The following is a 72,089-nucleotide window of genomic DNA, read 5'->3' as shown; positions in this document are numbered from 1 at the left end:
AACATCTGCCGTGAGAGTCCATTGATGCACCGAGAGAGAGCGCTAGTATCTCGACAAATTTTTTCCATAGAAAAATTCACAGTTCTAATACGATGTTATTAACGAAAGAAAGTTATGTACTTCGTAGGATTATTTATTATCTTAATCGTATCTGAGAATTGCTTGTTTGAATAAGTGTGCCTTATTTCCACAGCCAAATGAATTCATGGTATAAAGTATACTGAGCTTCAGATATCTACAAACAGATCGACTGAGAGCAATGCTACAATTGGATTCAGAAGAGTGTAGACATACGACAATATTAAAGTTTTTGATTTTTAGAATACAACCTCTTATGTAATTTTTCACAAGGATAGCCAGTTGGTTAAAATATTTTTTGGTGGAGGCCCTTCACAGCTTCCTTATGGTGGGGACCCCGGGGCAATTGCCCCAGTTGCCCATAGGTTAATCCGGCCCTGCCTTTACCTACAATCTTCATTGATCATAAGGCTTTGATTACCACTATGAGGTCATCAGTACCATTAACAAGAACTGGGAGGGGCTATTGGAAGATGAACACATCGCAATGAACAGATTAAGTAGTTAGAATAAGTTTCGAACAACACTGGGGAAAATGGATCAAACGGCCGTTATACGAGGGAAACGTCCACCGGTAGTGGCACGAAATTTTCAAAACGAATTTAAAAGTTTTGTCAACAATATTGTTGGGCCAAACTACAAGCTATACTATAATACATACATGAACTCGTACAATGGCCTCAACAAGTACTGCGGTAATTTGTTTCTTTATAAAGCATATTTGCACAAGATATAATTCAATCTACACCTGTATCAGTATACGCTGTATAAAACGCACCTTATTACTAACTTCGTTGACCCTGTAGAGCAGACTGATTTCACCCACCTAACAGTGCGCAAATTATGCAACAAGTACAGCAAACAAAAGTTGCATGAGTCGCACATAGTACAGAAATATCCCCAATACAACAGGAAAAGTTTTGGTAAACTACTTTTGACCCACTCACTAAGGTCTCTCGTAATGTTAAAGACTTGTCTACCAAGACAAAGTAAACTGTCTTAGCCCCATCCCCAATTTTGGCCTCTGATAAACAGCTATCGTGACTAAGATAGCATCAGCAACAGGAAACATACCATTGTAACTTCCTGTTTGATTCACGATACCTCCTTGGTCATTCTAGTACGATGCAAAGGAGCACATGAAAAAATAATATAATTATCAACAGAGGCAGGGGATATGAATATAGAAGCTACGTGGTAAGAACATGATAGAAATAAATTGACAGTCAACACTATATAAATTGACGACCTTTGTGTGGGTATTTCACACTGTAGCAATGATGAGACTGGAAAACGAGGGGGGTGTTAAGTATGGTAGGAATAGTTAAATATGGGTTTATAAAAAGGCCCCTCTGCTACTAAGTAATCCTGCGGTCTTATTGATCTGGTTCGTACTGTCAACATTGATTACAGAGCAGGGGAGTTGACGGAAGATATAACTAACTTGAACAAGATTTTTCTTGATCAGATCTAAATCCTCAATGCTGAAATTTAGGTCGCAGTTGCAGCTTTATATAAATCTTTAATCTGAACGCGATGTTCAATATGCAGCAATACTGCCATTTTGCTATAAGCACTTAACTTCTGTAGATCCTCTTTGTGTACGATTAATCTCTATTATATACCTAGGTAATTATGTCAAGGCTGTGTTCGACCAGCATTCCGGCTCGTCAGGGTCTAACACACACAAACAATTATTTATAACTATATTATTTTCAAGAGCCGAGGAAACTTGGTAGGCATTCAATGAATATTGTAACGTACATAATAAATACATGATAGCATTTATAGCGTGGGATATCCTTGCGCATTACAGATATTTCAATGTAATAGAGGGGCTTTATAATTTGATTAGAGATAAGAGGACGGTATTTCGAAACCAACACAATGCAATTTCCTGCTCATTCTCGTAACCTACTCCATATTCGTGACTCGAAGTCATAAACTTATTTTAGCAAGCCACAAATTTGTTCCGATGCAAACATTGACATAAAGTACTTTTATTCATCCTACTGCGGTTGGGTGAATGCATAATTTGTGGATATTCGTCACGAAATGCGTCTAGTTGGAATTGAAATGTTACAAGACTTAAATAAGTAAACCAACCAACAACGTCATAAGGCAAGTTTGAACTGCATTTGCAGATGCGTTATTTGACTACTGACTCACACTCGAAGTTCAGATGGAACAATCAGTATAATTTATGCTGGAACAAGATAATATATATATATATTCCTTTTTGGATTTCATCAGATTTGAGGCTTTGTGGTTTCTAACACCGCATAGAAATCATACTGTATTGATTGCTGTCTCCTCTAAACAGGCGAAAAAATTGCTATGATTTATATTTCAATTCAATCTTAATTTTGGTGTTTCAGTCCATATTTTTTTCTGGAACATTACAAAATTATCTTCAACTAAAAGCACTTACAAGATGTACTGATAAAAAGGACGTTGTGTAAGACCACCTACAAAAAGGTAAGAAAACTATATTCCGTGTCGCAGGCCTTTCCAGGGCCAGTGCAACGAGTTCATTGCCCTTGTAGAAACTGAGATATCTAGTTTCGAGTCCCGGTATTATTATTATTATTATTATTATTATTATTATTATTATTATTATTATTTTGACAGTGTACTCCTCGTTCATGTAGCTCCTAAATTGTCCTCATGATGATAACACTAAAATTTACATTTCCACATGGATTCAAAAACACGTAACCACTCGTTCCTAACGATAGAGCTACGTGCGAATTCTTCAGAGAAAGCGTTTTTTTTAAATAACCAAACAATAGTTTCTTATGATCAAATATTTGTTTAAATATTCAACAATCACATTATTGTTCAACAGAACCAATTAATTTTCGTAATCGTGTATATTTGTTGACAGTTGAATAATGATATCGTCAAAAAAATATTGCCAAAAGGCTGCCATTTATTTTGTTTATACTCACTAAGAAACCTAATCGAACAGGAATAGGCAAATTAGGGTCGGAGACGAGAAATACTGTTGGAAAGCTTATCTTTCTTTTAATGTATTCTTTGGAACCAGTAGCGGTTTCTGCCTATTCGCACATTCGCACTTGCAAATAAATCTGTAATGCAAACTATTATTATTATACTTACTTATTGAACTCTATCTCCTTTGTAACATCAAGTGTTCCCACGTCGCTACACCAAGAGAGATGGTGGAGAAGCCTGCGATTAGTGATATCAACTCTCGTCGACTGAGCCGCGCTTGGGACTTGAACGCAATTTTAATTTCACTCCCTATGACGCTGTTGAAGCAGTCGCGTAGAGGACGCTGATTGGGTCTTTTGGCTTGAGCGCCGTGTGAGGGGTGGTTGCATCATTTACGAAAGCCGTGAACATGGCGATCGGTGTGCGAGCAAATGTAGTGTTACAAACCCATTCGATTAGAGATCGTGTGGCAAAGTCGAGCCAACCCATACATCATTGCAAATTGTGACTGACCCAAAGATGTTCGTTTATTTCATTTATTATGTTTTGTTTAATTTGTGCTTAATACGCACGATGATATATCTATGTTATCAATTTCTGTTTTGTTATATTTTGGAAAACGTTGTTGCATTATATGATGTATCATTAATTATAATCACATTCTTCATAATGTAAAATTACGATGTATACATTTCTATATTATTTTAGACCATAGCAAAGAAAAAGAAACAAAACACAAGAGATCTATAAGTGAATATATATATATATATATATAATCAGCTGGATAACATATTAAATGTTGTAAAAGTGCCAACAGAAATGAAACTGCAAAGTATTCAACAATGCTTCATTGAGAGAGCTGGTTATTGGTTTCGGACTCATAAATATTACTTTAATTCTTATGAGCAGTTTGTACAAGAATTCATTAATCAGTTTGCTTCTTCGGAAGTTATCCAATCACAACTCTCCGTATTAAGGAATCGCAAATACGATCCCACTGTACATGGCAGTTTAGAGACTTTTGCTTTAAAAACTCACTCTAGTTATTGCAATTTGGTTGAAAATCCTCAAGATATAGATGTTGTGCAGTTAATACTTAGCCAATTACCTGATAATATTGCCAATCACATTACTTGTCACGAAATTCGTTCAGTAGATCAACTAACTAGCATGTTAAGAAGAATAGATGTAATAAAATTTAGTAGAAAGGGGCTTGTTGTTCTTCCTAATGAAGACAACGAACGTGAAAATATTCCAAAGGTTTTTAAGAATTCGGATCAAAATAGAGGCAAGTTAAATGTGCGGCAAGTTAATGTTCGACGTTCGAAGACCACTAGTGTTTGTACTCAGACTCCAACTAGTAGTGAGGTAGAAGCCAATGCTGTTATCAATCAAGGATACGAAAATCGGCAGGGAAACAATCTTCGAGGCCCATATTTCAACAATTTTAGGCGAACCTCTAATAATTATGGATATCATGGAAACTTTATTGCTCGAAACAATTATAATGGTTTAAGATCTAGAAACGGAGGACAATTCCGAAATAATTACAGGCAAAATAATGATCGTTCACCTACAGGACAATTTAATGATGAAAATTTGCTCAATCAATCGCGATTCTATTACATGAATGAAAATCGCAGTGCTAATAATAATACAATACCATATCAGCGCTTTCCTGCAATTTCAAATTCATTAAATTATCAACCTGAAGCAGCAGGTTCAATTCTGATTCTACAAGAATAGCAAATCGTGAACAAAATACTTCGCAAATAAATCAAGTACAAGGTTCTTTACCTTTAACACAAGTTCCCGTGAGATGTTAAATTAAAAGGTTGAGATGATTTACTTCAAGCAAGTTTTTTTTGTACAAGGTCAAAGGTTTGCTTAAAACGACATCAAGAAATGTATTTATTAATTATTTGCACTTTCATTCAAAGAAAGGTGGAATATTTTAATCTATGCATATTCAATGTAACTGATGATGTTGGAACTTATTCCTATTGCTACTGATGTTTTATAAAATGCGAGAATTGTTGCTGCATGCAAGTAAGAATGTGAATGTACATTCTGTTTCTGCGCGATATTGTTTAAGAATTTGTTCAGAGAATAATATACTCTGCATATAAATAATTGATTTATGCCAATGTATTATATCTAGTAGGAATGAGAAATGTAATTATCCACTAGATTACATATGGTTATTATTTTATTTGAGAATTGATGTGTCTACAAAGTACATGAATAAATGTAGACCATAATTTTATGAAAGGCCATGCATGCCCTCACGATGTGATGATTATCTTCGTCTAACAAGTTTATGTGTCCGCAAATAAGTATGATATTTGAAGAAACAGTCGCAGCATTATATTATTACTTGCAACTCAATTGACAAGTTTAAGTATTCGTTCAAGGGAGTAAGTAATCATGTAGATATATATGAATAATTACGGAGTTTCCAACTGAGATAGTGATTTAGAAGATATAGAAGAAGGAATGAACTATGTGCATGTTTTGCATTTCTTGATTGTCGTGTATTAGTTACATCTATAAATTACGATTGCTGAAGAAATTATCCAAGATTTAGTGAAGAAGTGAAGTAAGAAGGTTTGAAGATTTTGAGAGAGTCATCGGACAATGAGAAGCTATAAATACAATTGGAGATGTAATAATTTATGTTAATGATTATTTCTATTCAAGAATATTGTTCTTTCGTTTAATGTACTGAATTCATGCAACTAAAACAAAATGAAGAATATGTGAGTCAAGTTTGATTCACGGAGTTCATAGTGAACTGAATTAATATTGTTTGAAAATCGTAATTTATGTTGTAATTTAAAAATGTTCATAAGTTTGGAACTAAATGTGGTAAAATATTCGATATTTACAGAACTGATATAAATCGAAAATTTTCACCCGGAAGGGGTGCGTATTGTGACTGACCCAAAGATGTTCGTTTATTTCATTTATTATGTTTTGTTTAATTTTGTGCTTAATACGCACGATGACATATCTATGTTATCAATTTCTGTTTTGTTATATTTTGGAAAACGTTGTTGCATTATATGATGTATCATTAATTATAATCACATTCTTCATAATGTAAAATTACGATGTATACATTTCTATATTATTTTTGACCATAGCAACGAAAAAGAAAAAGAAACACAAGAGATCAATAAGTGAAAAAATATATGGACATTTTAAATAGTGACGTCCGAGTTTCATTGAAGTTATCAAAATCTTAATTGCTATTTAGTAAAGTGAATACTAGGATACTTCGTTGAAGTTCAAGTAAAAGGCTTGCTTCAAAATTCAGGGTTTTTTTTTTTTTTAAAGGGAAATTTCGATGGCATATTGTCCCTCCGAATTGTCTCCCGTGCATGATAGGGGAAGAAAAAGGGGAAGGTGAGGAGGGCAACAGAAAGCGAGATTGGTGTTTTAAACATGCCTGATATTGCCTTTGCTTAGTGCATCTTGGCCAAAATAAACGGTCTCTGGGGCGCAATAGCCGAATTATCAACCTCGCGAAGGGAGCGTACATCAATCAGCCAGCTGTTTTGTATTGTGTGTGTCTGTTACTGAGTTGCAAAATAGTTTAGCGCTGTCAAAATCTCGTACCGGTTTCAGTGCAAACTGTTTGATTTCTTGATGAATAGGGAAACACTACATAGCGAAAGCAGAGACTTAATATTTAACATTGTTGAATTTTTGGAGGGAAATTAGCTACATAGCATGTAGCAACTGCAGCAATATATGTATACGGCGGAAGGGAAAGAAACATTCTGAAGTACGAAGCAGGGCAGTGTGAACTGAGTGAGTACTGTAATTTTCTTTAAGATTTATTATTCTCTTGATTTCGCTTGATTTGCTTACTTCGATTAGTCTGCCATTAGAAATAAACAACAGCTAGATACATTACAATTGATTTCCTCCATGTGGTAGTTGGATCGTTTTATTTGGTGTACGCCAATGTTATTATTCTCGTTATTCATTAATGTCAGCCGAGCGGAGGGGGAAACTTTTATAAAATATATTTTGCAAATCGACAATAGTATTGATATTGTAGATCGGTATTTCTATGTATTGAGTGATTTTGTAAGATTATTGAATGCTGAATTGCATATTGCATCGTTCTTCTCGTGATTGACTGGATAATTTCCGAAATATTTGAAATTTGTAAAAACATGAAATATAACTCTATAATATCCTCATTTTCAGTGAAAGTTAATCAAAAGTTGGGTTACCAATATATTAAGCATCAATATGTGCTCAAGAACGGGTGCGAGTATTTGACAGGGGTGTTATAGCACTTCTGGACGCGAGACTAAAGTGCACTCCCATAGAGCCAGAACACGAGCCGCCACTGCCTGACACCAATTCAATGAAGTATGTTGTCGGTGAGTCCACGTTGCACGGTGAAACCAACTACAATCATGAGTGCAGAGAGAGTAAAAAAGTGCAGCGAAATAGACGGAGCTACTGATCATCAGCTGTCGTGACTAAGATAACATCAGCAACAGCGGAAAACATTTCTAACTTCCTGTTTTCTTCACGATACATCCTTGGTCATTCCACCGTGAAGCACATAAAGAAATAATAATAATAAAGGAATAATGCTCATTATCAAGAGCGGCAGAGGATATGAATACTATAAAAGTTACGTGGTAACAACATGACAGAAAGGAATATTTGGCACTCAACACTATTGACGACCTTTGTGTCGATCTCTCACAATATGATAATGATGAGATTGGAAAGGGGGAGGGGTGCTTAAGGTCGATAGGAAAAGCTAAGGATAGGATTATAAAAGGCCTTCTACTACTAGGCAATCCTGCAGTCTGGTTGATCTGGTTCAGACTATCAACATTGATTACAAAGAGGGAGAGTCGAGGGAAGATACAGGTAAATTGAACACGAGTTTTTCTTGATCAGGTCTAAATCCTCAATGCCGAAATTTATGAATTCTGAATGCATGTTAAATATGCTGCAGTGCTTGCCATTTTATGATGAGCAGTTAACTTCTGTAAGTCCATTTTTACTACGATTAATCTTTATTTTATAACTTGTTTAGCTTCTTTTCGATCAGCTTTACGGGCCTAATGTTGAAGGAATCAGGCTCAAGAGGGGCTAACACAAGCACACATATTATTATTTTTATTTACAACTAAATTATTTACCCTCAATGAACAATTTAACTTAAATGATAAAACTATTTCTCTTGTAGTCTACGGTTGTTACAAGCATAAAAACATATTTTTTTGTTGTGACGTTTAAATAACGTCTTTATTCATCTAAAATAATAATAAAACAGACTGCTTACTTTACAGTTAAGTTGCTACATTCCAACAATGTAACATTGACAATATCCATTGTATAACTGATCCTTTCTTAAAGACTTCCTTATTATTTAATCAAATATATAGTATTTTAGTATCTGACACGACGCAAAGGACAATCTGTGTTGATTGCTGGCTCTCATGAACAGACGAACAAATTTCCATAATTCATATTGTAATACGATCGCAATTAAGTATTTCTGTTCATAGTTTTTTCTGATACTTTACGAAAATTTAAATACAAGAAATAGCACTTAGAAGGTGTAATTATAAAAGAACAAAAATGTGCTCTACGACCACCTGCAAAAAGAAAAGTAAACTATACTCAGTTTCACAGGCCTCTCTCCTGTTCTAACAACCGAGGTTTCTTGTCTCGAGTCTCCGCAAGTTTCTTTTTCGGATGTTGTCTTCATCAATGTCATTTGATCGTCACGATTAGAATAATTCAGAGAGAATAGCAAAGCTAAATAACAAAAATACACCAAAAATATCAGTTTTTGCTCTTTTTCTGACATTTTGACAGTGTACTCCGTGCCACCATTGCATTCAAATAGCTTCTCAATTGTCCTCATGACGCTAACGCTGATATTTACATCTCCACATGAAATCAAACATGTATACATTTGTTCCAAAGGGCAGAGCTACATACATGAGAATTCTTCAGACAAAACGTATCGCTGTTAAGCCTTGTTTCCATGTTATTAAAACCTTGAAAACTTCTATAGTATAAAAAATATACGTACATAAAAACGTAACGTAAATTCTTATTGTGAATATTAGTCTGAAGAAGACCCTGTTAGAGGGTGGAAACGTTACGTTTCTATGTGTATTTTACATTCTATAAAAGTTTGAATGGTCAGAATTTAAAGGTTTTATTTACAAAACATATAGTTTTTGATGTACAAGAAACGTTTAAATGTTCTCCAGAACTAATTTGAATTAATAATCGTGATATTTGATCATAGACACCATATATAAGCTTGTCATATTTACTAGATTTAGCAAAAATACTACCGAATTTTTGTTTAGGCTTACCAAGAAGCTTAACCGAACGTGTATTGCAAACTCAGTCAGGTTTTCTGCGTAAGCCTATCTGGAAGGTCCTTCTCAATCGGTTTATTTGTCCATACAATAATTAACGACTCTCTATTGTTCATTAACTACTTATATTTAAATTCCCTCCTTTTTTTAATTTAATTTTGATATCATAACTAATGTAATGTATTTTTGATCACAATATCAACGCTCAGATTGAAGAATGTGCAATCAGTTTTCATTCAGGAAATGCCATTCCAACGCTTCGGTATGTAAAAGGACAACTAATTTGTTATATGACCGGAAATAATTCATGTTGCCAAGGATATCTTCCATATTTCTTTTCTGAACAGTTCGCAAATGTACATTGTCATTATACTTCCTATTTGGCTGACTGGAACTGAAGGCCATGATTACGCAATCATTATGAAAGAACGGAAGATGGCATTCATCACTGTGTGCATGTAAATATTCGATTTCCTTGATAATTGGATTCTTTTTTCAAAACATTTGAAGGACAGCCGAGTAAATTAAGCCAAAAAGTTTGTTTTTCGTCCACTTTATACTCAGCTGGGATAAGCAAAATTGGACCAATAGTTTAAAGGGGCATCCGAGATTCTGTAAGATGTGCCTGACTGATCCCTGTGATTAAAAGATGGCAACGTTTCACAATATAAGATATAAAATTTTTTATTTGAATGTTTCATATTTAGCGTCGCATTCCGATTCCTATTGCCTAAACCCGTTGGTTGATGTGGATGAATGGTGAATAGGTGGCACTGATGAAGCAACATTCGTCCGTTCTAAATCCGAGACTGGAACACAGGATCTTCTGTGACGATTTCGTTAGTCGACCACTCAACCCTCTCGTCCACCTATGTGGCTCTCGTGACGTGTGTGCGCACTTCCTTTGATACATACATCTGTTATGAAACAATGAAGTGCATTTTGCTCCATTTCGATTGTTGGTAGACAGGTATTGTGCTAATTTCTAGCTAAGGAGGAGAAACGTTATGCAATTGACTCATATCGCAAGACCCGGCCCATCTTAAAACTGATCAAAGTGTTCACATAGTCAACGTTGGTAATTGTATGATTTATAGCCACCCCGATTACGTAGTGCTAACATCGTCGCCTTGTTATCAAGGAGTTCCTGGTTCGATACCCGGTACAGTCACATAGTGGTTCGAATACCACTTTAAACCGTAGATCGAGTCACGATTAGCCCTTCTGTGCATAAAGAGGACTTAGAAACAAACTATAACAAACATATAATGTAGACCTTGGGCTAGAAAACCCAATGCATCGCTAAATTCTGAATGTTAAAATGTTTCATCTTGTGTGCAAGGTGTGTGCATTTTGGGGGAACGGGGATTATACAAGGAAACTTTCTTGGAATGTGTGTGACTTGTGGTCTTTAAACTAACCAATCTTGTATTGTTCTTGTTCTTGCAGATCTTCAGCCAACGCTAGTGAACATTGCCTCCAAGAGTGTTTTACTGCGAAGTCTTTCGCCGGTGAAAGAAGATGAAGACTGGACACATGGCGTTTACCAGCAAGGCATTGTTGCCGTTATTGTTTCTTGCAATTTGCAGTTTCAAACAATCTCAGGAAAGCTTTGTTGAGGAGGCGGAACCTCTGCACAGAATGAGAAGAGTCAGCAACTATAGAATCGTGGACACTGATTGGGATAAATCTCTTCTGGATGGATCCACAGCTGACCAATGGATAGATGGTCTGACCACGGAGGAATGGTCGGACGATATCAAGCTCCACGAAAAATCAATTAGTGTGCGCTCTGTTTCAATGTGGGAGGTGAGCAGATGTGGTCAATAAATTTATTTATTTTCATGGTAGTAATGTGCAGTAATGTGCGCAACATTTTAGAAGGGAGTATTACGTATACTGTTTTAAGTAACCAATACTCGTTTATGAGTCTTTCCTGCTTTTCAAGTTCATTTTTTTCCAGTCCTGTCGTTGTATCTCCCGGTGTCCAATTACAGCGCAGAACGGTTAATTTGACAAAATCCCGTTTCCCTGCTGGCTGCTTTGGGGAGGGGGATTTTTAAAGTTGCCGCTCCTTGCCCAAGTAAGAATAGTTAATTTTATCAATTCGATAGATAATCACAGAGATCATCAATACACACCGAAATTTTTTGGAAGCTATTCCACAACTGTCTTTTATCCATATTCTTTTTACTTCGTGCAAACATTTTTAAACCTTAGTCAATTTTCCCCTTACCGAACGTTCATGTACAGCATGATAATCTAATCTAATCTTTAAAAGAAATATCCACACAGTAGAGTTAATTGCCAATGTAAGATTCATGTCTCTCTCTCTTTTGTACGAAATTACGTAAGTTAAAATCACGTATACCCTGTAGTTGCTAATTTGTTTTTACCATATGTGAGTTTCTGATTGTTCCTTCCCAATTGCACTGTTGTCTTGTATTAAAGAGTACGAGGTTTGATCCACAGTGTAGAAATATTACATAAAGATTCAGATTTCATTTTAAAACTGTAGGCCCAATCCTGATTAAACTATCTGAGAATAAAATTAACTTAAAACGAACTTTAACATGTGATGTAAACAAAATGATTTAAATGTTAATTTTAAACTATTATAATTTTCTTAAAAATTATAAACATTACTATTCATAATATTTGTGCGAAACTATTTGTGCATATACCCCATTTAATTCTCGAGATCGATATGCTACTACAAGGGAGATTTAGATCCCAAAGTAACTTATAATTGGGAGTGGAAAGTAGCATTATTTTTGATTGAATAATACAAAGAATGAGGGGCCTCCCTGATTGCAAAAAATAATGTCACCTTTTAATCAAGGAGGTCCTTAATGGAGGCACAGTGGTTCAGGCCCCATTTTACGCTGTAAGTCCAATCCCAATTAATGGAGGCACATAGTGGTTCGGATCCCACTTTAAATTGTAGGTACAGTCCCGAGTAGCGTTACTGTGCCTAAAGGGGACCAAGAACACCAAATCAATCAATCAATTAAACCAAACCCAATTACAACATCGGAGCATACAGTGAGCTTGAAGAAACACAATTTTACTGCGAGAAAGTCAGATTTTTTAAATGCACTTTGCTATTGCCATTTGTGGTCATCAATTTAGTTTCTGCGTCAGTTTTAGAGCCACCGTGCTCTAGGATAGTGTTTCCCAAGTACCGGTCTGAGTCCAGTATCGGGCCACAAATGTTCATTACATCCAGTGGTTGTTCCCTATTTTAAACTCTATTTTATATTTGTCAACAAGACTTGACATATACCATGTGTCATTTTATTTATTAATATTTAATTTCAAGGATGTACATTAATGTATAAAGTTTAAAAAATAGAAAGGGGTACAATTTTATACCAGGGATTGACTATCAAAAATTAAATTTACCGCGCTGTGGTCTCTCAACGATTGACAACCACATTAGATGGCCAAAATGTGTCAAGACTTGCACAGATTTTATTTATTTCTGTACTGTAAAAAGACACTCATATCTAAATTAAAATACAACTTTCGACAAGGAATTCATAACCAGACACAATCAGTAGTTGCAAAACTGCCGACTTCTTCGAATGGAAGTGTGAACTTCCTATTTCAGTAAAAGGTAAAGGTAAAAAAGTGTTCCCCTGTGCATAGCACCACGCCATGAAGGCATATAGGGGGTGTGGGGGTAACGCCCCACACTTTCTTGATCCGGTCGTGAGTGGGGTGATGTGATCAGCCTTTCCCCCCAGGGTTTCCCCCAGGTACCCATGTTATTCGACGCTGGGTGGGCGCCGCGGCCGCTTCCATCGTTTGAAAAGTTCCCGGATTTGAACCGGCCGGGGATCAAACCCGGGACCTTTAGCATGGTAGTCAAACGCGTTACCGACTGAACCACCGCGGCCTTCCTATTTCAGTAGGTTTATTAAATACATCTATGTAGTATATAAACACTCGCATAACTAGAGTAGTTTTGTATGTATTTAGTACATAGAATATAATGGCATGATATAATTTTCATTGTTTGAATTTGACTAATGAAGATGAAAGAAAGAAAGATAAAACAAATAAAATAGTGCTACATCTTTTAACACACTGATCAATGCACCCTCTATGATACTGTTCATTCTCTAACTATATCTAAAATAGAAAATGTACTTGACATTTGTATTTAGCATAAAATATTTGTATTCTGGCTTTCAAGTGCTTCATGTATAATTTGACGCAATGTCTGGTAAACCTGTTCACGGAGGAACATGAAGAGTGCAGCCAAGTAATGTATTTTCATTGATTAGAAACACTTTATGGAAAGAAGACCATCCAACAAAACAAACTCTGCTTCCTTTTCAAAAGAGCCGGTTATTTCGACCATTTCCAAATTTATTTTTACTCATGTTGGCAATAAGAACTTCAGGAGTGTAGTGCACGTTTACCCAATAGGGTCTACGTGTGATTTTTTTTGTTCTGCAGTATTCTTACATGTTTTCTGTGCGGAGTTGTTTTTTTTTTTTGTGGTATTGTATAATTTTGCGTTGAATCATAGTATATTGGAAAATTGTATACATATACTAACTCGATATTCTTTCAAACAGGATTTTCCCATATTCAGATTAATAAAGACATATGTGAACTTTTTGAATTTTGCTAACGGACAAGAGGGCGCATATTCCTATGGTACAGTATTTTTACATTAATTATTCTTTCTTTATATATATATATACGAGATGTGTAACTTGGGACCAAACTTCGGAGTGTCAGAATCGAACATGGAGCTTAACTTTGGGGGGGCAGAATCAAAGAGTTTTCAACCCAATAAAAATATCATCTAGGACTATTGTTGAAAGCCAGAATATATTGTAAAATTTGAGAAATCGTAAAAATTACTGGATTCTTTGTTACTAAGGTTCCAGGATGTTAACAAAAGTACCAATAACTTATAAATTTTTATAAACCTGAAAATTTTTGGTGCAAGTGCTCTCCTGCCCCAACCAAGTTACGACTATGTGTAAACTTTCGAGATTTATGTTTGGATGTTCGTGTTTCAGCACATCAAATTCAATTTTCTACTAGTATACCAAACTAGTAAAAACTGCCAAACTTGCGAACCAGCACTGATTGTTTATTGTTTATTGATTTGGTGTTTTAAGTCCACTTTCTGCACAGTAAGGCTAATCGGGACTGGACCTACAATTTAAAGTGGGATCCGAACCACTGTGCCAAGTGTCCACCGGGTATCGTACCTGGAACCCCTTGATTACAAGGCGACGACGCTACCACTGCGCAATCGGGGAGGCCTCGAGCACTGGGTGGAATATTTATTTATTTATTTGTGTTTCAATAAAAAAAACACAAGGATTATTCTCGTGTAATTTGTAAATGTTTTGTAAATATTGTGGATAAAATAGCTACACTATTTAAGGTTTGGAATCCATAGATTGCAACGTCCTACCACGTAATCGCTATACTTCAATTAGGAGACGGCAAAAGTCTACCCATAAGTGCTAACTTCCTTAATTCAATCGGTGGACCCACGCAGTGTCGTTATATATGCCCTTTCCTCGGGCGAAAATTTTGAAGAAATTTAAATCTTACAATTTATGAAAAATTTTAATGAAATATTCATTTAAAATTCAATAGAAAATATGATAGTAATAAGAGCCTGTGTTTCTTCTACACTTTAGTCACTAGCTCATCTTCTTCCCCTACCGCTTCTCTTCTTCGCCCAGATGAACACTTGTAGAGGCGAAGGTTGTCGAAGTTGACTCGGTCGACGGGTTGCCTGGTCCTGGGGTGGAGACTCTAGGAAGCAACTCTAACCTATAATGTTCGGGTACCTGCATTAGTTCAAAGCTGACGTTGAGCTCCCGAAGATATTTTTCAGCTGACTGAGCCTCAATGTGGGCGACATCCGAAATTCTGGGCATCTTAAAATCTGGCCTTCTTCTAGATGGCGATCCATCTAAAGTATCATCGTGTCGAGGCCTTTTTCTTCCACCAGCCTTCATTCTGTTGGCAGCGAATAGAGGTTCCTCAATTAACCAAGGCGGCTCATAAGGAGTGGCATCCTGAATCAAATCTCTATCCGGAGTAAAAGGGCTGGAATGAACATCTGGCTGAACATTCAATCTTTGGAACTGAACCGGAAGTTCTCTTACCCTCTGAACAAATGTTCCTGTCTGATCTTGCATTTCTCTTCGCAGAGATACTTCAAGCTTCCTTGTTTCTACCCTTAAGAGAATTCACCTTTTCTTCAGCGGCCTGCTCTACGTCCTTCCGCAGAGTTGAGGTTACTGACTCCATCACTTCCTTCTCTTCTTGCACGAATTTCTCGATGGATTCGGTCTTCTCTCCCAAATTTTGGACAGCTTTCTCAATGGACTCCACTGTAATCTCTACTTGTCCGCGCCACTGAGATAATCGTTTCAGTCTTTCCTGAAGTACCTCTTTTAATCTTTCCTCAACCTTTGCTACCTATTGCTGAGACGTAATTTGGATACTTTCTACTCCGGCCTTAAGACCTTCTATGTCAGTCTTCTGCTGACCAAAGAAAGCTTGCAGTTCATTCCTACGCTTCTCTTCGTCTTCCTCTTTATCTCTTCGTCTTTTGGCTTCTTCTTCCTCTTTCTCTCTTATTTCCACTTGGCTCTCAATTAAAGCTCGGAGAGTTTCAAAGTCTTTTTCTCTTTTCTTATCAATTTCTCTTGTTTCTAACTCTCTTTTTTCTTCTATCTCTCGTTTCTCTAGCTCCCTTTTCTCTTCATGAAATTCTATTAGGGATCTAAGTTCTAACTGTTCATTTATCTCAGCTTTTCAGCCTGAACTGCCTGTCTTTTGCGCATTTTCTCTTCATCCTGTTTCTCTTTCTTTCTGTCTTCCCTATCTTTCATCAACCATTCCAATAATCCATGGTCTGATTGTTCTTGTATCGCGGTCTTCACTACTTGAGTCAGCGGGGCAAATTTACACGTCCGGCATTTAACTCCTACAGCAGGGAAAAGGTAGCCACATCTGTTCCATCACAGCTCCAGTGAATTTGGCTCTGGCACTGGCAATTGGTCCATGTTTAATACAGTCCACACACTTTCACTTTCACTGGACAGTCCCTTTATGATCCACAATGAACGGTTCTGTCGGACCCCACGTTATGGACGCCAAAAACTTTTGCAACATCCTACCACGTAATCGCCACACTTCAGTTAGGAGGACGACAAAAGTCTAGCCATAAGTGCTAACTTCCTTAATTCAATCGGTGGACACAGACTCTAGATATCTCAGGGCTTGATGGGTAAAACTTGAACAACAGCTTTATATATATATATATATTTATTATAAGCTTATCATAAGAAAGTCTGTTAGCACACTAGTCTTTAACCTTTATCACTTACGTGCATTTACAATTACCCTACACGTGCATTCACCACTTCTGGACTCAAAGGGGGGCAGGGACCATTCGATTTTTTCCTCGCAGTGAGGCGCCAGGGGGTGTATAGGGACTAATTTTATTTAGGGCGATGATTGTGGCCGACGTCACGGACTCCCCAGTAAGAGAAAGTAGTATGTGCGTGATACCCCCAACCACAGCTGGGAACTGGCCGTAGCCACCCTGCACCTCCGACAAGTGGACGCTGGGTAAAGGATTAAAGGATTCCGCGACACCCCCGGCGTTAGCTAGTAATCGGCAAGCCGACCGGTGTCTCCTGTACAAGGACGGCAGGTTAGGAAGGAGGTCCTGGTGCTCCCAGAGAAGCCGGGCAGGTAGAACCTGGCATTTATCAGCCGAAGAGATTAGACCAGGTAGTTGGGTTGCTGCTAAACTCTTCTTCTCCTTTCTTCATCCTTCCTTCCTTCTGGGATGGCTGCTAGGCTTCTGGCTGGATGGCCGGTTTTTCCCAGGATGTTTGCCAGTTGACATCCGGGAGCCAAGTGAGCTCCGTATTTTTCTTGGGGGGGGGGGGGGGGTTGTAGTCAGGATTTGTGTATCTCAGCATACTGTTTATTCTGAACATTAACTGGAGTCGGAAATGAATACAAAAAATGTAAAAAGTATAACTATTACATCAATAACTACAAAGTCCTCATGCAACTGTCGCATGATTAAGGAAATATACAATGTTCCCAAGAAATCCCAAAAAGGGGCACAACACAAGACAGAACAACATAAAACATATATCTCAGAAGAGCGTCGCCAACGTCCGAAGATGTTAGAAGCGTGCTTCTGAATCGGTCAAAGTTCGTAGATGTTGTAGTCCATCCACTAATAGCTGTAGCGCCCTGAAGGTATCGGGGTCCCATAGTTGACTGAATAGCCGTCGGACGTTCCGAAGAACGTCTGAAGTCTTCCCGGGAGCGGGTGACGTCGAAGTAGTTACATAAGGCGAAGAGCTCGCTGAGAGTCGGTGATTGGCTGGCAACTGGGAAGCTGCTGGTCGCTCTTTCGATGGAACTTCGGGCCCTTTTGACCGAATAATGGAGTTGAATGGGGCACCTGGCGATGGTCGCTGCGTCAATGTATCCTCGGGCCCCTTTGACCGAGGAATAGAGTTGATTGGGGCAGATTGCGATGGTTGTTCGTCTTTTTTCTGCCGTCGGACTTGTAATGGACGATCGTTTGGATGTTTTTGGCGATGCATCGAGTCGATTTTTCGAAACAAGGGACAACATTTGTAATTGGCGGTATGTTGACCGGAACAATTGGCACATCGAGCTGATATTTGCGGAGAACGTTGTGGATAGTCCTTATTTAAATGTTCTCCCGCACTTTTGACACAACGGGGTTTTGCCTTGCAGAAAGACTGCCCGTGGCCATATCCCTGACATTTATGGCATTAGAAGATTCCTTGCGGTCGGAGTCTTTCTACCCTAATGTTAAATTGGAGTAGGGTGTCCAACTTCAATATTTCCGGGGTGGGACGATCCTTGCACCCGGGTCGAAGAACACTACGTCGAAGTTTGACGTAGACGAGCGGGTAGAGGTGGCATTCCTTCTAGTAGCCTGTATATGACGAAATTTTCTTTGGCGAAGTATATTCTTGTTTTCTAAGACGTCGAACTTATATGACATGAAAGCCGAGTTGCCGTAGAGCTTTTTGTATATCCGAGTCGGCGTGATCCGGGGTGATATATCGAATAACCACCTTAAGTGTTTGATGTGCATCTGAAGCAGAGGCGAACTGCAGGTGTTGCTCAAATTTGCCCTCAATAAGCGCTTGCCAAATCTTGTTTCTCACCTCCTGTGTCGAACAGGTAACTCTCAAGCAGTTCCCTTTATAGGTAAATGTTAGCAGTCGTCGAAACAGAAAACGAATCTTCTGTGCTATATCTGTATCGTCGGCGGTGAAGATCAAAATCTGTTCGGGTTTTTCCCATCGCCGAACAGGAACCGTAGTCGATTCAGGATTCCTTGTAGCATCTGAAGAGCGTGTCGAACTTTTGGACTACGATGAGGTCGTTTCAAGCGATTCCCTGCGTCTCTTCTCCCGCAACATGGTGTACGTCGAATGAAAATCGTTCTCTCCGGAACTTGGGTATGTCTAACTGCGCTGGAACTTATACACGGGTTGGCGCATAGGCTGTGAAAATTCTAACTACAAGTACTAAATAACTCTCTAGCCTTCATAAAAACCCGATGGCTCATGGCTGCAGCAACACAAGCCTTCCATCTGTCCCTATCTTGACCGAGATCTATATACTCTTTTCCACCTCTACCGATTTCCTTTAAGACCATTTCAACGTTGTCCATCCATCTTCGTCTTGGCCTTTCTATAGGTTTCTTACCATCAGGTTTCCCAACAAGAATCCTGTGAACTCCTCTTTCCTCTCCCATTCGTGCCACATGGCCTGTCCACCTAAGTCTTCTTGATTTAATTATTCTAATAATATCTGGACATGAATACAAATTATGTAGTTCTAAATTATGTAACCTTCTCCACTCACCTGTCTCCTCATCCCTTTTAGGTGCAAATATTTTCCTAACGATCTTATTTTCAAATACTCTCAATTTGCGTTCCTCTTTCAATGTAAGGGACCAAGTTTCACATCCATATAATACTACAGACAAAATTACTGTTTTGTATATTTTAACTTTTAGTTTCTTAGCTATTAAACGAGAAGACAAAATCTTATGCAGAGAGAAGTAACATGCATTTCCTGAATTAAGCCTACTTTTTATTTCCTCTTTAATATCATTTTCATTTGTTAATATTACTCCTAAGTATTTGAATTTGGAAACTGGTTCAAACGAGTTGTTATCAATAATTAGATTTTGATTATTACCTAACACTTGGTTTCGGCTTGTAAGCATATATTTAGTTTTCTCTTGGTTAACTTCCAAACCTATGTCTTTAGCAGTTTTGAAAAATATTTTAGCATTATTCTTAATTGTATTTATATCATTCCCTAATAAGTCTACATCATCTGCATATGCTAATAACTGAGTCATACCATTTAATTTTAGTCCTTCGGTAGTTTCTTTTACCTTCCTAACAGCATATTCTAATTTAAAATTAAAGAGCAACGGAGATAATGCATCTCCTTGTTTTAAACCATCATGAATTGTAAATTTGTCAGACACATTAATACCCACACGAATTTTAATTTCTGTTTCACTGGTACGTACTTTTATCATACTAACAAGCTTCTTAGGTATTCCAAACTCTACTAATATATTATATAATTTATCTCTTTTGACCGAATCATATGCTTTTTTTTAAATCAATGAATAGCTGATGGACATTTTGATTATATTCCCACTTTATTTCAAGTGTCTGTCTGATGTGAATAATTTGATCCGTAGTTGATCTGGTACGTTTAAATCCACATTGATAATCACCCATAATTTCATTAGCATATGTGGTTAAAAAAAGGTAAAGTGCTCCCCTGTGCATAGCACCATGCCATCAAGGCATATAGGGGGTGTGGGGGTAACGCCCCACACTTTCTTGATCCGGTCGTGAGTGGGGGTGATGTGATCAGCATCACGATCCTGACCGCCTTTACCCCCCAGGGTTTCCCCCAGGTACCCATGTTATTCGACGCTGGGTGGGCGCCGGGGCCGCTTCCATCGTTAGAAAATTTCCCGGATTTGAACCGACCGGGGATCAAACCCGGGACCTTTAGCATGGTAGTCAGACGCGTGACCGACTGAGCCACCGCTCTGGCCACGCCATGAAGGCGTATAGGGGGTGTGGGGGTAACGCCCCACACTTTCTTGATCCGGTCGTGAGTCTTGTTAAAATAATGTTAGATAATATTTTATACAAATACGCGTTGCCAATTAATTCTTTTACATATTGCAAATTCCGCACTGAGAATTATCGTGATTTGACATTGAGAAAACACTAGTGAAGAAATCACTAGATGCACGTGCTACCATAGCTAAAACTGTGTGCATCCAGACAATACAATTAATAATGAGTCACGCAGGACTCTGAAATACTAAAATTAAAGAGTTTAAATGACAATAATTGATAACGTTTACAGAATACAGAGACCACGCAGGGTCTAATAATAAGTGAAGCTAATAAACGTAGAGGTGGATCCGTTAACGTTTACAGAATACATTTAAACTAAAAGCGTAGGCCTCGCAGGGACATTCCGCTTAACTCTATCATCCGAAATTAAAAAGAATAATGCGACCACGCAAGGTCTAATAATAATAAGTGAATGGCTACCACGCAGGGTCGTTACAAGATTATCATAATTACTTCAAATATGAAAGAAAGTTTAATACAAGAAGGTTAACAGTGAAATCTGCAAAAGTATTGTGTTTCATTTAAACGACTTGATAGAGAATTCGCGATCTAGAGGGAATCTAATAGAGGAGGTATAAGTGCCGGGCAACTCGGGTAACAGCCCGGGGCGTCACCCTCGGGGGCACCAAAATGGACGTCCCCCTTGAGTAGCGCCAAAACTTTTTGTCTGATTACGTAAGCGTAGCTATGTATCTCTTAAGAAGTTGGATATGTGTAGACAAGAAGTAATTGAAGTTACTGGTGTATAATACAATAATTATACTTCAAAGTCATGTAGCAATTTAAGCTAAGAGATTCCTCTCCTTTTGATATCATTATGTACGAATTAAACACATACCTATAATAAACTTCTTTTAAATGGTAACACGTGAGATATTATAAAAATAACTGCATTTTTAGTCATTATAACCATAAATTTATAAAGTTGTCATTTTTTTCTTTGGAGGAAATAGGGAGCCAGGGTTGAAAGTCCGGGATGGAAGGGTGGAAATTAAGGGATGCCAAAAATCCAGCTTCTTGTTCTTCCATTAGCATCACAACACTTTGTCATTCAAATCTTTCCTCTTCTTTGCCATTTCTTTACAATTTCAAATTTTGAGAATCTTTAGATCCTCACATACGTCTTCAAACCATTTCATCCTAGGTCTTCCGATTGGTCGTCTCCCCTTAGATATCCCTTCTAGTATGCATTTTATAGTTCTCGTGTTATCCATTCTTTGTATGTGGCCTAACCATTTAATTGTTTGGCTTTTAATATATCGTATAATGTCTGCTCCGTTAATGTATTATGTATGAATTATGTATCCACTGGTCTTATCGTAGTAGGATATATCGTCATTTTTGTATTTCGTTTCAGAAGTTTTGATTTTAACAGGGATGTATTTGGGTAATAGGCCTTATTATCTTTTTCTTTCGTTTATTTCATATTGTATTTTATTATTTTCATTAAGTGTAGATCTAAGGTATGTAAAATTACTAACACGCTCAAAGGAGCAATTATGTATTAGCATATATCATAATATCAAAAAAATCAGATCTTACATTTTCTATTTTAACTGAGGCTCTAGTGTTTTAAATTATCATCTGGATTAATGTTACTAATTTATTTGGTATTCCAATTTCTTGTAACCTTTGTAATGTTGTTGATCTGTGTAATGAATCGAAGCCTTGTTTGAAGTCAATAAACAAAACATGCAAATCTATATCATATTCGTAGCATTTCTCGAAAATCAAACGCATCATCAGGATGTTAACTGTAGTACTTCTGTTGTTCCTAAATCCGCTTTGATATTCTCCTATAATATCTTCAGTATATAGGTTGCTTAATAATGATATGCCTCTATACTTTTCGCAGATTGTTTTATCCTCTTTTTAAGTATAGGGCACAGCAGCAGTGCTATATTTCAATCATTTGTTATTTGTCCTGTATTCAATATATTAATTATAAGTTTATGAATTCTGCAATACATTTCTTTTCCCTCTGCTTGTATAAGCTCCATGTTCATATTGTCAATTCCTGGTGCTTTCATTTTTTTTAAAGTTTTTAATTACTGTCTTTACTTCTTCATATGTTGGTGCATCAACTAATATGTTTCCATTATCCTGTTGATTCATACATTCCAGTAGGGTACTTCAAAATCCAGGTTGTGTTTCTCTCCCTGGAAGTGTTCTCTCCATCTATTCATTACTTCTGCTTTTTCAGTTAGTTTGACCATCTTTGGATTTTAAGTGTCTACTTCTTGGTTTATACTGGTGTGTTATAAGTTTCTTAGTTCGATAGAATTTTCTATATTCTTTTTTGGTGTTTAGTTCTTGTAACATTTCTATTTGTGCTTTTGTTTCTTGACGTTTCTTTTTCTACATATTATCTTAGCATGTTGTTTTTTTTCAGATTTTCATATTTTTCTCTATTTGATCTTGTAGTCCTATTAAGACATCTATTTCTGGCTTCATTTTTTGCTTTAACCACCTTTATACATTCTTCATCATACGAATCATAATTTGTTTCGTATTTTTGCTTCCTAAAACATTATTATCTGTACTATCAATGATGTTTCTTAAATTATCCCATTCCACTTCTACATCATTATCTCCTGTTTCATCAAGTTTCGTTTGTATTTCTTGTCTATATTTGTTTTGTATAGAAGTTTTCTCAATTTTTCTGTGTTCCACAAAAATCCATCTCACACGGGTGGAATTTCAATCCTAAGCCGCCCCTTAATCTAGATGTAAAGTTCATACCAAGATGGCCATTAAATTGCTTGGTGCTTAAATAACTGAGAATCGTCTCTTTCTTTCCAGAACTTGTGATTAGGTCAATGTTCAATGAAACAGTTTCTCCGGCTAATTACCAGACGACGTTGAGTAAATTGGACAGTGAGGGGTAAGTATTCAGACAGTTTCGTATGTGTATGTGTGTGTGTGTGTGTGTATGTATCTAGTGACGCTACCAGAAAAAAGCTAGTAGAGATGCAAAGATTGGGACTAGGAATATTTGCCTTTGACGGGGGAGGCGTCACATTTAGTGTACAAACACAAGAGAAAAACACATTATTATTGGTTGACTTGGGGGGGAGGGCTGTTCGTCCCTCCTGTCCCTCTTGGTGCCGTTTCTCTCTCTATCGCCATCTCAGTGTGTGTGTTTTCAAACGTTTGTCGAAGTTTAAGAACATTTTATGTACAAGTAAGGTAATCGGGACTGAACCTACAGTTTCAAGTGGTCTCTGCCAAGGTCTAATGCGGGACCCTTTGATTTGTGGGTGTTCCAATACGTTTCATTCTGCTTGTGCATATCTCACCCTCTCTGTGTCCTTACGCTCACTAGATTCTCACCTTCACTCTCTCCCCATTATCTTGTCTCTGTTTGTTTTCTTCTTGCTATCTGTTTCCCTCCCTTCTTTTCTTTCACTATTTCTCTCTCTCTATTTTTCTTTGTGAGCCTTTTATCTTTCATGTCCATGTCTTTGTTCTTCTGTTTGTCAATTCATTTTCTTTTATTTTATGTTTCCACACCTCTTTCTTCATCTACTTATCTCTCTCTCTCCCTATATTCCTACTTTATCCTTCACTGTGTGTGTGTGTCTCTGTGCTTCTTCTCCAGTAAAATAGTATATTAAAGTCCTTTCCTTGTTGGATGGCTTTCTGCAGCAGACATCCACTAGTCTCTCTGAAGTAGTATTGTTAGTTTCCGATGTCGCTACACGGTGTGACCATTGTTTACTTCATTATTGTTATATCTTTTAGGAGTCTTGAGTGATTTCTAGCTTCTAGTTTCCAACTTCAATAGTGGGACGATCCTCTCTTGCAATGGTGCTTGACAATCGACTACACCCTCCATCTGAATTAACATGTTCAATCTCTCGATCTTTCTTTCTCTGCTTCCCTTTCTCACTTTCCTTCTCTTTCCCTTCCTCGCTCTCTTTCTATGTGTTGATTTTTCTGTTTTCCCCTCTTTCGTTCAACCTATTTTCCTTCCTGTCTTTGTATTTATTTCTCTCCCTCTCTCTTGAAACTTCTCTCTATCTTTTTCCCTTCCTCCTTTCTCTGTCTTTCTTTTTTCTCCCTCTTCCTACTATCTGTTTCCCTCTCTCCCCGTCTTTTTCTTATCTCCCTCTTCTTTTACCTTTCCCTCGCTCTCTTCCCCTTCTCTCGCATCTTCTCTCTCTCTCTTTCTTGTCTTTCTATCTGCGAATATGTCTAAGCTTCTATTCCTCTGCTTATATATCTTTTTCTCATCCACTCTTCCTCTCTCATCATCTCTGTTTTCAGATCGTTCCTCAGTTTGTCTGTGTTACATTTTTCTCTCTGCATGGCTCTGTCTCTTGAGGGTTTGAATCATGAGACCATTTGGGAAAGCGCTCTTGCAATCCAATTCTCCTTTGAAGGATGTGTGTTCTGTGTGTTGGAATGTGTACGTACGGGATAATACATTTCATCCAATCATTGTCTACCATCATATGTTTGCTAAACCGACCTAAAGCAAAGCAAATCCGAATTCGCTCTCTCTCACACTCACAACCCCCCCCCCACACACACACACACATACTATCACAGTTATCGTAAGCGCATGTGAATATTTAAGAAGTTTGAGATTTCATGCATAGAAGTTACGCACGCATTAGGGATCCTTTCCATTTCCTTAAGTGTTGAAAATTGTCACTAAATTTAACAATATGGCTGAAATGTGATATTGTTTGAAAGTATCCACAAGATGTGAAGTTATATATAGTTGAGTCCATGCATTTTGGGGATCCCTAACAAAAGTTCAATTGATGTAGTAGTCGGCCTGGTGTACATATTGCAGAATGCCGGATGACTGATGCATTTTTAAAGTAGTGCCTGCGGAAGGCAACAAAAAAGAGTGCAGCAAAATGCGCTTTGGTGTTTGCGTTGTTGTTATACCTATCCTTAACACACAATTTTATAATGTATTGAACAATTTAAAAGGCGGTATTGTTAATCGAAATTGTGCGGCAAGTTTGGAGGAGGATGGGAAAAAAGGACACCTCGTGTCATGGCTGACAAAGAAATGGCTTGCTTTTGGGTTGGGGACGAATCACTTCATGATTTTGTGTGAAGCAGCCATGGTCTGGCTTTGTTCATATACCAGCCCGACCTAGGTGATGTGCAGATCGTGTGGGAAGAAGAACTTGGACTAAGGAGAATGGCGTATATAAGCTTTACGTCAAGAAACATCCGGCTGCAGATTTGTTGTTTCTGCAAATGCATTGCCTAAGTTAAGGGATGACGTGTTATGGTCTTAACGCATAGGGAAGCATTACGTTCGCACGACGTCGAGAAAATACATATCCAATGTGACTGTAATTTGGTCTAATCGATAAGCTGATGTCCTTGGAATACAGCATGTCTTATATTAATAACAATAGAAGTATTCGCTTCGAGCCAATTCCGAAGGAGTCGACGCCATATTGCATTCTGGTATCAGATGATACAGAAGATAGAAAAAGCACACATATTGTGCAAGCTAGCATCGCAGTGTTGAGAAGTTGTGAGGAGAAAGTTCAGTTGCTGCTTAAATTCTCCTAATACGTACTTTGTCGCAAGATTATCTTTAAATATACACACAAATATAAGACGGTAGTGTATCAATACTAATTTATGAAACGGTGTGTTGAAAAGTTGATCAGCATTCAAAATTGACTCATTTGTAGTACGACGAGCATATCTCAAGGGATTTTGAGAGTTTTGATGTGGTACATTGTGTATGTTGAGTTGAAAGTAATGTTCACCCTACTGTGAAAGGGGTTATTAATTAACAAAGCACATTCGTGTTGTTGTTTTTCTAAAATATCAGGTTCGTAGGACAAAATACCTTCCTTGGTAAGGATTAGAGGAGGATTACCTTTCGAGTAACTTCGAAGAAATTATTGTGACAATATATGTTCTAGAACTTACAGATTCACCTGTTATACTAAGGTGGTAATGTTAAAATTCATTAATATAATAAACATCATTTTTTAAATTGGAATTTGTTCAAATTTCTCCACTTATTTATACGAAGATCACAGCAAGTTTTATTTCATTTGTCTTAATAACAATCCTTCTCTTTCGGGTCGTGGAATTTCCCTGTGCATAACAAACATGTGTGTTTAATTGTCATTTGTGCGAGGGGTGATGGAAAGCAATAGTGCCAAATTTAGATTAAAGTAATCACAACCAAACATTCTTTGCCTGCAAATAAGTGAAGTGCATTATATCCGAGTGTTGCCCATGAAGTAACAGGAAGGGCAACGAAAAATGAAACAAATATAGGGTAGGATACATTTATCCTCATTTTAAATATCGGAAGCGGAATAGTGTTCATTTTCTTTTTTTGTTTGTTGAGTCTGCAGACCTGTCAACCTGCAAACTGAGCATCGTGCGTTACTGGACGGGAGTTACATTACCATTACAATATGGGGTGGATTATTTTCCATTTTTTTTTAAATTGTTATTTTTATTTTATTTTGGAAGTCACGAGTATGCAGTTTTGTAAATTGGTTGGGAACTGTGGAGTTGTGTAACTTGTTTGGTTTGTGGACCAATGCGCCTGGGGCGTACCGTCACAACACACACTTTGTTACTCTGTACTAGATATTCTTCGTGTCTGCTTACTGTCTTACATAACTTTCTCTCTCTCCCCCCCCCCCCCCCGTAATATTTGCCTTTCTGCCACAATCTCACGCACACAAAAAGTGAGAGAAGAGAGCGTGAGTTGAAATTTCAGAGATCGCAAATACATTTCATGTGAGAAGTAATAATCACAATTCATTCGGTAAATTTCTGTTATATCGGAGACACATTTCTAACGCATATTTTCAGTTTCAAATGGTTCGAACTTACCAATTGTGTGATGCGGAACCTATTTCAAGGTGCCATTATGCTTTTTACACGAAAATAACTTCGATTTTTCACATTACAAGTAATTCTTTGGGTCCTTTCTTCCGTGGCGGAACACAGAATGTTTCGCGCACAGCTGTGGATCATCACGCGTCGTGCTTGTGTTTTGTTGATTTGGAGTGGGCATGCAGTGTTGCAATTCACGATAGCCCCCAAAACCATTCACGTTAGCCCCACGAACCATTTCCGGCAAGGTTAGGTTAGGTTGGGTTAGGTTAGGTAAGCATAGTTAAAAAAATAAAAATAAAAAATTTCTGGTAAAAAAAGGCACGTTTTGAAACACTTCTTCCTCTCGCGAGACCGCGTGACTTTCGACACTCGCGCCATCTGCAGGTTCATAATGGAAACAACGGCATAATGTTGTCGCTTCGCACAAAAGGCTACTTTATTAAATCAAAAGTGCTTATTTTATGTTGTGCAGCATTCAATAGTAACAAAATACCTCCACGAAGTTCGATAAATGCAACACAAACTCATTTCCGTAAGTAGTTTCTCCTGTAAATTTGAAGAAAAGTGTCTCCGATATAACAGACATTTACCATTCATTCTCCTCAGGAAATCTTCATACGACGATGACAACGACAAGAAATATTTCTGGCAAACTTTTGATGAGCTCTGCCACGAGGATGGATCATTGCCTGCCAGCATATCTCTCCCTGATGTTGCAGCCACATGGACCAATTACAGCAGAGTTCCTGTTGTCACCCTTAACAGGAACTACGAGAACAACACAGCAACTTTAAGCCAGGTAATATATACGTAATATTAGATAATAAATAAAAAAATAAATATAAAAAAGATGCGTATATACATATATTAGGGTTGAATTTCTTAATACGATGTATTGAAAGTATCGGTTCGATTTAATTTACCGATTATGCCGATACTTTAGCGGTGTTTTGATGGTTGAAAACTGCGCGCGACCGTCTAATTATCCTGAAATTTAAGTAATATTCTAAGTTTCAATTGATATTTGTACCACTAATATCAGGGTGAAGTTCATTCGTTTACACACAGAAAATAATTGTATAAATCCTGCCTAAAGACACTTCTCAGGAACTCATGTCATTTGCACTTTCATTGCTACGTTTACCTACTGATACTGTTATTATTACAAAGCTTGGTATGAGTTTGCTTGATAAATTAAGGCAAATAACAAGTTTCGCTTCAAGCAACCATGGCACAAGACTAATCAATAACACTGGATATCTCTGACGAGTACAAAATTTCCAAGCATCTGTATCGTTGGGAATTGTAAGAGTATCGGTATCGGTTCAAGGTGGTATCGGCTTAGCCCTAACATACATAATGTATATAAACAAACACATTGCCCTCTAAATGTAAACGATGTTCTTTTTTTTAGTACTTTCCTCTCCTCTCAAAGAGATGTTCGGGTGTTTCCGTAGAACATTACAGAAATTGCCTTGGTAGGAATTAATTACTTTGCTAAACAGGAACACGATATATATATATATATATATATATATATATATATATATATATATATATATATATATATATATATATATATCAGGTGATCATTAAAAAGTGTTTGGGGGAAAGAGAATTACTTAATTACGTTATTCGTTATCGATTTGAAACAGTGATGAGTTCTTTAGAAAAGAGGTTACCAGACGTTTATGGGAATATTGACATATTCATTCATTTATTGTTTTCTGCCTAGGGGCAAGTCTTTCCTTGCAACCTCCATGCTGTTCGATCTTGAGCCTTTCGCTGTGTAGCATCGTAGGATCTATTTATTTTGATGTCGTCAGTCATTTGGTATCTTCATCATCCCCGGATTTTCTTTCCATTGACCATTCCTTCAGCAGCATCCCTTGGGATACAGTTTCTTCTCATCCAGTGGCCCAATCAATTTATTTTTCTCTTCATGATTATCTCCAGCATTGATCTCTTTTCCAGAACTTTTTCAAGCACTGTTTCAATTCTCACTGTTTCTGTCCATTTCACCCGTTCCATTCGTCTCCATAGCCACATTTCTACAGCTTCCAGTCGCTTTTTCTCAATTGTTCTCAGTGGCTATATTTCCGCACCATTTAGAGCTACACTCCATACAAAGCATTTCATTAGCCTTTTCCTCAGTTCTTTGTTCATAAACCCAAATAAAATATTTTTCTTTGTATTGATGGCTTCCTTCGCCATTGTTACTCTCACTTCTATTTCTTGACTGAATTTCATATCACTGCTTATGATGCATCCAAGATATTTAAAACTATCTACTTGTTCGATTCTCTCACCTCTGACGCTCACTTTTGCCTTTCTAGGTTTTCTTCCGATCACTATTGCTTACGTCTTCTTCACATTATTCTTATCCCGAACTGTTCACAAAGGTTATTCATCTTTGTTTGCGTGGCATTTATGGTCCATTCATTTTCTGCTAAAAATAATAGGGATTTAAACATAGCATCAGTTAATATATTTTTTTAAAAAATGCTATGTCATCTGCAAATCTTATACAACATATTGTCCATCCTCATACTGCTACCCCTCCCTTGCTATGGAAACAATTTTTAAAACTTTCTTCTAAATAGATGTTGAATAATGTAGGGGAGAGCCAGCAGCCTTGTCGTGCCCCTCTTCCAACTTAACTTCCTTGGTTCATTTCTTCTTTCTCACTTTTACACGTTGTCTCATATATAGGTTGCAGATAAGCCTCCCTTCCTTTCAATCTACCCAAAATATTGTTCAGGATCCCTGAGAGGTTTCTCCAAATCAACAAAGGCTACAATCATTTCCACACCTTTTTCCTGATATTGATATTAAACTGACTTTCATATATTCAGAACATTTCTTGGAGTTACTTCTCGTCTTTAAAGGTACTAACATTGTTTCCATGAAATTTTCTGGCTATATAGATTTCATTGCATAAATGTAGCATTTCTTTCTTTCCTTCACCCACATTTTTTATGAGTTCTACAGGAATTTGGTCACTTACTGTTGCTTTTCTGTTCTTCAGTTGTTTGAGTTGTAATGATAGAATCAGTACATGGTCCTTTTTTTAATACTTTTTATGCATTTTTAGTATTTTGTCATTTAATACCAATGTAACTCCTTTCTTCATGCAGTTTTAAAACAATGTACTAGAGGCTTTGTCTATGTGACTGAAAGCAGGGTTGTGGAAGGTGGTTAATTTTATATTTTTCCATTTAATTCATTAAGGGGTGGAAATTTCCAGTTTACCGGTCATTCCTCGGAGGGCCTATATAAAGGATCCTACGGAATAGCGGGGAATGGCATTTTTAAGTTTTTGTGCTAGAGTAGAGACCTTGGAAGGTTCTCTCAGTGGCGGCATATAGTGCCTGTGGCTAGCTAGCTTCACGGCTAGCGGCCGATCATGTATTGACAGTCCACGTAGTTATTCTGAATCGTTTGGCGACAAGCCAAATTTCAGTTACTTTAAGATATTATTATTGTTTTAAAGAAACCTGTTTTCGAGCCACTGAAAGAATCCACTCCTTTATTACCTCAGATAGAGTATTCGATTCATTGGATCATGTAATTTTTATGTGGGTGTTATTCCTTTTGTATTTTTTAATGTATTTAATTGACGAAATAAACAGTCCTCTATATTATTCTAACTGAACGTGTGGGTATTATGGAGAAAAAGGAACTGAAGATTTCCCTAATATCCATGGTTAAGAATATAACAATATTTGTATGATAGTTATTCTATGTCTTTTAGTCCGGTTGAACCGTTTTGTTAGTTTTTGATTGTATAACGTAAACTATTTGCCTGGGTAAGTAACGAAAGCACGTAACAGGTCGAGCCAAGGCAGGTTACTCTCCACAGAAGGATATAAACCATTACAGAGTGCCAGTTCAAATTCTTCCATCATGGTGGGTAGCCCTTTTGTGTCCTCCTTCATATTGTAGGCATAAAGAATCTGGTCGGTTCCCTTTCCCGTACAGATCTTTTATATACTCTTTCCATGTTCTCAGTATTTCTTGTTTGTCCATAATTTCGTTTCCGCTCTCATCTTCCATCATCCAAATAGCTCCCCACTTCTTTTGTAAAGTCCAGACATTGAATTTCATGGCACACCAATTTCCTCGCATTTTTTGTTTCATCCATTTCTGTTTCCCCTTATCTGTTTCCTTTCCTACCTGGTTAATCAGTTCTCTGTATTTTTCTTCCTTCCTGTGCATTAATGTTATTCTATCTTTTCCTATCTTATATTTTCTCGAGCATACTTTGTGTGATCCATAGTCTCTTCTATTTCTTTCATTCCCTGTACCCTATGGTGTCTTCGACAGTTATGTTAAGGCAAACTTTTATTCCTTCCGTCACTGTTTTAAAAAATACTTTTCACTTCAACTACATTCCCTTTAAATTCTGTTTGAAACCTTTTCCTTTGTGTTTCATCTTGTAGTTTCTCGAAATTAGGTTTCTCTATTTTCTGTCCTCTTTTTATCTTCTTTAAACGAAAGTTTCTTTCTCTCACTACTAGTACATGGTCTGAATTTATGTCAGCTTCTGGTAAGGTTTCTGAATTTTTGAGGCAGTTTCTAAATCTCTCGTTTACCAGGATGTAGTCTGTCCGATATCTTCTGCTGTCTTTTGGGATGCCCATGTGTATCTTCTTCTCCTATGCTGTTGGAGGAGAGAGTTTCCGACAATGTGTCAGTTACTCCTGCAGAAGTTGACCAGCAATTCACCTATCTCGTTTCTGTATATTAATCCATGTCTTCCTACTCTGTTTCCTCGCCTTCTCCTACTACTGTATTCCAATCTCTCATTACGATAATGTATTCTCTCTTCCTTTCTTTTTTCGATTATGCCTTCTATCTTGTCGTCGGTTTTTCTACTTTCTTGTCTGGCAAACCGCTATGTGGCATGTCGACTTATACAGAGTGTCCACAAAGTCCTGTCCCTTGAAATTTGATTAGCTGGAAATTGGTAACGAAATGTCGGAGATGAATACGACATTAACACAAGAGAGCATGGTCTCTTGGTATGTTTTTGCAGTTGAATGTAGGAGGGGGGATGGGTATCGTGCAGGGTGGAGAACAAATGAAGAAAATCATATTTTTGACCCAAAACGTCTCTCAGTTCCTGGTTTACGACAATTTGCTCTGAACATATAGCGTATCAATCCCTAAGATTATATGTTTATTTTATTAAGTCTCTCTGAACGCTTCACGTTGACCAGTGCATTCACTTGTTTTTCTCAGTTGTCTCAAACCTCTGAGGCATGTTTATAATGCACAGTGTTGCGCTATGCAAACCTCCTGAGCATTCAGGAAAACAGGTAGTTCCTTCTGTTTATGGAGTCAGCAGTTTGCATAGTGGCAATTAATAACACGATTCGGCATAGAGGAAGATCTCGATGGCCTAGTAATATAGAGGTGACACAAGCTGAGAGGGGACTGACTTTTGGGATTGAGAGGAGAGAAAAGAGGTGGTTAGCAGAGCGGTAGGTCAGAAGTGGAACGACGCTCTGGTCGACGAATTGGAGAAGCTAACAGAGGACTTCGCATATTCTATTCAGCTTAATACTTCAGAAAGACAGGTAATTATCCTAACACCCAGCCATGATTCAGGTTCAACGGTTCACAAAACCCAACGAGTGACCATTGTCTTTGCTGTAGTTTAGTTCCTTAGTGTGATTTTGTACCTTTCGCATTGCCAAGCGTTAACTCGTCATGCCAATGACGAGTGCTCTCATCAGGGGATGAATGATGAGTAACAAACATCACCCATTGATTAATTGGTTAACATTCTAGGTACTCGTAAGATCCCACGAGCTTTAAGGTTCGTTACGATAGTCTCTACGTACACAGAAATGTCGAAAGAGGCTATTTTTTTGGTCACATGGTGGAGGGTGACAGAAAAATGAAATATTCCTACATCAGGAGGAAAACCCACTTTTGGCACTCCGTGGTAGAGTGGATAACAGAGCGCGATACAACGCCAGGGCTCCCGGTTTCAAATACCAGGTTGAACATGGGTGTTATTGGAGTGTCTCTATCTTCATGAATTTAATCGCTTCATCACTATTTCTCATCTTCGCGATTAGCGAGAAGTGGTAGCAAAGTGAAGTAAAATAAACTAAATCAAGCAATACCTCCCTCTTTCTTCAGTTTACAACATTATGTGCGACTGTTACATTGTTTAGAGTGTAGACTTAAGAATAGAAATGAAATCATATGGAATGTTCTCATACGTTGATTACAGAAAGTCTGCATAGAAATGAAAGACGAAGAAACAAATGAGGATTTGCTGTGGACTATTCCGATCCCCTACACAACGCAAGACGAGCTTCAGTTCGTTGATATGAGAGCTAAGATCTTCCTACAAGAGAAGGAAGAAGTGCTGACTGGACTTCCAGATAGAAACAAATTTATCCTTGCCAATCCAGAGTATGTAGGTGAGTTTTATACCACGTATCAATTCGCTTCCTCCTTCCCCCTCGGTGTCAGCTGTTGCCTAAGTCAGCATCTTGTTTATTACATTAACTGGTATCACAAATATTATTGTATAATACAACATAAATATTTTCTTTACATTCTCTTTTTTACAAATGTCTTCCGCAACTGTCGCGGAAACGGTAGTTGTTGTAATATGCCAAACACGATCAAAGGCTTTTTGCACGACTAGGAATATTCCCAGAACACGATGTTTGCGGATTTTATGCACTGCTACATAATCAATGACTCTTAAGAGCTGTTCCGTAGTGCTGTGGTTCGCTCTGAATCCAAATTGATGAATTGGAATTAGATGGTGGCCGTCAAAGATGGTTTTGAGTCTTTTACAGGTGATTCTCTCTAATATTTTGATGATGTGCGACAGGAGACTTATTGGTCTGTAGTTATTTGTGTCGTTAGGATTTTTTCCATGTTTGGAAATAGCCAAAGAGAAAGCCTTTTCTGGTCATGTTCTTCAAAGCTTCAACTGGCACTCCATCCGATCCTGGTGCAGACGAGGATTTTAATTTTTGACTTGTGCGCCCCACTTCTCTAGGTGTGATATGCTCAGCATCTAATATTGAACTTCCTGTTCAATCTCTAGATCGTGGAGATGTTCATTTATTTGAAAATGGTTCCTAAAATGATTTGCCAAAAGTTCCGCTTGCTAAGACAGGTCCATCTGCTGTATGTAGCGGAATATTATGTGTTTTCTCCAGGACGATTCCTTTCGGATGGCTCCGGTTGAACTCGATCTACTTCCTGCTGCAGTCGAACTTAGATCTACTGCGTTGCCATCGTTTTCCGGGGTAGCCCGAGTATCGACAGTATGAGTATAGGAGTCTCAAAGACGAGATCGTGCCGGGCGAGAGTTGTCGAAACTCCAATCGTTGGTGTGCATAGCCATTGAGCTTGCTGGGTTCTGATTTGTTGTTAGACCAGGGATATCAGCAAGCTGGGTTAATAGTCTTCTTTCATTTTGACGTTCCGAGTTACGGGAGTACCTTCTTGGGTGACTTGGCTTGGCCATCACACCGGCGCAGAATGTCCTTTTCTCTGCACTGGAGATTCTGTAACACCCGTAGGTTTCCACTCCAGGCCCCTACAGAGGAATTCGTTTCCTTTTTTTTTCAAATCATCACTTTACCGTAAGAGCATCTTGTTTATTGAGAAATATTCACTGTTGTCCCTACTACATGTACATTGTACTACAAAATATATTTACTCTTCACATCGAATTTACAAGAACCTACTGCAGTGGTCAGTGCAGTGTCCCCTTTGACCGAGTTAGTGAGTTGAAAGGGGCAGCTGGCGTTGGTCGCTGCGTCACTGGTGCCTCGGGCCCCTTTGACCCAGGCGTAGAGTTAGATGGAGCAGAAGGCGATGGATGGTCGTCGTTCTTCTGTTGTCGAAATTGCGATGAATGATCGCTAGGTTGCTTAGGGCGATGCATCGAAGCAATCTGTACAAGGGACAACCCTTGTAGTTAAGAGTGTGTGGACCAGAACAATTTACGCAATACGCTGGTACTTGCAGGGAACGTCGAGGACATCTGTCAATTCGATACTCGCCGACACATTTCACGCAGCGGGGTTTGGGTTCGCAGAAAGTCTGCACATGGCCAAATCGCCGACATTTATGGCATTGCAGTATATCTTGTGGTCGGAGTTTCTCAACCCTAATCGTGAAATCTAGTAGTGAGTCCAATTGGAATATTTCTAGGGCAGGACGATCTCTGAACCCAGGTTCGAGGATAACAGTACGATGTAGGTTTACAAATAGGAGCATGTAGAAGTGACGTTGTCTCTCCAAATATCCAGTTTCCGTCGACATTTTCTTAGGCGAAGTGAATAGTCTTGAACGGACACGTGTAACTTCTGTTACAAAAAAGCCAAGTTGCTGAAGAGCTTTGTAAATATCCCCGGTGGAGTAGTCCGGAGGAATGTATCGAATTATCACATTTAGTGTTTGGTGGGCAGTGGATCCTGATGCGAACTGCACATGCTTTTCAATGCGGCCATCGAGTAGCGGTTGCCAAATTATAATTCTTACGTCCTTAGTCGAACTAGAAACTTTCAAGCAGTTTCTTTTATAAGAAAAGGGAAAACCTCGTCGAACTAGTAAACGTATTTTCTCTGCAAGAGCCCCGCCATTGGCGGTGTAGATCAAGATTGGTGCCTGATTTTCACATCTTCGAACAGGACCCGAAGAAGCCTTTGTCGAGCGTGTCGAGCCTCGTGACGACGACGTGGTGGTTTCGAATACTCTCAAATACTCTCAATTTGTGTTCCTCTTTCAATATAAGGGACCAAGTTTCACACCCATATAATACTACAGACAAAATTACTGTTTTGTATATTTTAACTTTTAGTTTCTTAGATATTAAACGAGAAGACAATAGTTTATGAAGAGAGAAGTAACATGCATTTCCTGAATTAAGCCTACTTTTTATTTCCTCTTTAATATAATTTTCATTTGTTAATATTACTCCTAAGTATTTGAATTTGGAAACTGGTTCAAACTAGTTGTTATCAATATTTAGATTTTGATTATTACCTAACACTTCCTAACACTTCCGCCTGTAAGCATATATTTAGTTTTCTCTTTGCTAACTTCCAAACCTATCTCTTTAGCAGTTTTGAACAATGTTTTTGCATTATTCTTAACTGTATTTATATCATCCCCTAATAAGACTACATCATCTGCATATGCTAACAACTGAGTCACGCCATTTAATTTTAGACCTTCGTTAGTTTCTTTTACCTTCCTAACAGCATATTCTAAGGGAAAATTAAAGAGCAATGGAGATAATGCGTCTCCTTGTTTTAACGTCACCTAACAAAAGAGCCATTGGTACAATCAATCATCTGAAATTTAATTTCTCGTCCATTGAAGAAATTAGTAGTTAAATATCGCGTTGTACAAGCGACTTTAGCCGACCTCTGTGAAGGAGTGGTTAACGCAGCGCGCCCCGACGTCAAGGCACCCGGGTTCGAATCCCGCCTGGTCATGGGTGTTCCTTCTGAATGTCCAATTTCATCATACCGTCACTCTTCCTCGTCAACATTACAACAATGTCCTTGACTTGATCTTCATGCATATCATTTACTATTAGGTTTCCCAACAAGGATGCTGTACAGTGAAGTGTCATGTGACGTCACGGTGTTCACAGCCGGCATGTTTGCGTATGCAAGAAAATGTGAAATAACGTGAGCTTCTGTTTGAAACAACAAATAGTTCATAATATACCATCGTAAAAATGTTTCAAATCTCCCGCTTGAATTTCGTATGTTTAAAAGAACTGGCCTCCATCAAGGCTGCTTGAAGTCCCAATTCAGCAGATTGTGACGTAGGTGAATCACACCTACAAGTTTTTCTTGAACTACAGGCATATTAATATACCCAAACTATAGCTACAATGGAGTTTTTCCTTTTAAGTATGTATTGAATATTATCTTGTTTTTACACCATTGTCTGAAAACTTCCAGGCTTTTACTACGTTAACTACGACACCGACAACTGGGACCTAATCACCCGGTATTTGAACAGCGACAACTTCAAGAACATCCCTGCCTTTACTCGTGCCCAGCTGATCCACTACAGTGGCTACCTATGTAGGTCAGGCGACCTCTCCTACGCCCACCACTTTCGCCTGCAGCTCTTCCTTCGTAGGGACCTGGACACCGCAGAGCCATGGTTAATAAAATCCATGCCCCTCCTTAGCTCATTCCTTGACGGTACAGATGCATGGGAGAATTACAAGGTATTATTATGATTATCATTATAGAACTGGTGAACGTAAAGGTAAAATACAGGGTAATTAATGTCTGTGGATGATTATAAACTTACTACGGATAAAGAATGGAGCTGACAATAGTAATTCTGATGCGAATTAAATGATAGACTCTCCCAAGGTTTTTTGTACACACCTCTCAAATGCTCTGAGTGTCCAACGTTGCTGATGTGGCAGCTAACCAAAACTGCTTCTCGTAGCACATGCTTCGTTACCCTGCAAATTTTCCGTAATTTGTATATTTATATCAAAAGACGTTAATTCGGATGAAATATGGCCCTGAAATAACAATAACCAGAAGTTAGACGTACATTTTTTTTGTAGTTTGTCAGTACAGCAATGTTCAATATGTGTCAATGACCCTTCGGAAATGTAAGACCGCATGATCAATGATTAAGTAGAAGGATGTTGTTGCACCAGGTTTCAGCGCTATATTTGCACCGGGGGATGAAAATTTTAACAATTTCTTTTTCCTGAGAAATGCGAGGTGACTCCACTATCACTAACTCACAGGTTTTAGCAAGGAACAATGGAAATTTCCGAAATGAAATGAACTGCAATGATATTAGTTTAAATCAGGAATGTTGTACAGTAACGAATGTTACTAGTGGAAGCCCTGCGAGAACATTAAACAATGAAAGCGGGGAAATGCGTTTCAATTGACCCTGCCAAAGGATGCTTGAAATTATGATCCTTATCTATTTCATGTGAAGTCTTGTCTCGGTGATTTTAATAAAGTTAAGAATTTAGACGTTGATAAGGATTAAGTTTTAAGTGTTGCATTTTTGATGGAGTGGTTTGACTCAGAGCCTGAGTGGACTGTTACAGATAAAGGAACTCCTGAACCTTTACTTAAAGCACCAGAAATACAGGGAAGAATTTGTGACAATATAAATGATGTCGTATCGTTCCCTGTTGCTTAGGCCAATTTTATGATAAATGAAAGTCATTGGGTACAACTCCGAACAGTGACAACATCAGTTCTTACACTTAACTGGTCACAATAATCATAACATACTCATGTATCTTTTAGTCGATGTTGCTACAATCCATGTAACCAAATCCTGTCGTCATGATAACCAACGCAGAATATAGTTTCGGTTACAATTTCATTATATACTGAATCTATCACTTACATGTTTCTTAAATGTTTAATTGACACAGGTAGTCAATGTAATTTGTTGAATATCAGGTTTGGATCACTTGAAGTTCTATACTGCCAAATATAAATCTGGAACCAATGGAAGGAATTCAGTTGACTTGTATCTCGGGTGAACAGCGTGTAAAAGTAGCAGGATTTAAATATGCCATTATGAAATTAGGTACTGAATTTGTCCACGTGGGTTTATTTGTAGTTACACAATTACACGCCTATTTGATCTGGAGAGCACAAGTACAACTGCAATAATTAATTATCGTAATAAAAGCAAAAAACAACAAAAATAAGAGAAACTTGAACCACTATTCATAAAGAATTATTAAATCTTAAAAGGATTAATAAAAAGTGTACTTTTGAACTCAGTTTTTGAAGTAGTAAGGAAGTATCATGTCCTTTTGTTTTGAGCTCCAAAAATAATTATAATTCTTGTATTTTTTGGATCTTGTAAAATTTTGGCGTTTGAATCTTCTCAGTGGATGATTTTGTTTATGTAGCTTCTGAAGAAGACATTCATAGTAAGTGCTACGGCAACGAATATTGTGAAGCTCGAGTAGCTGATAACTTATTTAATTTATTGCTCAAATATCAAAATGTGTCATTAATTGGAAATATTATTTTGCCTCGAGGAATGTATAATATTGGACATTTAAATTGAATGTTAACAAACATGTGCAAGAGTAAAAATGTAGTTCAAAATTGATATTTCTTCATTGAAAGACTTGTTATAGTATTAAAAGTTGTTTTGAATGTTAAAAACTTGAATGTTATGTCACTGTTTGATGTGTATAATTAAGAACTTGTATCATTGAGGTTATCCACGTTACGATGTCTATATTTTATTCAGCTCGGCAGGGGAGGTTATTATGACATATTTTTATAACATTCACAATTTAAATGTATTATCGATAAAAATCTTTGATAAGAAGAGACACTTCATCATCACTGTTAGTTTTAAAACATATTATGGGATATGATGTAATACACAACACTCGTAATTTGCTTTCTGTTTATTATTTATAACAAGAATTTATATATTTTGTTTTTGTTGCTAATTTGAAACCTAGCATCAAAATGCTGCATTGTATAAAATAATGTTTGGGTGTCACTTGTAGAACTACCAAATTTACCTCACAAACCCAGCCTACCAGGAACTGGGAGAAGAGAAGCAGGAAGGGGATTCCCTATCAAGAATCCTGGCGAGGAGATTTGTAGGAAGAATAAGGGTATTATTCGGGGCCAGCGAGCAGGTTCCAATGTACAGGCAGGAAGTCCAGAAGTGGATGGAGTCGAAGAACCCGGACAAAGAGGTGCCGGTGGGGTGAGTAATTTTGCTCCTCCCCCCTATACAGATTGTAGGAATAGAAAGTGTGACTAATTTTTTTCACGAAGCGTGGCCAGATTCTGCAACCTTGTAGTACATTTTACATCTTTTGCTCTGATTGTGAAAATTGTGTTTTAACTTATAGTAGAGGAAACGAAAGGGGAAAAATGGCCAAACCCGGAAATAATTGCAACACATATGTTTTTGTTGCCAGATTCTGCGTAATGGTGTAGTGAATCTTGGAAAGTGGCGGCAAAAATTCACCTTGAAAACTAAAAGTCTGCAATATCTCGAGAGCGATGCATTGCACACAAAAAAGTGAAAATATACAAAATGAGAGAGCAGAAAAGTTAGCAAATTATGCTTTTGTTAGATAGAGCTACCATAAATCTTAATTGAATTAAAAAGATTCAAATATTTTTTTTCATTTTTAGAATTAGCGTAAAAGTTGGTTTCTAACACATAAAACAACAAATATGTAAGAAACTAAGTATTTTACTTCCAAAAATCACTGAACAAAATGTATAGCTTAAGAAATCCTCTAGAGATTGCTTTTTGTTTCGTGCTTTTAGTGTGAAGGGTTGAGGAGATATGTAGTTTAAAGCACAGTAATGTGCTTCTCTATATCTTACGTGTTCCATTTCTTATGATATTGCTGAGAACATAATACATTGTTTTCTTCAGTGTCTCGTTTACTTGTGTTTGTTACGTGTTGCTTTTGTTGCTTTAAAATGTATGCACACAGTAGCAGCGATTAGGTGTCTGAACTGAGCGAGGGAGTTAGGAGAAGGGCATGGACAGTTTACTTTCTATATAGCCTACTGCTTTAGAAAGAATAAGAATCGCATTGAAAATTGAATTTGGGCTATGATTTTGAGTCAAATCCACTGGTAGGCAAGGCTTAGCATTAAGAGACCTAGTGCGGGGACAAAAAGTGTATTTCGCTCACTGAGTTTTTCTTTTGTTGCTAAAAAAATCTGTATTTTTGTAAGTACTTATATTGGTCTCCTAAGTGATATTATACATAATTTTTATACATTGTGTGTGTAATGATTGAAGAATCGGATGTTGTCAAATGACGTCACTGTGAGTGAAGGGAGCTCATCGTTTTGTACTCCTTCTACATATGAATATCATTAATAGACACTTCTGTTGCAATATTAACACATTTATAATGTTTATAATGCCCGTGGTATACATTACATTATACAATAATATATAGGTAATAAATTATGAGAAATTGGATGAAGTAGATTTTATGCAGATATTAGAAATGCATGATAAAATATATCATCTTTACAGGGTTACTGTTCTACTGGTTTGAAATAATATAACATTTCTTCTTCATAATTTTTCATCACAATCTCTAAAACAATTATTTTTCTTGTTAAAACATAGTCCATCACATCGTGAACCTTGAATCATGCATTACCATGAACAATCCCCCATTGTACAGTGTGCCTCTCAACCATGTGAATGTTCTGACATATGTTGGAACTGATCGTAACACACATAATTCTTTGGCGTCACTTCAAATATATTATTCTAGGGACTCGTACTTTCTTCTAAGTTGTTGCCCTGTTGAACTAAATCCTCATCTTCTATATTTGGTGAACTGTGCGTCCCATTTTCACAAGAGTACCCTGTTTTCTATTATCATTCCTCATTAATTAGAGCTTCTGAAATGTCTCGCCTGAAGTTCAACGGATCATTTATTTCTCTTGAAGATTCTCTCTCACGTAGCATATCTCTCTCTCATATTCTAGCTACTTATATATTATTTAAGTTATCTTATTCCAACTACAAATCACTAAGTCAACGAAATGAAATATTACTTCCAAGTTTCACTTTCATGACTTGAACAATATTCATTACAAAGAAAAAATGAAGTCCATTTTGTCAAGACCTCCCAGTAAATCCCTCAACTCCTTTGTCATCCATGTTGTGTGGATAAATCAGTGACTGTCATTCAGTTCTCGTAGCAATTACATCAAGTCAAACTTTGACATCTTTAGAGCCTACAATACAGGAGAAAATATATGTAATTTCTTACCTTCATAAATGGTAAAATATAACAGCTAATGAAAATTAGAAATAGAAATTAATAGCATTCACAAATGCCACGTTCCTCTCCCCTAGCACACACGCCAAGCCCCTCCTCACAAAGACACGCCTGCGTGCGCACCCAAAAGTGACTTGCCTAAGAGTTTCATAGTTCTTCTTACGTTTTTGGTCCTTTTAATTATTTCTTTTTAAATAAAATTTTGAATCAAAAGGGGTTTTTAACCCCTAGCACCAATCCCTGGGTACGCCACTACATACATTTGGATAAAAAATAACTTAAAATACACAAGAAACCTATTGAAAACCTTAAGTTGTGTACATTTACGTGTACCAAATATCTTGAAACAATATTACTCACGAACTCATTGCATTATAATTTTAACACACAACTCAAAATGTTGACAAATAACGACAACAGATCTTTAAAAATCTAGCTGCCCCAAAAGACATGAATTTCACAAAATCATATGTGGACACATTAAATTGAACATTAACATATATTAGACCTATCCTGTGTCTGTGAAAGAATATTTCTTACTCATAATAAAAAATAAAAGTTTACTCACGTGCGTTGCACAATGATCTGATTGTGCCATACACCTCAGGAGTGACGTCATCAAGTCTCCAATTCTGTTAGTCTTACAATGCCACAAACGGAAATATCGAAAAACAACATGTTGTCAATTTCCCGATTCGTGATTGAAAGGAGTCGACTCAACGGAAAATCTTCTGAGCACGTCCTAACATTGATTTGCCAAATGACGACGCGGTGTGCGAGAGGAGTATGGAGGGGGGAAGAACTACTCCCTATGCCCCCACGTCTAATCACCGCCACTGTCAATACATTGAACTAATATGATACGGTAAAATACAGTTCTAAATCCGTCACCTTTCTTTCGACTCCATTGCAGATACCTGGTGCTAACATGTTACACCCTCACCACCTGTCGGCCCGGCATTGCGGTACAGTCGGGATTGGCAGACCCCATCGAATGCAACAAAATCGATTTTCCCACACATTTGTTTAATATTTCGGATTTGTGCAATGCAAATAGATCGGATATTAAGTTGACCAAAGAACATGATATATAACATTTTTATACTCTTTACTCTTTCACTTCTTTTAACGTCGCATCCTATCACCAGTGCTATTCTCACTGTTCATAGATTGGATAGCACATGAAATTAAAATGGACCAGGATTCAATCACATGTATAGGAGTGCAAAGTATACCAGTCCTTATGTATGCAGGCGACATAGTCATCTTGTCCGAGACAATAGAGGATTTACAAAAGGGCATAGATAGGATATATCAGGGGTGCAACAAATATAAAATGAATGTAAACATTTAAAAAATTGTTGCCTTCAAAGATGGCTACATATTTGGAAGAGAGGACACATGGTCATACGAGGGGATTTAATCGAGCGGCTTATAAACTTCACATACCTGGAGGCAACACTCTCCATGACAGGAAGTTGGACACACCACATGAAAGCAAGAAAAACTAAAACGAAAATTGCAATAGAACAAGTCATAAGGACAATAAATGAAGCCTGAAATGCCTTTCCCGGTCATTCTAAACCTCTATTCATCAATAATATTAGGAATATTAAACTGTGGAGTATAACTGTGGGGGTTAAGAGGGGGCAACACCACAACCGGCACACAAACAGAATTTTATAGGAGGGTAATGGGAGTAAGCAGAGGTACGGGTATCTGTGGGATCCTCAAGGAATTGGGCTTGAACAGAGACACGGTACAAGCACGGATGAGGGTTGTTAAATATTGGATGCGATTATCACAAGAGGGCGAAACTACGCTGAGGGGACAATGTTTGGAAATACAGACATACAGACAAGAGAGGAAAGCTATCACAATTGGGGTTGGGAAGTGATAATATCCTATAGAAAGCGGAATGTGTTGGGTATGGGAAGAGGGAGGGGCATTTCAACAGAAAAATCAAATCAGAGCAGACTGCCAAACGAAGACCTCAATCAGGGAACAGCTAAGAGTAATGAGAATGGGGGAAATTGAAATATATCCATGTTGTGGGGGAAAAGAAAGAAGCGCGCTGGCATGGTTCAGGCTAGGTGGATGGAAACAATTAAGGAAGAGGGACGAAGCAGGGGGAACGATATGTTCTTTGTGCAATGGAGAGGAGACGGAGGAGAATATTCTACTGAACTGACCTTCTACACGATACCTTAGGCACAAGTGGCTGAACTTAACAGGGAGGGAGGTGATAGAAGTGGTAGACGACAGAATAAAGGTAAAAGAAGTGGGACAGGAAGTGGGAAAATACCTGGGAGATGTAAGACAAGTGAAAGATTGAAACTGAGTACAGGCATATATATAGAGACTGGAGGTCAAAATGAGCCGGCCACATGACTTTATTTGCATGTGAAATTTTTGGATTGTTAAACTATACTTATTATGTTTAATTCTCTTGTATCTGATCAAACTTCTAGGAGTTATTTGTATACTAACGTAAGGAGGGAAGAGGAAGTGTGTGTAAAGCAAAATTTATGTAGTGCGTACAGCTAGCACAAAGAAAATGTAAATACGTATTAAATTACAAAGTCGCGTTTCTGCTTTTTCGGTTAGTCGCGACGATGAGTGAAGATATAATGGATGAAATGGGACGTGCATGTTATTTTATATATTCCCACTTGGCCCCTCTTTCATCATGATGCTTCACATTGACCACTCCTGCATGGTGGTTTGCCTGCGTGTTAACGCTTTCTTCGATTATTCTCGGTACTTTACAACGTTCATTTGTCACATTAAGTAAGACGATTTTTACATGTGCACCACTCAAAATGGCTTCTGTGTGGATACCTTTCTTCAACATCATTGTTTTTCACAAACTTTCGGAAGTCTTAATACACCGTCTCATACATTAGCGACTACTTCTGAATTGAGTCGGCCAGCGATTATTGAACGTATCTCAGAAATATGTTTATTTGCAATGCACTTTGCTTCTTCAAGTAGCGTGAAGACTGATGTATAAACTATGAGATGACTCGTGTCTCTGGCTATGGCCTTTGCGGTTTGATTTGATATGTTTTCGTTCATATTACTTCGTTTTTCTGCCAATTTAGGATAACCACGAACACGAGGACTGATGATGATATGGTGAGATGGATGAAGGGACAATATGGACGACAACACGAGTCCCACAGAGGATTATACTGACAGTGAGTCTAGACGTCAGAGCCTCGGTAGTGTTCAAAATGCAGTCCAAGGTGCACTACTTGGAAGTGAGGGCCTCTTCCGGTGATCATTGGTTATCATAGATATAACAGTATTACCTCCGTAAATGATCTCAAGGATTTGTTAAAGGCCTGAACCTGCAATTAGATAAGCAACACATCTCAGGAAACTGATCTTGATATGAAGACCACCCAGCCTTAATATGGGCTGCTTCAGAGGGCTATCTGCGTCCTCATTGGCTACCATACAGTGTGCTTTCAGATATATTGGTTGATCAAATGTGATGATATTTGTGTGATTTACCTCTTTGAGTGCCCACAAATATAGTGCAATGTGGATTGAATGCATATCTGGAAGTGAAGAAATCGCTGGTTTCCCTGGATGATCACCTTTTTCGATTATTTGCAGCAGGACCTGCTACAGATAGACTTGTGTTGTGTGGTCCATATATGTTTGTTATTGTCCATTCATCCATCCTTATCTTCGTGAATAATGAAAAGTGGCAGAAAAACGACGTAATATAAACTAAAGCAGATCAAAGAAATTCTGAATAGCCTTAGCCAGAGGCACAAGGGTTCATTTCATAGTATATGGAGCACTGTTCAAGCTACTTGAAGCAGCAGGGTGCATGTTGCTAATGAACTTATTTCTGAGATACGTACAATAATCGTTGGCCTGTTCAATTCAGAAGTAGACGCTAATGCAATACATTAGGATGATCGATATTCTTCCGAATTTCATTAAAGCCGAGCGTATTGGGATGTGGAGTTTACATCTTCAACCAGTTATGCATGTGTTCTCCTTTTGCTGCATCAGGGGCAACACCTGAGCTACAAGTGCACGTCCGTATGCACAGGAAATGATTAAATTTAATATGTTAGCACCAGGTATCTGCAAAAGATTCTGCAATGGACATTCTGGCAAAGTGACTGATTAAAAACCGTATCATAATAGCTCAATGTATTGATAGTGGCGGCAATTAGACGTGGGGCATGGGGAGCAATGTGCCTCCCCCATACACATTTTTTTTTGTCCCAGCACTATGGTCTCCTAATGCTAAGCCTTGCCTACCAGTGGATGTGACCCAAAATCATCTGCTTGAATACCATTTTCAATACGATTCTTTCTAATTGCAGTAGACTATAAAGAAAGGAAACTGTCCATGCCCTCCCCCTTCCCTTGCTTAGTTCAGACACCTAATCGCTGCTACTGTGTGTATACATTTTTAAACAACAAAAACAACACGTAACAAACGCAAATGAACGAGACACTGCAGAAGACAAAGTATTATCAGCAATATCATAAGAAATGGAACACGTAAGATATTGGGAAACTTTGCTTTAAAGTTCAGATCTCCTCAACCCTTGACACTAAAAGAACGAAAAAAAAAATCTCTAGAGGAAATCATAAGCTATAAATTTTGTACAGTAATTTTTGGACGTACATTACATAGTTTCTTACATATTTGCTGTTTTTATGTTTAAAAAATACTTTTACGTTAATTCTAAAAATGAAAGAAAATATTTGAATAAGATTTTTGGTAGACCTATCAAACAAAAAAAAACAACAACATAATTTAGCAAATTTTCTGCTTTTACATTTTGGTTATCTCCACATTTGTGTACATACATTGTACCGCTTTCGATATATTACAATATTTTAGTTTTCAAGGTAAATTTTTGCCGCCATTTTGCAGGATGGCGGATTTTCCCCAAACATTTGAAATGTGGATACTTTATGTATTATTCACCACACCATTCCGCACAATCTGGCACAAAATGATTTGTATTGGAATTATTTCAGGTTAAATTGTTTATTTCCTCTACTATTAATAATGTATGTAGAGATAATAAATGTGTAATTACCATTTTGAGACTTCGTTTTAAACGTTTTTCAAAGAAAAAGATGGTATTCGGAGGACATTTTGTGGGAGATTGCATTTACCACGTTTGCTTCTCTCGATCTCCTTTGCTTTCATTTGCCTTTTTTATTATCTCAGGGAGAGGCCTTCGTCCCATCGCCCCCTTGCGTGTAGAAATTGGCATTAATGAAATAAATACCATTAATTGCCATCACCCTTGTTTAATTCAACTTAATTTTATATGTGCTTTGTTCACAGTGAAGGCGAAAATAAGTTAAAAACCAAATTGGTATGTGGCTCACAGAAAATAGCATGATATGATTCAATACATTTAAATATTAATCGCGCCGTCTATAGTATAGTAGTTTCACTTTTGTTCCAATGTCGATTACGGATTCTTCTTTCTTCCCATAGCTTCCATAGAAGAAATTTTTGCCACATTTCAAAATTTGCATCAAGAGAAGAGTGGGACTTCCTGTTCGAGAGGTATCTCAACCTGCCTAGCTCTTACGACTCTGAGAGCAGAGACCGCTTCCTTCGGTCGCTGGTTACCTGTATTAGGGACGACTATAAGGTTCAAAGGTGAGTAATGGATTTATCTCTCCATAAGAAGCTGAAGATTTTAACTTAAGCCCGATTTAGACGGAAGCCTTTCTTTTAGCATATATGCTTTCTAAAATCTTATAGCATTTTTTATGACAGACAGTGTTTTACATGGTAGCATTTCATGTAACATTTCCGTTTGCAAATGCCATGCGAAGCGTGCAGAAAACATTAGACTCTTCAGCACGAATGGCATACGAGTTACCCGGTATTCACTTAATAACTAAACATTGTTAAGACGAAGAGATGTAATTAATAAGAGGAATGATTATTTAATTTACGAGGTACCGTGTGAACAAAGTGAAACCTTTCATATTTTTTGTAGCGTTGAGTAACCATAAATTTCACCTATAAATTCAGATATTTCTGCCAGTGGCCGGTGTTACAATTGAAAAAATATTTATGCTATAAAGTACGAAGTTAAGCAGCGCCACTGATTTGTACAGTGTCTCTCAAAAGTTTTAGTACAACAAAAGTTTAGTACAACGACATTGCTTATGGCAACCCTGAAATTGAGCCAAACTCTACACGCAACCCACCATCGCCTTACGTAATTTGGGTTGCCTAGTATAAAATGTCGTTGTCCTAAAACTTTTAAGAGACACTGTACCTAAAATGGTTACGTATGAAATATTTTTCCACTCGGTTGTATAGTCATCGACTTTCAAAAATGTGAAGTGATGCATTGTCTTCATATTCTTCGGCCGCCATTATATCTAAACTCGTGACCTAGAGCTCGCATTCTGATTGGTTACGCTACTCGAAATGCTAAGAAAATTAGAACCGATTCTATCTATGAAAATGTCTTGGAATATGCCATGGCAACAAAATGATATAAGATTTCACTTTACACGGTAGAATTAAGAAAATGTTAAGAAAAATGCCAAGGAAAATACCTTCGTCTAGAGCGGGAATTGGGTTATCACAAATCAAAAAGTTATGAAGTAATTCATGCTCCCCATTGGTCATTTAGCAAAAGAAGCACGAGTAAATGTTATTGAAAGTAATTATATAGTTATATCCCAACAAACAAAATAAAATATTTGAACATCATAAGATAGAATCCTCCTTACTATCGGATTAAAAATTCTTGATACTCGAGTTTGGACTCCAATTAACCTGTAGATCTACATAGAAACGAGTTAAGCTAAAATTTAGCTTATTCAATTATGCATTAATCTATGCTAAACAAATTTATTTCAAGTATGCCTTCTATTTGTTATCGTCGTGAGAACAAAAAGTGTTTTCTTCTAAGTGTTGTAATTGATCGCTCTCTTTGAAATTCTATAAATAAAAAACGGGTGGTTCAATCGGTGTGCAATTCTAGTACGGTGCAGGCAGAAACGTTTTTGACATAGTTCTTAATTTTCAGACTTTCAAAAATTTGTCAAAAAATTGTTCTTATTAATTTTTCCAAACACCAATTTTTAGTATTGGATAGTCCTACAAGTACAGAATTGGTCTTGTTCTAAAGCTCTTTGCATATATTCTTAAAATCCATTATCATTATCAATTCATACTTGCGAAACTGATTTTTAACAATTTTTTATTGAATGAAGTAAAGATTTACGTAGAACTTGGAAACACCGCACACAGCAATGACCTTTTAACCGTGGAAACTGTGGGCTGTCACTGCATGCGGTGTTACGGTTAATCTCATTCAAGTCCAAACACGAATCTTAGAATTTTATTCTCAAAATCTTTGTTCCTCTTGTAATGTAAGGAATTCTCTGCGTCAAAACACTAGAGCAATATTGTAGTAATATATGAATTTGCTCAAAGTAATTGAAACTAGACATTACGAATAAATAAATCTAAGGCAAAAGTTAAAGTGTTGGTTTTACTAATCTTCGTTACTTTTACAATCTTTGAAGCAAACAGATTTCAATCCCTAGGAGGAAATCTATTGCTTGATGACATATTGATGGTTGTCTTTCCATATAATTGGATCCTTTACTGTAAATCAATACAAGTAATTCCATTGAAAGAAGCAAATATGACTTCATAACTAAGCAATCTAAATTAGTTTTAATTTTTGCAGAGTACTGGATCATATATTGGCCAAGAAAGAAGGAATTACCATCGATCAAGCTAGAATGGTGTTTTATTATTTCACTATGAATCCTTGCGGTATGAAGAACATGCTGAATCATCTCATTTCTAATTTAAGCGGATGGAAATCACTGTAAGTAAGAGTTCAATATTTACAGATTTTCTTGATGCATTAAGGTGCTTGTAGATGAATATTTTCCTCAAGTGAAGCAACTGCTGAAACGTGATGACTACAGTTGGATCGCTCTGTATCTTTTCTATTTCTAAATATCTGTTCTTTGTAAATATTTGTTTTAATAATCATTTCAAAACCAATTTCGAGACAGAAGCACCTTTCCTTTCCCTGAACTTTTTGGCTCTATCTGGTCTCACGCGTCTAGTTGAATACACGTTACAAGGTGGAACACCAACTCGACTATTTCGTGGATTTGGTATCAAGTAGTGCGTCTTGGGTCTGCACCGTTTGCACTACTAAAGCTGTGCAGTGTGTGGTGCATGGTCACGTGGTGCGTGATATCTAATCAAATGAAGATTTAAGGCAGCAGACAGACATCTGTTGAATCTTGTGAACTTGAACACCCCCATTCGTCTACTTGGTTGATATCAATTCTTTGCACCAGCCTGACACCTGGATACACCAGCACTACACCTAGAGTCAAAAAGTGCAGCGAACTACACACGGACAGTTAAAGCTCTGGCCTTCACTGGATTGTTTTTCACTCATTTCGAACTGTTTTTACTTCCTTATCAAGTTATCCGAGAAAGAGTACAATTTTAAGTAAAGTAACTATCATACAAAGTCTTTAATGTAGATTTCGGGGATCGTTATCTACGGCTATGACAGCCGCAAGCGACTAGCTCGTTTCGCAAGAGGGACGCAAAGGTGATGAGGTGACACCCCAGATAACACTGGGGAACAAAAAAAAGATTTTATTTTGCGGCATAAAGTTTAATAACAGTTTCAGCACACAAAACAACTGTGATTGCCAATTGTATGATTGGTTCAGTTGAATTGACTCCAGTTATAAAAATAAACACACCATGGAAAATGTAGGAGGTAAAATTACTCAACGCTTTTCTCGGTAATATCAAAATTTGATAATGTGCTGAAATTCCTATAAGAAATTTATTTATTTAGTTGTAAATTGTTGCTAGGCAACTTATGAAGCATTGCTAGGCAATATATCGGACACTCAACAAACCTTAAGGAAGAATACCAAAACATAAAAATGGTTTTCGAAAAAAATTGAATATGCTGAGCATAAGTGGCTCGTGGGTGTGGATTTGAAGATGGTGTTTTTTTTTTACTAGGACAGCAAAGTGGGTACACAAAATATCCCTATTTGCTATGTTTGTGGGATAGTCGTGCTAGAGAAAAGCATTGGACGATAAGAGTTTGGCCCCCAAGGGAAAATATTAGTGGGAAAAGCTAATATCATTCATGAACTGCTGATAGATACGGACAAAATCATCCTTCCGCCACTGCATATTAAACTTGGGTTGATAAAACAGTTTGTCAAGGCCTTAGATACAAGTGTTGATTGTTTCAAATATATATGCCACACTTTTCCAGGACTAAGTATTGAAAAATTGAAGGCAGGAATCTTTGACGGACCACCACAAATTCGTACACTTATAAATGATGCCAATTTTACAACTTACATGTCTTACATCGAATCTGAGGCCTGGCTGAGCTTTGTGTTCGTCGTCAAAAACTTTTTGGGGAATCACAGAGCGGAAAAGTACCCCGATATAGTTGGAAATATGTTGAAAAATTTTGAGAAATTGCGAGCTAATATGAGTGTGAAGATACATTTTCTACATAGCCACATTGACAGATTCCCTGAGAACGTTGGTGATTTTAGTGAAGAACGGGGAGAAAGGTTCCATCAGGATATAAGGATAATGGAAGAAAGGTACCAGGGACGGTGGGATCGCCACATGATGGCCGATTACTGTTGGAGCTTAGAGAGGGATTGTCCTAAAAAGCAATACAGCAGGAAATCGTATAGAAAACGTTCCACATAGTTTGTTACTTCATTGTGTACATATTTTCTTAATTATTTTGATCATAGGCCTATATAAATTTATTTTTATAATAATGATTGTAATCACAAAAAGAAATATTAAATTGTTATTGGAAGTACATTTATATGTATGTCTTATGTTTCCGCCATTTTTGTTTAGTTGCATTTATTTCATAAATTAGAGCCAATTCAGGAAATATATTATTATATCATTATTCAGCAGCATGAAATTGCCCTAAATTAGCTCTCAAACAATGTGCCGCAATTTCTCTGTTCCCCAGTGTAATTAATGGAACACTAACACAAGCAAAGGGGCTCGTCCCTGTGAAATAAGAACAACACTTAAACATTCGATATTAACACTTCAGGGACGACTGGTCTGGCAAGGTTGTAAGATGAATAGAAATGGGAATAAAGGAATGTTCGTTTACCTGTAGATGTAGATGTGACGACACGGTCCCTGAAAAGACACTTCAATAGCGCACCACTCCCGCGATAATAGTTTACGTATGAATATATAATCAGCCAATAACGTGGAGGCAAGAACTATACACGCGATAAATTTCTGAGTACAACTGGGGCTGAGAAATGATCTCTCGAGCTATTTATGGCGGATTTGAATTTGCGATTGTTAAAACCGTTAGCGATTCCGCGTCTGTCGCAAACGGTGCTTTAAGTATAAAGCTGCGATTACTTATTTTTGTTTCATACTATTTTGTGTTAGTGGATATTTCATCCGCTGAGGATTGCCGGTGTGTGCTTATAAGATGCTCTTTCCAGCTTCTTCAACCGGCCTCTTAATGAAGTGATTAGACTATCAAGTTGTGACGCCAGGGGTCCCGGGTTCGAATCACGCCTTTTCCATGATACGACACACCTGCCTGGGGCAACAAATTGAGTTCACGAAGGGAAGTTAATCTTTTTTGTTTGTGACGTGTACCCGGCCAGTTCAGTCAATTGGAGAAGACAATTTATTTACACCAACCCCCCAAAAAGTAATTTTATACAAGAGGGGTGAAAAGAAGGAAAAAAATAACAGAAAACCATGCACTTAGTATTCTAAATATGCTGGAATATAAGCACTGGACCATTTTCCGGTTCACTATACTGACGGCGTACGTATTATGAGATTTCAGCTGGTGCTGACAAAGCATTTTCTCATGTCAGGTGCTGACGTCGAACACGTTTATCACGCGTCACATGGAACACTGAAGCACTTAAACGTTGAGATAGTGAAAAAAAGGATGCGTATTGCCGATTCTCAGTAAAGGGTCAGTCCTTCTTGATTATTGTTTGGGTCACTCGGAATGTCCATACACTTTGAACCGTTAGTTTCATATGTATTTTTTTAAAAAAAAAAACTTACCGAGAGACACTCGAGAAGAAAAAAATTGGTTTAAAATATACACAGAGGTGTAACCTGAGGGATTTACCTGTGGAGTGTCTCTCTCACAAGTAATGAAATTATATAAAATAGTCAAGGATTTTTTTTTAAAAAATGAAATATTAGATGTATACATGGACCGTGCCGCCCCCAAATACTATTGTCTGTCTATTTTTAAACTAATGTTGTTGATGTTACAAATGTTGTTAAAAGGTTTGTCAAGTTTTTCTGCGATGTCATAAAGAGAAAATGTTCCGTGATGGTACACTCTATAAGTTTGTGTTTTCTACGTGAAGTACTGGGTTGAAAACAATGTGAGGCCAATGGGAACAAAAAAAATACTAACGTTCTTTATTCACTGACGTAGTATACTCCATTAGCAATCGCTGTGGTGAGCGTTCAATGGGTAATGGAGATCGTCCGAAATGTTCTGTAAGATCCAGCGACGGATTTCGAACACACGAACAGTTTAGGCGTATCTTTGCGAACCTGGGGTCGACGGGCAGCGACTGCACTGTTATCCTCGAAGGTGCGACGATGTGACTGCAGCGGACTGATGAGTATATAAATTGGGCGATGGAAAAGGAGCGGCTGCCAATGCGGAAATGGCAGGTGGAGCCCTGAGCATTCTTGATGTGAGGCTCTGTCTTCGGGGTGCATCTTCTTGAGGATCCTGGGGTGGACGGAGATGGGACTGGGGCGTACTAGCTTAGACTATCTGGGCTTTTCTGGTCCTGAACATGATGAATCTGTAGGGGGGGGGGGGTTCAGTTAATTGCTGTGCATGAACAATCTTCTGGTGGTTGCTGGTCACAAACGAAGTTCTGGTGATAACTGGTCACGAACCTTCCTGGTGGTTACGGCTCATGAACCTGATGAAACCGGGGGGAGGGGGCAGTGCATAAGGGGTTTGCCGAATCCCTCTTTGGCGGCCCTTGATGGCTGAGACGAACGGTGTGGAAGGTAGGGTCAGGGGGTAGCTAAAAAGGAAAAGTTAAACCAGATCATTCCGAAAAATATTTCAGAGTATTGCACTCAATGTGTACATGGGACCAGCTTATATTCTGAATTTATTTATGAAACAACTGCGATGAGAAAAGGCAAGGCCCTAGCGTAAATATATTCGTTACTATGGGAACTGAGGAGATAGCAGAAATATACGCATAGGAAATATCCTGTAAGGGCCGCATTCCAAAATATCAACAAATACAAACTGTGATTGAGAGGGTAGACACTAAAACGTCATGTAAAAAAGTCCATGAAATGTATATAAAAATGTAGAAACTCAATAACATGTAAAGCGGGTAAAAACAGGAAGGAGGGGGAGAGGAAGGATTCCCCCAAAAACACAAAATTAATATGAAATTGCAAACCATAAGGTGTGGCGAGACTGTAGGGTCTAGCCCCAATAGGCTGTATGGCTACGTCCTTGGTAGCGAGACGCACTAAATACGTCGGGCGGCCTGAACAACGAAAAACTAAAGAAAGCGTTTGACAAAAAATTTTGGAGGGTGGAAAGGCATTCAAAATATGCAAAATGAATGTAGCGGGAACGGTCCAGAAGAACCTGATGTCAATTATATCCTAATCGGAAGAGGGGATACGAGAAAACGAAGCCAAAAGAAAAAAGTTCATGCATTTCGCAGAGGGAAATAAATGAAAGAAAAGCAAAGCAAACTCCACCACGTACAAAATCCAAGGTAGGCGACGCCAAGGTACGCGGGTTCGAATCCAACTGGGCCTTGGTTGATTGTGAATATCCAATCATCAATTTCATCATTTCATCACACATCCCCATCTTCGCAAATTAGCCACGAGGCACAAACCTCGAAGTAAAATGAACTAAATAAATAAATAAAATCTAACGTAGATTATTATGGGGATCGTTATCTACGGCTATGACAGCCGGGAGCGATTCGCTCGCGTGCAAAAGGGACGCAAAGGTGATGAGGTGTCACCCAAAATAAATAATGGAACACTTACACAAGCAAAGGGGCTCGCCCCTGTAAAATAAGAACAACACTAAATCATTCGATATAAAATTTCAGGGAAGACTGGTCTGACAGGGTTGTAAGAAGAACAGAAAGGGGAATAGAAGAATGTTCGTTTACCTGTAGATCTAGATGTGACGACACGGTCCCTGATATGACACTTCAATACCACACCACTCCTCGCGGTAACGCTTTACGTATCAATCGATAATCAGCCAATAACGTGGAGGCAAGAACTGTTCACGTGAAAAATTTCTGAGTACAACTGGGACTGAGTAATGATCTCTGGAGCTATTAATGGTGGATTCGAATTTTTATCGTTAAAACTGTTGGCGATTCCGCGTCTGTCGCAAACGGTGCTTTAAGTATAAAGCTACGTTTACTTATTATTGTTAAATAGGATTTCGTGTCAGCGGATTTTTCATCCGCTGAAGATTGCCGATTGCCGGTGTGTGCTTGTAGGAAGTTCTTTCCAGTTTCTTCGACCGAGCCTCTTTATGAAGTGATTAGACTATCGAGTTATGACTCCAGGGGTCCTGAGTTCGAGTCACGCCTTTTGCATGATACACTATTACCAAAATAATGTAGTTATAATAGATTCATGATGGTTTGAATTATTTTGGATAGGTAGATAACGTAGATATCATAACCTTTTTGTGTGTTTAGCTACCAAAAAACAGAATCTCTGAACGACAATATCTTCTGCTCATCAAATTTTTTGTCGGGTTGTAATGGGTATAATTCGGATTGAAGGATTTATGGGGATACAGTAACACCATCCAAAAATTGAAGGAGGTATTATGCGCCCCTATTTCTCAAGTCCTTGGTATTTTTAATAGTCGTTTTACTTAACATTACATTACATTTTTATTCCTTAACAGTTATGCTGTAGTGACAAATAGATTGGAGTCTTTTTTTTTCGAGAAGAATTACTATCATGTGATAAAAATAGTTTAGTATTAATACAAGAAAAAGTTCAATTAAGTTTGAGTGCGTTATCAAAAACAATTTTTAAAAGAAATCATGAATTCAGTGTTACGCACAAAAAATACACAGGTGCAAAACAAACAAACATTCAAATCGTACAAACAGTCCGTGTCGAGTTCGCTGCACTTTTTGACACTAGGTGTAGTGCAGGTGTATCCAGGTATCACACCCAGCCATTGTTTAAGTTGTTTATATAATTCATTTTAATCTGTGTTACTGGTGAAATAAGACAATCTAATCTACCGAACATGGAAGAACTACAATCACAGAGACGCTGACCAAAGTCAACAGGATATAAACGTTGATAGAGTCATATAAAAGAAGAAGAAGAAGAATTAAGTTATTTACGGTATTAAGCGGTTTGTATAGAAACATATTTGCTGGTCCAGTCACGGTAAACTTAGCATAATGTCTACACTTGTATAATGGTACTTTTGGAGATTTAAGAAGTGTGCACAGTCATAATTTACATAAATAACGTTTGGAAATTCAATACTGGCTTTAAATGAAGCATCTGTTTAAATTAACGGCTTCCATTATGTTAAGGATTTTCACAGAAACCACCATCTAATTTTGGAGTTGACTTTAAGAAAACATTTACATGATAAAGTCTTCTGAAATTTGTGTATCTTCTCTGAGTAGGTTTTAAATGCCGAGCTCCATATTGGGAGATATATTCTTAAATTCCACGGACTGTTTTCATATAAATGCTCAAAAATGTAATATATGGACAGGAAAAACAACTGCAGTTATAAAACACAACACTCAATTACTCTTCTTGAGGACATTAATTTTCGAGTACTCACATGACCAAGCGGCAAAGTAAAGTTATTTCAAAATTCCACTACGAAGTTCTGCGTTGTACTTCTATTTTCTGTTTTTGTTATTGTGTATGACTTATAATTCTTAAATTAATCCCAAACGATAAGCAAATGTAGATAGGATAAACACAATGATATATAGATCCCAGATCAGGTTTCGAACCTGGAACCTCTAGCTTCGATTTAATATTTTCGCATGGTATTTTAAGATAATAGAGCGTACACGGATAATGGTAACATTTGACCAAAGGACGGGAGAAACGGATTATATTCTCGCCTCGAACATAGAAATCTATAACTAGCTTGGTACAGTGTCTCCCAAACGTTTTTGGACAACAATCGCAGGTAAAATGAAAGATCTTACATGGAAGATTTTACCTTGCTCTGAACTAAGCCAAAAGGCATTTCGCACCGATCTAATACATTCTCCAATACATTTCAAAATGTTATTGAATGTTTCATGTCGATAATTTGACCAATGCCTCAATTCTTGACGCTGAGACGAAATTTTCTGCAACTACCTCTTCTCTTCAGTCCCTTCTGTTCTTCTCTTCTCCTTCTCCTTCTTCTCTCCCCTCCTTCTGCTCTGCTTTTATCTCATATCGCCTTCCCTACTTTTCTCGCATCTTATCTCCATCCCACTCATCTCCATTCCTCGTATCTCCTTTCCTGTCTTAGATCTCCGACTTGACTGCACTCTTCTCCTCTTCTTTTCGTTCTTCTCTTTTTCTCTCCTTTACTCTACTCTCCACTCCCCTCATCTCGTATCCTCTTCTCTCATCTCGTTTTCCTTCTCTTTTCTCTTCTTTGCTCCATTTTTCTCATCTCTCCTAGAATCTTTTTCCATTCTCCTCACTACATCTCCTCTCCTCGTCTATCCTCGCTTTCTTCTCTCCTCTACTTTTCCTCTTCTCCTCTCGCTTTCTCTTTCTCCTGTCCTTTGTCACCTCTCGTTTTCTCTCATCACTTTTCCTTTCTTTAGACTCATCAGCGATGAAATACTATAAAACCTATTATTTTTCTTTCAGAAAGAATTTTGTAACTTGCGATATAATATTGATATTTAATACATTGTACTTTTATACACTAATACTTGTTTTTATTTTTTTCGGATATTTTATAAATATTTATTGTGCATGTGGCAACCCTGAAATTAAGCCTAACTCTACACGCAATCCACCAACGCCTTGTGTATGTTGGGCTGCCTAGTTTAAAATGTCGTTGTCCTAAAACTTTTGAGAGACACTGTACATTGGTACAGCGTGTTGCGAAAGCCACGGGGCTCTCATTCATCGCTTATTACATGAAACTGTGATACATATTGACACCTATTTGTATTATTAAGTTTAGTGCTTTGACATACTTTCAAATTACGATTAGTTTCCAGTTCAATGATTCATTTTGGTTTTCGACCGAGATAGCACATGACTTCAGTCAGCGTGGCATGGCACTGATGCCGGCATTTTCGACCCGTGACGTCCCACATATTTTCGAGCACACACATTTAGCATAAATATTTATCATACATAACGAGTACTAACCTGTGTTATAAGAGTTGTTCAAAGTGGTGGCCTATGCATTCACCCATTCCAGGCATCTTTTGATGAAATTTTGATTGACGTGTTTCTTCTGTTTGCAAGTTGTTTTCTCGCCATTGTTAACCCGGCAGGACGCGCACTTTTTTACACAAACCGAAGAAATTTGCTTCTCAAATCCGAATTTTAATTGTATCAAAGCATGTAAAAAATAATACCTTAAACGAATAACCTAATTTCATTAAGTTTGAACATTTTTATTTCAATACACAAAGATGACCATAACGTAAGAACACTCCTTGGGTAAAAAATACCCAGATAAATAAATACTTCTCAAGTCCGAATTGTAATTGTTTTAAGGCATGCAATTAGTAATACCTTCATTGATTAATATAATTATATTAATTTATATCACTTGAATTGAATCACACATTTGATAAGACGAGGAAAAAGATAACACGTTGGAATATCAAACTGAAACATATGATCGTGCGTTGGGTGAAATTTACAAAGGCAGAGTTTCTACAGCACTGAGAGCGGAACTAAGGAACTAAGTTACTATTATTTGTAGGCTACCCTAAACAATGGAGTCTATATAAACAATCTCCACATTATATATAAACTGAAAGACAATGTACACTGGCCTCATCAAGTATTTCTTTACCCTCTCCCTCCCGAATCGAGGCTCGGCTAAACGAAAAACCACGGTTAAGGTCTCAAGACAGCCAACACTAATTGACATACGTGGAGGAGCAGTTGGCAGAGCACACTACGTCGCCAAGGACACGGGTTCGATTCCCGGCCAACTGGGAATATGTGTTCTTTAGGAGTGTCCCTTCATCAATATCATCATCATCATCATGAACCCCTCCCTCTAATTCTTAAACATAACTCAGGTATTCTAATGGTTGTTAATATATTCTTGAAAGCAGAAGTTAAGCACGAATGATTTTCCGATTACATGCGCTTCATGACGAAATATTGTAAATAGTTTATCAAGCAATTAACATGCAGACCTCCTCGATGTTGTAGTTGTAATATCGTCGCTTGTAAACGAGGATTTCGGTTTCGATGTGTGGAGGTACATTATGATTCGAGTCTCACTTTAAACTGTAGGTCGAGCCCCGATCAGTCTGTCAGAATAAGGAGTACACTTAAACAGCATTCAAACAAACGATTCTAGCTGCTGTAATTATAAAAATTAATATGCTGTCTAAGGCGCTGTGCTTTGGTCTCCGACTCCGGGACGGCATTGGCTTCGAATCCGCCTGAGTTCAGTCTCTGGGTTCTCGGCCGGTATATAGGAACGGTGGCAACCCACCATCCTGAAGAAATTGGGAAGCTACGAGTGAGTAGTGTAACATAACAATCTCCTCTAAGGGCTGAGGGTTCGATGTGCCGACTCCACGTCACCCCATTACCGGTTGAAGATCTCCACGATTGTGGTAGGTAGACTGGCAAGCGGGAGATACACCGAGGCCCTTCCAGGACTGTAGAGCCGTGGATTATTTTAAAATTTCCAAAATTTTTCTTAATTCGTTTTCCGTTTGATTTGTTTTGAAGATACATTCATGGCTCCAAGGTTCTAACATGGGACCTCTAGCCTCGTAATGCATTATCCTTACCCCTCCAAGGATCGGAAAATATAAATTCGAATTAATTTCATTAGGCGAAATGACTTCCGTCTGAAGAACATCACGTAACTAGTGAGGAAACCGATGCCCAAATTACAAGCAAACGAATGCGGGCGTGTAGAGGATACATTTTTCTACCCAAGTCAATGCACCTCGATCACAAACTTGTAAAATACACCCCCCTCCCCAATTGCAGGTTAAAGCCTTACGTTTTGGTTTAATTGAATTTTCATCTGTGTCATACGATCTCCGGCCAGATGTGAGCTAACTAATAATTTATTTATTCGATAGCAATTCAAGGAAACAATGGTATTTACACTCCCCTGTCAATTACAAAAAAACAGACAAAAGACCTGGTAACATTTTGAATATTTCTTGAAATACACATGTGGGATGTGACTAATATTTCTGAATATATTAAATATGACTGTCCCTCACAAAATATTCGCCCTCATCTATGACTCGACAGACACGCCTCTCTGTCTTTCATATACTACTGACAATACCGATTTAACCTCAAAGATTGCAGTTAATCATTGGTAATCATTATTTTACTTGGGTATATATTTAAAATTTACAATGAGACACAATACTACTATTTCCCTTAAAACAGGCTTCGAGATGCCTTCTGTCTCTCTCCAGACATTTTTGTTATTTAACGTCGCTTCTCTCTGCCACTCTTGCCCAGTCGCATGGTGAAAATGAACGATTGTTGGGTGAGATTTGTGAATGGACACTCCCAATGGGGACGCCTATGTCCAAGCTGAGACTCGAACGCGGAACCTTCGACGACGAGATCGTGAAGAGACAACTAAGGCAGCAAAGTTTTTTGTTACTTTATAGGTCGCTGTTCTATCTCCCATGTTAATCTCGACAAAGCGAAAGGATGAATTGATGAAATGACGATAACAAAAACAATCATGACTGGTCAGTTTTCGAACCTGGGACCTCCTGCTTTGCAATGCATTACGTTCTCCATTTGTTTCCAGATGTCTTGATTTGTCTCTAATTCCCCTACATTAGTTGTAATAAACATATATTTTGTAACAATATCAACATGTCAAATGCTATTTTTGAACTGACACTAACTCCTGTAAGAGATTACACGTGTGAGCGAACGCACACAGACACACAAACACCAGAGACACACATTTGTCACCATCATATAGAAATCCTAACTCAAACAGATACAGATAGATTCATTCCCGTGTTGCATTTGTAAATCCGCGCTTCTTTTACTAGTATGGTGACATCACAGTGAAATGATCCTGTAATTAACTGTAGATAAATCGCAATTAGTAGATCTGCATGAAGTTGTTTTCAGGTAAAAAAAAATAGTGTTATACTTGATGTATTGTTGCCGGCACGTATGAATAAAATCAGAACACATTCACGGGTGGGCACACGCAAAATGAAATTTATGTATGTGAATATATCTGCAACCGCATCACTAATGTACGTATTTGTATTTTTGGTTACATAGTCACTTTTCTACCACTTCTGGTTAACGCGACAATCAGGATTGATAATAATTAAATGAAATTGACGAAGGGAACTTCACAAAAAAAAATCCATGTGCAGGCTGTGAATCGAAACCGGGCACTTCGGTGTCAAGATCGAAAATCGACTACGTAATGCCTTCGTCTGCCGAAGGGACGTCCATGCTTCTCAGTGAATATCATCAAATCTAAACACGCCCTCCCCCTTCCTCCTGTTGGTTGTGTCGATCGAGTTCATTCAAGGTCTTGTTTGAATCGTGTTCAAGCGATAAGCAGGTGGGCAGTGTGGATTGAAACGAGGCCTCCTCGGACATGTTTTCTTACTAGCCAGGACCGCATTGCGTAGTACAGCATTATCAGATTAGAAATAGGCTACTGTACGAACAGAACTTGCAAGAATTACTAAAGAGGAACTTTTGCATGTCACAAAATTTCATCAAAAAATGCCTAGAATACAATTGGCCACCACTTTGAGCAACTATTGAAACACAGATTAGTACTCGTTATGCAATATATATATATGCATGCTAAAGATTTTTGCGTAAAAATAAGCGGGACGTTACGAGTCGAAAATGCCGGCATCCGCGACATGCCGCGCAGCCTGCAGTCAAAATGAACTCACTGATGCGTGTTTTTCTCTCGCAGGGATGCTGACCACCCTACATTGTGGATAGATTTGTTTACAGCTTCCATTGGGCATATCAATACAGAGGAATATCTTCAGAAGGTATGAAGTTTTTCTGTTTCTATTTCTTTTAAATTAATGATAGATTCTCTCCATTTGTTGATTGTCATTGAACTCTTCCCTACCCAGATAGCACAGTAAGCTCTCTTCAATTTTCAAACAAGCTTTTCATGTAAAGCAAACAAGGTTTCTGTAAGCTTACAACAGGCTTGAATCAAGCCAACTAGTTACGACGTGTCAAGCAAACTTGTTACTGAAAGCTACATGCTTGAAACAAGTTTGCATCAAGTTAATATCAAGCTTGCCGTATTCAACTGGCTTTGACAAGCTAAAGCAAGCTACATCAAGGATTCCAAATGCTTTCGTGCTATCTGGGTATCTTCGTTGTTTTGCTTTCAAAGCATTAGGTGTACGGTAAGCGCCATAAATGATTCTAGTTTACTTTATAGTTAAGAAGAAGCATGTTGTAAGCATGGTGGCATAACATTTCAGGATTATACGTATACTTCACCTGCAGAATGATCGGCAAAGTTGATGGTAAGGGATTAGTATACGTTTGTTTTAAGCCAATTTTTGCACACATAGGCTAATCGAGACAGGACCTACAGTTTAAAGTGGAAACCGAACCACTACGTGCCTTCACAAACCCTCTATTACAATGCGTTACCACTAGGCAGTTGAAGAGACCCCATTGGTGGCAAGGAAGTCTCGACGTGATACGTTGATGACATAAGCATAAATGGAGTAATAATGTCCTTTCTTCCCATAAACCATTTAATATTAACGGTACAGCAAAATCTGCCATAGAGCATAAACTATACTTTCAGTTATTCAGTTTGTCGAGTTATTGTTGATTCTGATGTGCAATATTATGGTTAAAGTCAATGCCGGATCTACAAATCTTGCCCCCCCCCCTCGCAAAATATTATCATAGTTCCCCTCTACTTACGTACCTTTACTTGTCTGCGGGATCCCATCCACTATGAGGTTTTGCGGCTTGTAGATCCGGCAATGGTTACAGTCCTCACTCGAACGCCATTTCGTTATCTTTGACACAGCTCAACAGAAAACCGTCCGGATGGGTATCTGGTTTCGAGCCACCACGTGTTTCTTTTTCTAAAAGGTATGTAAAATTACATTTAATATTTCTTTCCGATCGAAACGCTGTTACCTTGTAATGATCGTGTGCAGTGTTCGATCCCCTTGGAGGCACATTACATTCTTTCGGATCCCACTTCAGTCCTGATTAGTCTCTCTAAGCATAAAATGACGTAGTACAAATTTGAATTAGAACAGAGAGAAAGAAATCACTTGTGGTTGCTCGAAATTAATTGCTCCTGAATCAGTGATGACGGGGGAGGTGGTGGGGGATAAAAAATTCCCCACTTCCGAGAAATTTTCAATAATGTAGCAGAGCATTCGGACAGTAACTAAGATATTTGGCAACCATGTTCAACTTTTCTTTCATCCACTTTAATTGAACGTAGAACGTACTTTTTGCGACTTTTTCGTCATACACGACTTATAACTAAAAGTCAATAGTAAGAATACATTTTAATATAGTTCGTTTTGCTAACTAGGAATATGTAATAAAATTCTATTTCAACGAAACTCAATTATATGAACGTGCACGGATGGTTTAATGTGAATTTCAATTGTCGTAGCGAATCTCAACTTCTCTCAGATATTTCAACGATTATCCAATCAACAATTTGCTGTGGAATGGTCTGACGTGCTTGTGCAATCGTATCGAAATTTAAACTTAATTTAATTACATGTCAGAAGTAAGGAGAATTTAGGATTCAAAACTGTCCTGAATCATGGTAAATATAGGGACTTGAATCACAGTGAGGCTAGTGGCTCACAGTAGGAACGTTTTCATTCCACCCAAAATCGGAGCAAATCATATTATAATAAGTATCTTTGATATTTCTATTATTGGGATTGCCCAGCCTAAATCAGGGTTATCTTGTGTATAATAGATATGTTCCAGTTCCTAATTAGACCTTCCTTTGTCTGCAGGCGAAGAAATTTTACGACGATCACAAAGGAGAATTTGGTTCTGAAGAAGAAGAGATTGTCGAACGGCTGTCAAGAGACAAGGTGAGGGTTCAATGGACAGAAGAGAACGTCGGTGTAATAAAGGAAGCCTTGGGAGAAATTAACAGGGAATTCGAGAACGAAAACTTATAAGTTCTTTCCTACCAATTCTTGCATATTATTCTGATCAAAGTGACATAACAATTAAAGTCAACAGCATTCAAGATATTTATCTATTGTTCACGTATTTATATTGTAGTATAATCTTTCACAGAGTACCGACTATTGTCATTAATTGTATCATTATATCAACTGGTACATAATACAAGCACAGTTTGCATGCATCAGTGTTTTTATTGTATTCGTATGTACTTGACCATTTGGATTTCATTTTATATTTTAGTATTAGTCTCTCCCTCTGTGGGCAGCCTTGGTCTCTCTCTCTCCCGTTTTACAGTACGTTTGGCAACATGCTGTGTATCCGACGTTCATTTGTTTCGTCTCTCCCTGAACTTTCGGTGCCTTGTGACTCGAAAATGCCCGATGTCAGTCGAAGAGAAATTAACTGATCCTTGATTTGTTGTTTCCCAGCCGCCGGTGGGAATTGCGAGCTGTAAAGTCGATGACTCATAAGTGTTCCACCCATAGACAAATAACCAGTTTCACCCACGCCTATTCGTGCGTGAGCACGCGTCAAGAAGGTTCATTCCTCGGGGCTTAGCTGACGTGAGTGCAGCAATACCGTGAAGCGCCGAGAACGGGTAAAAAGGTAAAGTGCTCACCTTTGCTTAGCACCACGCCATGCAGGCATATAGGGGGTGTGGGGTTAACGTCCCACACATTCTTGATCCGGTCGTGAGTGGGGTTGATATGATCAGCATCTCGCCCCTGACCGGCCTGGGTTCGAACCCGGGACCTTTAGTATGGTAGTCAGACGCGTTACCGACTTGAGCCAGCGCGGATGAGAACGGGGCAAGTGAGTAATATGACAAGAACTTAGAACAGTGTTAGTGCTTTTCTTTGTCAAAAAATAAAAAGAGAAATATGATTCTAGAAGAAACCATACTGATACATTTTGAGTCAGGTTTGCAAAACCCAGTGAAATGGACGATCATGAATTTATATGTGGAGAGTTTATCCTTAACATCGACGAAATTCGGCAATACAGATACCGACAAATGGAAGATGTGTTTATTTGAAACTAGTGCGACTGCGAACAGTGACGAAATTGCTTGAAGAATTCCACGGTGAAATGAACCATCTACGATAATGGGACGATTGCGAATGTGACATTTAGCAATGCAGGTAGGGTAGTGATATTAATTCGTATATCATTTACCAGTGGAAGTTCATAATATGTAAGTGTGTGAAAAACTATGTGAATACGGCACTGTAGATGTTCCCGATGAAACGTGGAGCACAAAATTCCGATACCCAGTGCACAGTGGCGTACGGTTGATAAAAATATCCTTGAAAAAGCCTATTCAAATCTTTTTTTGGCTGTCAATTATTATAAAGCTTAGTTGATCAATTCTGGTCAGACCTCTACGTGTGAGTGGCTCGAATGATCATTCGAGATCTACCTGTCAACGGCGAAATTTACTGTATTGCATGTGCGAACACTGGCAAATAGAACTTACAGTGATGCCGTTGTGAACAAACTGATCAGTGACGGGAATGTAGGAAACAGCAAGCACATCACAACTGCAACCAACCGAACAGAAGAAGGAGCAGCAACCCATCTACTAGTCACAACGACATGGAACACGAACAACAAGAATGGACAATAGAGATAGAAACCAAAAACACGATAACCAAAATTCATGAAGACAACTATGTACCACCACCACAGTTAGTGAAGAGAAGCAGAAAAACAACATCCCTCACCCTCACCCCCTTGCGCTGGAAGCCGACACACCCACCAATCCCCAAAATGAGAAAAGGGAATCTGAAGAAGACAGTAACTTGTTGTCAAACTACGAAAGCGACACCAGCAAGAAAGTAAAGGTAAGTCAAAATTGGTTTAAAACAAAACCGAAACATAAATTAGAGGAATGGCAAATTCAGTAGCTAAACGACGTTCCACCATAAAAATGGAAAACTACTACCAGAACAGTGCTTCAAAATTCAGTCTAACTCCTCAGGAAGTCGTCACAGTGTTAACCAACACCGGTGGTACATGAAAACGTCGACCAGTGTAACAAATAATTATGGGGAATATAAACAACATAAAGTGTATACTAGTTCTAATTTGGTTAGTTCTAGTGTTAAATAGGATAATACAGACGCAAGTGATACGGGTGACAAACATAAATATTAAAAAAACATGCAAAGTGAAACTAGGTGTCTCCGTACATTTCTTCAAAACTCAAGTAATGACGTTGCACTACTGCATGCAGTGCTTAAAAAGTACTTAGATTGCCATCACATATATATCGAGTATAATAATTACACTCCCAGTAGCACAGGAAACACAGCAATTTTAATACGTAAAGGATTAGCCTTCACCAAAGTTAAAAATGACGCTAACGGAATAATATGGTCCTTGTCTATAGTTAACGTCTATGGTCCTTCAGGATCACGATACCGAAGAGAGAGGCGTAATTTTTATGTGCAAGACGTACCGCAATGCATCGCAGGGAGTGCCGGCTCATTGTACACTCGTGAGCGAAAAAACCGCCCACCATCGAAAATTTCAAAGTCCAAATTTGCACGATGTGACAACAAGGCGGAACAGTGTAGCAAACCTCACATGCGAGAAAGTAGCATCGCCAGTACGTCGATGTCTTGGTGATGCTACAAAACATATGTAATTGATGTATTTATTTATTTCTGACGAATAATTGCAAATAATTAAACAATTGATAAATTTCGCAACACGTTCTTTGCTCCTGTTTCATTCCTCAACATTGCTGTTGCTGCAGATATCTTCTGAAACTCTGTGAATATGTGAAAGATGATTCGTATGTTGGTTCCAAAAAATGATAAAATATATTATTTTCAACTTGATATACATTACTTGCTAAATTTTTGCATAAAATGAATATTGAAAAAAAAAATACACAAACATGCGCGCACACAAACAAGCACCCATAAAACACACATATAGCCAGAAATGAACACAATATCAATGGGGTGTTTGGTCACATAAACAAAACGCGTGTTGATCTTAATTACGTGTCTTACCGTGTCGACAATGAAACTGCAAATGGTGCGAGTTCTTCACAGTTTGTAACACTGTCGATCATCGTGGCAGTCTTTCCGACTCAGTTTTTGGCTTGTAGGAGCAGGTTAAATTCCTACAGGCTACAACAATCATACGTAACGACATAAAAAGTATCATGGCCACAAAACCAAACTGTAATGTATTGGGGAAATATGTCAACAGATCTCTCGCGAAATGCAAAGTTGCAAGAAGTGGCTGTCAGTGGCGTCGCGTGCGGTTCACAAGCGGGTGTTCACAATATTTTGTTTTATATACTGATTGGAGATTTAATACTCTCCCTTGTAACTTCATCTTCAATATTGAACAAGTAAGAATAACAGTTCAACTTATTTTCAACGATTTCCCCACAAAATCATGCTATATCTGAAGTAATACAATACTTTTTTATTCAATTAACACCCTTTTAATTACGTTATTTACAATTAGTAAGGCTAGTGCAAACTAATTAGTATAACATGCAATCTAAGGTATGTACAACGCAAGATTATCATACTTCGCAATATACTTTGTATTACACGGACCATATGTTAACCAACCACATTCATTCAGCATTGAAAGCACGTGCATCGTTAGCGGGACAGAGAGGAGGGCGCGTCCAATGCAGAAAAAAAATGTATATATAAGATATTTGGGTATTGTACAGGATGTCTCATCACCGATGAATCAACCATCAAATTTTCCGTTCTTCCTAAAATAATGTATCAATGGGAAAACGACGTTTTTCCAAAAGACTCAAAACTTCTCTCCTCGTCCCGCCCACAATAACTAGGTTGTGATGCTGTGATTGATGTATCAGTCAATGTGACATTGCTTGTATTACTTCTTTCCTAGTGTTTCGTATTTTCCCTCCTAGCCATGGTTCAGAGAGGGCCTCCCTGATGGCGCAGTGGTAACGTCTTCGCCTTGTAATCAAGGGGTCCCTGGTTCGATACCCGGTGGAGGCACAAGTGGTTCGGATCCCACTTTAAACTGTAGGTCCAGTCCCGATTAGCCTTACTGTGCATAAAGTGGACTTAAAGCAACAAATCAATCAATCAAACATATTTACCAACCTTGATCTCATACATTGCACGAGACGAATCGTTCCAATTCAGATGCAGTCTCTTTTCAAGCGAGTCGCATGTGCAAATGGTAACAAACGGCCAGGACGTGTCTTGTGTTTGTCCATGAATGGCCGCCTCCAAACAATAAACAAGGAAAACAAAATTGCGCGTTCACAACGTTGCATCCACATAACCAATTGTACTTCGTGTACAAGTAATTTTTTGAATGTTCTTTTAATAACGCATTTTGAAGTACTTACCTCTTGTACAATGTAGAGGTCCAGCTGGTGAGGGCCCATCCTTTTTACTTGAGTTCGTTCTGCTTCGCTCAATCGCGAAAATGACTTTTCTTTCAAACAACTAACAGTATTCACAAAACACAACACTACACCACACACACACGCACGTCTGAAATCCAGTGCACATAATTTCACCCAACCGCTTGTCAATAGATATCTTGCTCTCGACATCGACACTAACCGCCCTTTACCCGTTGCCGCCAAAGAGCATAGGCTTTTTTTGTTGCCCCGAAAAACTAACTGTACTTGATCTTTCCGAAACAAACGTGCCCCCTTACAGATCTTCCACAGCAGCAGTGTTGCCAACAATGGAAAAAGAAGTTGCTAAATCTTCAACATGCGCTAACTAAAAATCGCTGAATCAAATTTGCTGGTGAAAAATGCAAAATGTATTTTAAAAAAAAATGCTGTGGGGAACAACTTACACGAGGTTTATTCAAAGTATGTGCGTTTATATGCACATTAAAAATGCATTTAATTTCCATTGTGATATTTTAAATGCATATATTATTTCAACCTTCTAACTTCAAAAAAGAAAATATATATATGTAGCAAAAATACAGCTCTAGTTTTCTGAAAGTTATATTTTGTTCTTTACAATAAGCATATTCTAATAACGTAGAGAATAGTAAAAAGGATTTACTAATATCAATTGATAACTTTTTTCGGTACCAACTATTTAGGCCATAGGACCCCATACTATTCTGAGTATAGTTACCAGAGTAATGAGCGTTGAATTGATGTAAATGTAGTCGGCACTTTCCTTTGCAATTTAAGTTGGTGAGAGTTATTTCTTTGGCATGAAAAACGTCGATTACTAAATGAAAGTTGCACAGTCTGAATTGCCCTTAGACGCACATGCGCAAATCATATAAACTTTGAAAGATATTATGTAACTCCTGCAGACTAGTTTCTAAAGAAAAGTTCACTATTCCGTGAATTTTAGCACCCACTGGAATTTAAAATCCGGCAGGTTTAGCGACTTCTCACTAAAGATTGCAACTATGTAGCGCCGATCTTTCCGAGTCCTCCTAGATATGCCTTGTATATGCTGCACCCTGGTGCAGAATGTAAGAAGTATTGCAGCTTGGATCAGGGTTCGCACCACAATGTTCGCACAGCGCAGTGAACATTTTCGGGCTTCAGTGGCCAACCAAGCCCCTTAGCTGCCAGTTCACAACACACAACACAGCCATTGTGTTCATCGCAACCGTGGAACACAATGGGAGTCAATGTTACCAACTATCTAGAAAAGTTATCAGACGTGAAAGACGTCGTGTCAGTAAATTGTGTGTGTGTGTATACTCGAACATCAAAAAAGTAGTATTTCGAAGAAATATATGTGTGTGCATTTAATATGTACATACAAGAGTGTTCACGTGCTCATACGAACATTATCACGCCTGGTGGCTGTACGAAACGTGCCATGCGGCATCTGTAGAACGAGACCGGATGAGCATATTGAGTGTAGAGAGTGAGTGAAGGAGAAGACAGGAAGTTAGAGTATTTGGTTAAGGCGTTGTATTATAAACTCATATTGACATTTTGATCCCATGGTCGAGTCTCCACTCTGCCAATTCTTTTTTTTTCTTTCCTTTTTTTCCGGAATATGGTAGAATTAAATAATATATGATTATTAAAATTGCCCTAATGTTTTACCTATCGTTTCAAACCATTTGAAAATAACTTTCCCAAGCACGACATTTTTTGGAACTAACATACGAATCATCTTTCACTTATTCACAGAGTTTCAGACCATATCTGCAGCAATAGCAATGTTGAGGAATGAAGCAGGAGCAAAGAATGTGTTGTGAAATTTATCATTTGATTAATTATTTGCAATTATTCGACAGAAATAAATAAATACATGAATTACATATGTTTTGTAGCATCACCAAGACTTCGACGTACTGGCGATGCTACTTTCTCGCATGTTAGGCTTGTCGTCACATCGTGCAGATTTGGACTTTGAAATTTTCAAGGGTGGACGTTTTTTTTTCGCTCACGGGTGTACCTTGCAGGGGACTTCAATTGTATGCTCTTTGATTCAGATCAAACACCGGTACAACTTTTCACTAGCTTTTAAATACTTAGTCCAAAAATTAAAAGTCAACGATGTGCGTGAAGAGAAACAAGGAAATGCACGAAGGTATACATACGTTATCGCAAATACTGCTTCACGACTAGATAGGGGTTACATTTCCCACGTGTTGAAAGAAACAATTATATATGTTAGACTTTTACCTACAATCTTCAGTGATCATCAGTCTTTGATTACCAATATGAGATCACCAGTACCATTATTAAGAATTGGGAGGGGCTCTTGGAAGATTAACACAACGCAATGAACAGATTAAGCAGTTAGAATACGTTTCGAACAGCACTAGGCAAAATGGATCGAACGGCCGTTATACGAAAAAAACGTCCACCGGTGGTGGCACGAAGTTTTCAAAACGAATTTAAAGGTTTTGTCAACAATATTCTTGGGATAAACTACAAGCTATACTACGTAGTTTTTGTAAACTACTTTTGACCCACTCACTAAGGTCTCTCATAATGTTAAAGCCTTGTCTACCAAGACAAAGTAAACTGTCCTAGCCCCATCCCCAATTTTGGCCTCTGATCATCAGCTAACGTGACTAAGATAGCATCAGCAACAGAAAACATACCATTGTAACTTCCTGTTTGCTTGACGATACCTCCTTGGTCATTCTACATAGTACAATGCAATGGAGCACATTTAAAAATAATATCACTATCAACAGAGGCAGGGGATATGAATATAGAAGCTACGTCGTAAGAACATGTTAACAGTATATCAATTGACGACCTTTGTGTGGGTTTTTCACATTGTAGCAATGAC

At 38.0% G+C, this 72,089-nt stretch overlaps 1 protein-coding gene across 1 annotated transcript; it reads left to right on the top strand.

Annotated features, from left to right (window-relative positions):
* The first annotated feature begins 24,999 nt into the window (after positions 1 to 24,999).
* On the top strand, positions 25,000 to 65,002 carry LOC145987040 (aminopeptidase N-like). Its single transcript, XM_083121499.1, has 9 exons — positions 25,000 to 25,073; positions 28,118 to 28,310; positions 33,759 to 33,951; positions 37,477 to 37,751; positions 40,053 to 40,258; positions 47,815 to 47,982; positions 50,045 to 50,188; positions 62,579 to 62,660; positions 64,641 to 65,002. Exons 1-9 carry the CDS (start codon positions 25,000 to 25,002, stop codon positions 64,809 to 64,811), a joined length of 1,506 nt encoding a protein of 501 aa, XP_082977625.1. The 3' UTR covers positions 64,812 to 65,002.
* Positions 65,003 to 72,089: the final 7,087 nt, after the last annotated feature.

Source organism: Lepisma saccharinum, chromosome 4, assembly GCF_977018435.1.
Source record: "Lepisma saccharinum chromosome 4, izLepSacc3.1, whole genome shotgun sequence".
NCBI lineage: Eukaryota > Metazoa > Arthropoda > Insecta > Zygentoma > Lepismatidae > Lepisma > Lepisma saccharinum.
This window is presented reverse-complemented; position numbering and strand designations above follow the sequence as displayed.

Coding starts and splice junctions, on each gene's coding strand:
- LOC145987040 (XM_083121499.1), top strand. CDS start 25,000: ATGAGACCATTTGGGAAAGCGCTCTTGCAATCCAATTCTCCTTTGAAG. Junction 25,074..28,117: donor TGTTCTGTGTGTTGGAATGT/GTACGTACGGGA, acceptor CATTCTCCTCAG/GAAATCTTCATACGACGATG. Junction 28,311..33,758: donor ACACAGCAACTTTAAGCCAG/GTAATATATACG, acceptor CGTTGATTACAG/AAAGTCTGCATAGAAATGAA.